The 63,148-nt window shown below is 46.1% G+C and overlaps 2 protein-coding genes across 2 annotated transcripts; one reads left to right on the top strand and one right to left on the bottom strand.

The window, feature by feature from the left end:
* Positions 1–6,080: 6,080 nt before the first annotated feature.
* GARS1 (glycyl-tRNA synthetase 1) lies at positions 6,081–36,093 on the top strand. Its single transcript, XM_080611201.1, has 17 exons — positions 6,081–6,272; positions 10,037–10,138; positions 13,053–13,155; positions 14,238–14,379; positions 15,450–15,538; positions 16,916–16,992; positions 18,696–18,841; positions 19,829–19,978; positions 21,532–21,694; positions 22,596–22,760; positions 25,864–26,011; positions 26,535–26,673; positions 28,809–28,894; positions 31,584–31,693; positions 33,026–33,119; positions 34,046–34,236; positions 35,477–36,093. Exons 1-17 carry the CDS (start codon positions 6,096–6,098, stop codon positions 35,600–35,602), a joined length of 2,208 nt encoding a protein of 735 aa, XP_080467327.1. The 5' UTR covers positions 6,081–6,095; the 3' UTR covers positions 35,603–36,093.
* Positions 36,094–55,830: 19,737 nt separating this feature from the next.
* On the bottom strand, positions 55,831–59,899 carry LOC308216934 (uncharacterized protein; the record flags this gene model as incomplete). The annotated part of the gene is made up of 2 exons (XM_080609636.1): positions 55,831–57,719; positions 59,887–59,899. 2 exons carry the CDS (start codon positions 59,897–59,899, stop codon positions 55,831–55,833), a joined length of 1,902 nt encoding a protein of 633 aa, XP_080465762.1.
* Between the last annotated feature and the right edge of the window lie 3,249 nt (positions 59,900–63,148).

Raw genomic sequence — 63,148 nt, forward strand, 5'->3', positions numbered from 1 at the left:
CTCTCCCCAACATGGCTAACTCCTCTCCCCTCACCATCTTACCTCAACATCTCATGGCTTCTTCTCCTCTCCCCTCTCGACTGCCCCTCTTGAACTCCCCTCACAACTGCCCCCATGAACTCCCCTCACGACTGCCCCTCAGGAGCTCCCGTCACGACTGCCCCTCAGGAGCTCCCCTCTCCACTACCCATCATGAACTCCTCCCTATACTGCCCCTCATGAACTCTTCTCTCAACTGGCCCCATGAACTCATCTCACGACTGAACCCAATGAACTACAATCACGACAGCCCCTCTTGAACTCCCCTCATGACTGCCCCCATGAGCTCACCTCTCGACTGCACCCATGAACTCACCACAAGACTGCCCCTCATGAACTCCCCTCATGACTGAACCTCATGAACTCCCCTCATTCCTGCCCTTCCTGAACTCTGCTCTTGACCGCCCGTTATCAACTCCTCTCTTGACTGCCCCTCATGAGCTCCTGTCATGACTGCCCCCCATGAACTCCCCTCATGACTGCTCCTCTCGAACTCCCCTCTATACTGCCCCTCATGAAATCCCCTCTGCACTGCCCCTCATGAACTCCTCTCTCGACTGCCCTTCTCGAATTCCCCTCACACCTTCCCCTCTCGAACTTTCCTCACAACTGCCCCTCTTGAACTCCCCTCACGCTTTCCACTCTTGAAATTCCCTCACGACTTTGAATGGTTCATAGGAGCAGTGATGCATCAAAAGGAGCAGAGATGGCTGTTGCAGCTCAGAGATGAAAACAGGGCCTGGGAACAGTTTTACCCCATGGTTATTTGCATACGGTGTGCCACGGGGTTGGATGTGCCCCTGCTAGTTCTCCCCCTAACATAGCTTGGGAGAAAGCAGGAGCTGGGGGCTGGATCTAGAAGCAGGCTGGATGCAGCCACCCTATTCTGAAGGCTAAACAAATGCAGCCCTATAGAGGATGTCAGGTTAAGCCATTTATGTGCCTGCCTCAGGCTCTGCTTAGTTTACTGCCAGCCTAAAAATCCACCGGTGCTGGGAAATCATCTTGAAACTTGTCTGCACATCGCTGAGCCTCAGCTTGTGCTCAGAGGGATGCATCTGCCTGATTTTGCTACCTTGATGCTTGAAATTAGCTTGGGAAAAGCAGGCAGCCTTTCGGAGAGGGAAATTAAAAAAAAAAAAAAAACCCACGAAAAAAACCCAAAAACAAAACCAGAAAGAAACCAAAAGCGGGGGAGGGAGGGAAGGGAAAGGGAGGGTTTGAGGATTTTGTCTCAGGGAAAGGCAGCCCAGAGGCGTCGGAACCTCAGAGGGCCGTCTCCGCCGTCGTCCCGCATTGCGAAAGCCCCTTTTGATTGGGCTGGGGTGCCTCTCGGTTTTGCAAAGCATCCCGACACGGAAACTCTGGCCCACGCTGCACCTCCCCAAAACCCAGCGGGAATGCTGGAAAGCCGGGAGGCCCCGCGCCGGGGCCGGGAACTGCGGCGGAGCCGGGAACAGCCGAGGGAGAGGCCGCCTGCCATCTAGCGGCACCGGGAGAGGCACTCCGAGGCCGAGCACAAACCCTCGTCCCTCCACACGCAGGGGGAGAGAGTTGTGTTCTGCGGGGGCTCGGAGGGGTTCGTGCCAGCGGGGTCTTGTGCATCTGCCAGGAAAGTGCACCGAGACGTAAGTGCGGTGGAGCAGAAATGGTTTTGCAGACTGACGAGCTCCCCACCCTCTTGCACGGCTCCTTTCTTCTTCCTTACACCCCTGCGAGGGATTTTTTCCTCCTTTCCCTTCGTTAAAACAAGTCCCCGTGGCCGGAGCAGGGCTCCCCTTCCTCTCCATCCCTTTCCATCTCCCACAGCGCCCCTTCTGCCTCTCATTTTGTGGCCTCGCTGCTCCCACGCTGCTGCTGTCTCTGACGGGCACCCAGAGGGGGAGCAGGGGGACACAGCCACGTTTCTATTCTCCCTTCGCTGGCCTCATAACTCCATAACACAGCCCAGAACTTTCAGGGGGGTACTCCTCTGTTTCTGCACCAGGAGTTTGCAAGCTGAAGGAGGGGATGCCTGAACACACCCCACCCTTCCTTTCCTTCTTCCTGCAAATTCCCTTATGCTTTAAATCCAACCTCCGTTGTGCTGGGGGATCCCCTGCGTTACAGGGTGACCTGTCACTTTCCATGTTCTATGAAGAGAGGTTGAGAGAGTTGGGGTTGTTCAGCCTGGAAAAAAGGTAGGGATAGGACAAGAGGGAATGGCTTTAAACTGAAAGGAGAGATTTAGATATTAGGGAGAAATTCTTTCCTGTGAGGGTGGGGAAACAGGTTGCCCACAGAAGCTGTGGCTGCCCCATCCTTGGCAGTGTTCAAGGCCAGGTTGGACAGGGCTTGGAGCAACCTGGTCTAGCGGAAGGTGTCCCTGCCCATGGGAGAGGGTTGGAACTAGATGAGCTTTGGCGTCCCTTCCAACCCAAACCATTCTAGGATTCATCCCCACAGCATAGCCTCATACCCAGAGAAGGAAATGGAGATGGCTTTTCAGAGGCGAAAGATCCCATCCTCCCCCACAGCTCTGTGGGGAGTCCTCTTGGGGGGGCTGCACATCACAGACCCAACATGGGCATCCTCAAACAAGTCCCCTCAAGGTGATTATCAAATGCAAAGAGCCACAGAGCTGGAATCTGATTTAAAAGGAGGGGAAAAGCTGGGCTCTGTGCAGTTGTGAGATGTTAACTAGTGGCACTGGTGTGCCCAGGAGTGCTGGTGGTTACCAGGGTGCTAAAAATGAAGCCAGCACTGGGTCCTCATTGCAAACCAGCACGAAGCAGAAGGCTCTCTGCAGCATCAGATCCTCTGCACCGGAGGGAGTGTGAGCAGTTTGGCAGCACCCCAGGACCTAGGCAGATGGGGGAGATGGTACTGGCACATTAATAGGTCTGTGCCCCAGTCCACAGACCCTCTGTCAGCCCTAGATACATGAGGCCCTTCCAAGCAGCTCCACACTGATGTAAAGCTTTATTTTTAGCTCTGATAGTAGCTTCTTGATAATTCCCAGAAGCATTCAGCCCTACACACTGAAATCAGCTTGGAGGTGGGGTCCAGCCAACTCCGGGCGTGCCCCAGTTCTGGGGGTCCAGTTTGCGCACAGTCTCTCACTGGCAGCCATGGTTTGGTGCAAAACACTGCCTATTTTAATTCCTTTCCTGCTCAAGCTAGCAAGGATCCATCTGTATGCGTTGGGACCAAGGAGCCTAAATCATGCCATCAGTCTCAAGTAGTACCATGGCAAAAGAGGCAGTTGAGATTTCCTACTGCACTCCCTATCCACCCTCCTCTAACTTTGCTCAGGAAATGTGTCCACCCTCATTTTTCTTTTCTTTTATTGCTTTGTTCCTTTATCTAAAAAAACAACACGACTTTTAAAGTTCAAGTTGACTGCACAGACCAATCCTTGTGCAAGCCCAGAGCACAGGCAATCAAATGTGTCATGAAGGATTTATTCAAAAGGACAGTCTTACATCTTGGTCTTGCTCTGTAGGTGCTCTCAGCCAGATGCTTTTTAAAGTCCTCTGGGGAAAGAGCTGCCCTCCCAGCGAGATGGAACAGGCGGGGAGAACGTCTTTTCAGCCTTTGTGTTGAGGCTGTCCTGTACCAGTCAGCCACAGCGCTGGGAACCAGTGCCAGGCATGTTTCATTTGCAAGGAGAGACGTTGCTGGGATCAGTAGAGGGTGCAAAGCATTTTATTGAAGAAGAAAGTTTCAAGGCACTAGCCTGGCCCATCTCCATCCTCCTGATGGAAGGCAGCAAGGTGCTGCCCTGGGGACCAAGTGTGCTTGGCCACCAAGTATAGAAGGAAATCTAGGAGGGGGTAAAAAGGGCATTTTTGAGATGTGCTGCTACCTGATTCTTCAGGTTCAGCATGGGAGAACTGAGATGCTCCTGGTCACTGGGGTTTCCTGTCTCCCTGCCCACGTTTCCTTCCATGTTTCCTCCATGTTCCCAGTAAGTTTGCCCTCTCCTCATTTGTCCACAAGTGAATTTTTTCTGGGGCTGACTCTACTGTCTTCACATCTTAGATTGCCATGACAAGCTAGAAAGAGGCTGCAGCGCCCTTATGCTCTTATCAGTACTGGTTTAATTAAAGAAAATAATAATCAGGACTAGAGAAAAGCTCAGCATTAACCTCATGCTAAAGCGCTTTCCAAGTAGGTACGCCAGTGAAATAAAACCAGCAATTTGCAGCTAAATAAAAATAACAGTTAAGCATTTGAAATACAAATATACCATTCAGAACAAGCAGATAAATATTCAGCTGCGTTCATTACGAGGCTGAGGCTGTCTCTCAAATAAACAGACAGGTACAAAATAGCAGCCTGAATACTCCAATTAGCCAACATCGAAGCAGCGTTGCTGGCCCCAGGCGAAAGGGAAATGAGGAGGAGGTTGGGGGCAGCAGGGAAAGTATGTGTGGAAAATTCTTTTTTTGTTACTTAATTTGCCTCAGATTTTGTTTTATGGAACCAGTGTTTGGATTCTCCTTCTTGGAGGGCTTTAATTCCAAGGGATAGGGTGTTCTCATGTTTGCAGTTACAGATTAGGCAGAGAAGTGATTCAGATCAGCCCTGAGAAGAAGGACTTGGGGGTATTGGTCGATGAGAAACTTAACATGAGCCAGCAGTGCGCACTCACAGCCCAGAAAGCCAACTGTATCCTGGGCTGCATCAAGAGGAGTGTGACCAGCAGGTCAAAGGAGGTGATCCTGCCCCTCTACTTTCATGAGATCCGACTTGGGAGTATTGTGTGCAGTTCTGGTGTCCTAAACATAAAATGGACATGGAACTGTTGGAACAAGTCCAGAGGAGGGCCAGGAGGATGATCAGGGGACTGGAGCACCTCCCGTATGGAGACAGGCTGAGAAAGTTGGGGCTGTTCAGCCTGGAGAAGAGAAGGCTGCGTGGAGACCTCATAGCAGCCTTCCAGTATCTGAAGGGGGCCTACAAGGATGCTGGGGAGGGACTATTCATCAGGGACTGTAGTGACAGGACAAGGGGTAATGGGTTCAAACTAAAATGGGAGATTTAGATTGGATATAAGGAAGAAATTCTTTACTGAGAGGGTGGTGAGGCACTGGCACAGGTTGTCCAAGGAAGTTGTTGCTGCTCCATCCCTGGTAGTGTTGAAGGCCGGGTTGGATGGAGCTTTGAACAACCTTGTCTAGTGGAAGAAGGTGTCCTTGTCCATGGTGGGGGGTTGCAACTGGATATCTTGAGGGCCTTACCAATGCAAACCATTCTATGATTCTGTGTGGCACTGGTGCTCACTGGGGCTCTTTTCTGCTATGAGGATTTGCTTCCACCGATGAAGACCCACCACACTCGTGCCTGCAGGGGAAAGCAGGTCTTGGCCTCCTGCCTGCTGCCCAATACCCAGTCTGCGGGTGCTGGCTGTCAATGGAAAGACTACGGATCAGTGCAAACCAAAACACAGCCAAGCCCAAAACCTACAAAGCCTTTGCAGCTCAACCGCTGCAGCAGATTGAAAGAATAACACCCGGTGCCCAGTGCTTCCCTACCCTGTGGCGGGGGCACGTGCTGGGGACCGGGCTCCTGCACAAGGGCACACCGGGCAGGTGAGGTGGTCTGGGTAGGGGATGGGGCCCTGCAGAGCCATCGTGTGGGGCTGATGGTGGGGGGGTCTGGGGCAGGGTGTGTGCCCCCGGGAACAAGTGTTCCTCGGGGGCATGACAAGTGCCTCCGCAGGGGCCCGTAGGGAGCAGTACCCCCTGGAGGACGCACACTCCGCACGCCCCCACCCCCTTGCAACACGCCGCGGAGGGGGGGGGGACGGGGCTGGTGTTCCCGCGCATGAGCAGCCCGGCCCTGGAGCGCTGCATGCGCGATGCAGGCGTTCCCGCGCGCCCCCTGCCGGCCCGCCGGTCGTACCGCACCGCGCTGTGCAGTGCCGAATCTGCGGCAGGGGTGGTGTTGCCGCCGGCGGCGGCTGCTGCTGCTGGCTGTGCTGAAAGTGCGGCGGCGGTGAGCGGGCCGGCTTTACGCCGGGCGGGATTTCATCATGCGGCGGGGGGCAGGGCGGCGTGCCGCGCCTCTCCATGCCGCTGCCGCCCCGTAGCGTCCTGCCCGCCCTGCTGCGCCTCCTGCGCCGCATCGCCTGCCCGCCCGCTGCCGCTGCCCCGCTTCGCTCCCGGCACGCCCCGGCCGCGACCCCCATGGACGGTCCGCAAGCCGAGGCGCTCCTCGCGCCCCTGCGGCAGGCGGTGCGGCACCAGGTAACCCGCCTTGGCCCCGCTGACCTGGGGGGAACGCGGCTGAGAGGAGTCCCGCTGCGGCGGGTGGTGGCTGACGGCTGCCGGGGTTGGACACTGGACACCCGGAGGGGAGGACCCGCCTGAGAGGGGAACGCTCGCCCAGGGGGAGCTGCCTGACGTGGGGACACCCGCCCAGGGGAACCCGCCTGATGGGTGGACACCCGCCCGGGAGGACCTGCGTGAAGCGGGGGGGGTTCCTGGTTCTCGCTGAGGGGCCGGGTATGTGACAGACCCGCCTGGAGCTCTGGCCCCACTGCGGCTGGCCGGTGCCTCGGCTCGGGTCTGTGGGGAAACGTCCCCCCTTAGAGCTATGCCGGCTTGCGTAGGGTGGGTTTTCCCTCCTTGTGGAGTGAACGCGGTGTTGCCCTTCAGCCCCACGGGGTTGGGTTTGCGACCCTCGAGTTGCGCGCCCTGACGTACTGCCGTGCCCTCTGGGCTCTAGCCATAAGTAGAGAGGTCACTGTGGGTCTGCCAGTGGCTTCTGGCCCTCCGGTGCGAGTGTGCAGGTGTCTCCCTTCGGGTGGGTCTTGCTCTGTCACGGGGGAGTGGGCTGGCAACGAGAGCGTATGTTGGTTTCCCGTGGACTGCTCTTTCCCCCTCCCGTGGTGATGGAGGGTGTTAGAGCTGTCCTGCAGAACTGGATCTGTGCGTCAGTCTACCTGGCGTTCCTCTCCTGGGCTTGATGTGTCTTCTTTCTGTGCCCGAGCTTGGGCTGACTTTGCCATGCTCTTAGGACTCTGTAGCTGGCTCTTCACGTTTTCTTTAGAAAACAGACTGCATAGGGTTTGTCATCACATAGGGTCACACAGTGACTTCCCTTTAGAGCTGAGTTTTTGCTGGGTTTTGGAGGTGAACGATATTCTTTAGAGCTGCATGTTTGCCTGATGCAGTAAGGGATAGTAATTGCTTTGCATATTTTCCATTTCATCATTCTTACTTGTCTAGGTATGTACCTGTCTCCTGTTAACTGGGGCTGCATCACATTATTTTCCCATCTACTTCACAGATTAAGCTATTATCTTTAGCTTCCTTCTTACCTGAGAAGGATTTAGTTGTCTTTACTTCCGAAGCAAATCTTGCTCTTGGTACCCTTGCTGTGGGGCTAATGGCAGTGGAGCTTGCTCACAGAATGTGGGAGTTCCCCTCCCTGCTTTAGCAGTAAGACCTGTGCGTGTGGGTTCCCCACATACTTCCTTTAAGTGGCTGAATCCATATGCTTCTTGGCTGCACACATAGCTGCGTGTGTCCCATGTATTCATAGGTTTGTGCATGTGTTTTCTCATTTAATGAGTAGATTTATGGCTCTTTAATTATACTAGTTCTTCAATGAGGTTTTATTATGAATCATTGTACAGCATAATGCCTTGGCAAGAGGGCTTGTAAATAAAATTATGATCTCTGGAACTAGCCAATTTATTTTAAAATCCTGTATCTTGGGTGCTGTCATTTGCCTTTAAAGTACCAACATACCCCTTTTTCAAGCTGCCTTTGGGATTGAAACAGCAGTGTGGGGTAGCAAGGAAAGGATTTTGGGTAAATTTGAATAGCTGGGACCGCGAATATTGTGTCTTACAGCTGACAGTAGTAATTCACTGAGATGTTTGCACAAGAGGAAAGGGAGGGAGTAATGAAGATTGGGGTAGTTGATACTTTATGATGCAAGTGACACTGTCTGTCAGCTCATGGAGAAGTATGTTTAATTAAACCTCAGGGACTCTTAACCTATGGAGTGAGTGGTGTATCTTCCTGCAGCAGTGCCTGATGCAATAAGCTGCCGTGATCCAGGGGTGGATCCCTCTGTGCTTTACTGGTGTATGGGACAAAGCTGCAGCAAAATTTGCCACAGAGTGCTGCTCTGCAACTCCTCTGGGTTGGGCTCAAGCCCGTAGCTTTAATTAGACTGAATCCTGTCAGCAAACATCATTATTTACTGCATTTCTGGTTTAATTTTTTTTTCTCCTTGTTTGTGTCTGAGCACTCTTCTAGATCAGGACAAAGAGTTGCTGCATGCTGCTTTTAGATGCTCAGCAATGAGCAGGGTGCTAGCTCTGTTGAGTCAGCAGTTGCTGCTTTGCTGCTTGCTGCCTTGATATTTTTCCACTGCCGACCCTCTCAGTCAACAAAGGCAATTTGGACTTACTACTTTAAAAGAGGAAAAAAAAAAAGAAAACAGATCAGATCCCTCCCTCTGCCACGTTACCCGGGAATGGCAGTTGAAGTCCTCAGCCCAACAGTGAAAGTTTCACATTTTGGTATAACTAGTTAACAGGAAGGAAACAGCAGATTTGGTTTATTCTTGTAGCCAGCGGGTTTAGGGAGCCTGACAGGTTTCTTATTTTTGTTTGTTTACATTGTGTGTTTGTTTTAATGCAGTCTTTTGAGTCTTCCTCCTTTTATTAATAAAATTAGCCTTTGAGTTCCTTAGTCTCTGAAGCTCTTTTAGTTCTTCTGATCTGATTACTGCATGGCAGTCTGTGCATTCTCTTCTCTTTGGTTTCTCAGTGCCTGTAATATTAATGTCAGAAAAGCTCAGAATTTATGCAGAAGCTGGTATAGTAGAAATGTTGCAATATCTTTGGATTGTTTAGGGGGAGGGAGTTTCTTCCTTTTTCTTTCCATTTTTTTTCTTTTTGTTTGATAGAGAAGTGCAGGATGCAAGAAAAATGCTGAACTTGGTGCATCCCTTTCTTGGAATATACCACTTGAGAAGGCATTGACATCTCTGTGCCTTTTCTTCCTGGGTCAGTTCCTTTGTCCTTCTCAATAATTGAAGATAGACCTTGGGTTTGACTGAAGAAGAGTGGACTGAAAGGAAAACTTTTAATTAATTTATCTCCAAGAGCAAGCTGGGCATGACTGCTGATGATCATGTTCAGAGGAGCATGCTATTGGGTTTTTAGGGATTGGTTTTTAGGGATTGAGCATTACCTTGCTGGGATGAAAGGGGAGAATTGTCCCCATAGGGCAAACAGACCTTTGTGGAAACATGACAAGGTGATGGTGGTTTGACTCAGGTTAAGACCTCTGTGTAAGCCCACTGTAAGGTTTTGCTGCTCTGAAAAATCTAGGCTTTGGGGTTTTTTTGGTGTTTTTTTTTTATCTTATTTCCCCACACACACGCTCCATTCTTTCTGAACGTTACTGGACAAGTTTTAAGAGCTAACATTTTTACAGATAATGCAATGCTTTTTTCACTTAGGCTGAAAATGTCTGTCTTCTGTGAGACCTCCTTCTAAAAAATTGTGTACTTGCTGTCTAGTTTTGAATGGATATGACAGAGAAAAAGAAGTCTAAAATGGTCATAAACTTCGAAGAAAAGGGACAGAAAGAAGATAAGCTTTATTGCTGAGAAGAGCAGCATAAAGCCTGTGTTAACTGTCTGAGAATCCACTTAGTGCATCCTCAAAGATGGAAAACTAGGATTTGTGGAAATCTGATGTGAAGTGTTACATACAGGAGTGTATTTGCACACTGAGATTTAATAACAGGTCTGGGATTTAACAATGGTGTGTGTGGGTTGAATTTCTCTAATGATGTCTTGTTCTAACACTAAAATGCGTGTTTCTCACTTCTACCAATTGAAGCAGCCTCTTGAGACCTCTGTGGAGAGTGAGGAGGCAGGACAAACCCCTCCCTTTGGATTGCTGGAGGAGCTGAAAGGAGAAGAGCTTTTGTCTGTGGTGTTCAAAGAATCTATGTCTTACGCTTTTTCTTCTTTTTTCTAGGGAGAGTTGGTACGGAAACTGAAGGAAGAGAAAGCTCCCCAGGTGGATATAGACAAAGCTGTAGCAGAACTCAAAGCTCGGAAGAGGGTCCTAGAAGCAAAGGTGAGTCTGGAAATTAAATTTGAGTTCTACGGATTTATCTGAAAAGCCTTGAAATCTCTACTTCATGCTTTTTTATAGTATTGATTTCAGCTAAACAGTCACAGCAGGGTGGACTGTTTGAATAACTTCTGAAATAGTTTGTATTTTCCAACTAGTGGCAGTTTCATCTGTTATGCTACTGTCTGTTAGCATTAAATCGCAGTGACCAAACAAATAAATATGGGTTCAGGTGGTTCATAGTCAAAGTTGAAATTCAGTCTATATGACACTGATCTGTGTTTACTGTATAGATTTTTTTGTGCACAGTGAGAGAACATGCTGTTCATGGTAGTGAGTCTCATCTTCAGATCTTTTGTGCAGCATTGAAATTCCTAGAGTGGGATAAAATACATTTCCTTAGAAACCATTTTCTTTGCTACAGTTTAAACAATGTTTTGGAGACGTTTCAAGTAGCCTGTGGTTTTTCTCAGCCTTAAAGAAAGGGATGTATTGAAATTGTGCCCCCTTTTATAAAGGCAATTTGGGCTCTGAAAAGTCTTTCTGCAAATGGAATGATGGAATTCCAAGTTTTTGTTTCTAGATCAATAAGGAAGTGAAAGTATACCTCCTTATTCTGCAAGCTTCCCTCCCCTTCTCAAGCTGAAACAACAAAAAGCAACACCTGAAGCATAAAGACAGGTGTGCAGATTCACCCAGGAAACTGTGAGGTTCTTTCTAATTTGTATTCCATACAAAAATTGTAATTTGGCCATAATCTTAAAAATAAATAAATCAATAAACGCCACTCAGCTTTCAACTAACTTACTGTGAGAACATGAGTATACCCGAATTGTTGACTTTATTTATTCTACAAAATCAAGCAAGGCGAACAGTTAGCATTCTCTGTCAGGTCTGGTGTTATAGCTGCCTGTTTGCATACATTTAATCCGAGTAAAAAGATGTCATTTTTACTTAGTATTTAGCATAGAACTGTGCTTTGAAACCATTGCATGAACCCTGTATTGATAGCCAGGTTGTCCTGGAGTAAGTAGTTTATAAATGTTTTCCCAATTCTGTTTACTAGCCCTTGAAGCTTGACATAGAGACATGGAGCAAGGCGGGTTAGGAGCTATGGTATCCCCGAGAGTCCCACTTTTCTGTTGAGAGAGTACCTGTAAGATGCAGAGTAGAGAAATGCTTACCAGTTACACAATTTGTGTGGGCTGTATCCCAGTCTATACAACAATGACCTTGCAAACTCAGCATCTGCCCTTGTGAATGCAGCGCTCCAATGTAGTCTTTCTGTCTTGATGGTGTGATGGTGTTTCCAGCAATGCATCACAGTCACTTGTACGTTTGCAGAAGGCAGCAGAGTGAATGCTTGTTAGCTTTAACAGCTGCTGGTACAGTTTTCAAGTCCTGTGATTCCTACCTAAAGATAGCAGAGTGGTTCTGAATTTGAAGCTTTAAACAGGGCAGAGCAGTTGAGTGTTTAAAATTCCTCAGCTTTATGTCCTCAAACCATATCATAAATCAGTAGATGATTCTTCTCCTATGCAAGGTCTTTATCCTCCTTGAAGCCAAACACAGGCACTTTTCTGCCTTATATTTATTAATATATTTATGTTAATGAACATACGCCAGGTAGAAGAGACTGTTTCTTGACTTCTCCACCAGTTCATTAACTGTTCTCTTTCAGGTAATAGAAGAGAGGCTCTACAGAATTCTGTACCTACTCCAGTTTACTCTTGCTGGCCATTTCTCCTTGCCAGTTCAGAATTGGCTTGTGTCACTGTTCTCCTTTGGTCCATCTCTGGGCAAAAGCCATCCTTTCTGTTAATGGACTCTGGTCATTGTGAAATATGATTCTGTGTTTTTAGGCAGAGCGTGCCAAATAGATTCACTCTTCATGCTTTAAAAATGCTGTTCTGGTGTTTGCTGTCGTGTGTGCTCTCTGTCTTTGACTCTTTCTGTCTCTCGTGCAGTTATGCCTTGGCTTATGCTAAGTTATGAGAGCAGCAGAGGTTCAGTGCTTTTAAAATTAAACTATGTTTATATGTCTTTGCAGGTGCTAAAAAAAAGAAAAGTTTGAAATTGTTGGTTGTGCAATACTTTTTGTTACAAAAACACTGCTCAAAATGATACCGTTAGCCACAATTATCTGAATTAATTTAACTGAACTTCTTGGCCTAACTCTGCTTTAATTATCAAAGCATATTTCTTGAAGAAAAGTTTTCAAGTCTCTTGAGTTCACTAACGGAGTTGGTTGCAGAAATCGAAGTTTTTCAGGTAAAATAGTGGGTCTGCTGTAAAACACTTTCACAGAATCTGATCAGGGCATTTAGACACTGACTAAATTTTCTGAGTGCAGGGGCCACATTTGTGAAAGCCTACATTTTGCAAATAGGTATTCTTTGTGCAAATAACTAAATACGCAACTTTGGAGAGTTCACGGATGATGATGTTTATAATCTTCATTGTCAAAATTCTTTCATGGAAGTAACACTTTATTGAAAGCTTCATATATGCCAAGAGTTAGGTGTTTGTAGTCTAGTCACTTCAAACTCTTTTTATAGTCAGGAGAGGGAAATAGGTCAGAAGAATTGCTTTAGAAATTGGCATTTCTTTCCCATGACTGTAAGGAAAGCTGAGGATAACTAGCTCAGGCTTAGTCATCTGAAAGTTAGGGGCAGATGAGTCCACCTCAAGTGTCTAAAATGCTGCATTCAGACAATAATGTTTATTATTGAGTGCTTGAATCTCAGTGTGACTGCTTTGTTGTCTCATGCTCTTTGGAAAAATGAGGATGTTGGCAGGATACCTTTGTTTCAGAATGGTCTTTGCAGACTTTTGACTTTCAGTGGTGAATGGAGAGGATTTCTGCTCCTGCCATAATCAGGAGCTATTAACTGCTTTCGGTTTGCTTCAATTACAGGAGCTGGCCTTGCAGCCCAAAGATGACATTGTGGACAGAATTAAAATGGAAGACACTCTGAAAAGGAGATTTTTCTATGATCAAGCCTTTTCTATTTACGGAGGTACGGCTTTGAAGAAATTTACATTTTAATCCCTTTAGGCTAATGTTCTCGTCCTTCTAGCTGTGTGAAATGCTGTACTCTTGCAATGTTATATTAATGCAACATAAAAGTGGTTTGTTTTTTTTTAAGTTGGCGTCAAACTTCCCTGCTTGTATCTGTAGGCCCTTCAAAAGTTCTCTCTTCCTAAAGTGTTTCAGTGGGGAGGGAGTTCAAATTTTGTCTTTTGCTTTCGGAATGTAAATGAGAGGACTTCAGGATGCATATTCCATTCATTACATTACAGAAGAAGGTTTCTTTGCAAAAGTGTAGAGTGTTTTGGCATTTAAGGGAGTGATCAGCTTATATCCTTGTGTCCATTCTATCTCTATCTGAGTTTCTCTTGGCACAGTAATGCTCGAAACTGCTGTGAAGTTTAGAACCTGTTACCTTAGTGAACTTTGTGGTGCAGGTGAACACACGTGGCTCTTAAACCTCCTCACATAGCTGATTTGAGCATCTCAGGAGTGCAGCACAATGCCTGTGTGGTTACTGCTTTTTTACCTAAGATGCTAAAATAAAAACTCTGGGTTGTTTTGTTGGCTTTTTCTTTTTTTTCATCTTTGTGCCTAAATTGGTGATTGGCAGATATGTGTTATTACTGACGATAACATACTGCTTTGGCCCATATCTTATCTCTTTTTGTATTATTCAGATTCCTCCTTCAGATAGATTGTTCCCACAAAACTCACCACAAAACAAAATCCATTGGTGGATGGAGTGTGGCTTTTAGAGTTGTTTATTGCAGTTATTTAACAGTTTCAGCTTCTATGACTATCTGATGCCCCAGTGTGCTCTGCAGCTGAACTATATTGGTTACTCGTTAGGGCAGTGTCTGTCTAGGTGCTTCACAGAGTTTACTTACAGCCTTTAAGTCGTGAGTTAAGGGAAGCTGATGCTTCATGCTCAGAAAATGATCTCAGCCTTAAAGCAGCTGCTGGAAACACTGAAAAGGGAGGACCTTTCCTCCAAACAGTATTAGTTCATACAATCTTGCACCTACCACTTTTTTTTTTTTTTTTTTTGTTACCTTTTTCTCTCTGCAGGTGTCAGTGGTTTGTATGACTTTGGGCCTGTTGGGTGTGCTTTGAAGAACAACATCATCCAAGCATGGAGACAGCACTTTATTCAGGAAGAGCAAATCCTGGAGATTGACTGTACCATGCTCACGCCAGAGCCGGTTCTGAAGTAAATATGAGTCTTTTGTTCTGCAGCATGTAATTTCTGGTCATAGTTGATTTTTACAGTCTTCTGTAAAATACCCACAAGGATTTTGTGACTGGGTCACCCAATTTCATGCCTTGTTGCAGTGCAAAATAATTAGATCGCAGTGCACAGGTCAGTGTGCGAAGCTGTTGTTCTGTAAATCAGGGAGGACAGTGGGACTTGTGTCTGCAAGTCTAATGTCTTAATGTCACCTAATAGTCCCATTAGGTAAGAAATTGCCATTTCATACCTAATTGAATTACTACCTCTTTTCTTACCTAAAATAATTGCCTCTGTCTGAAAGATCAAGAAGACAAAAGGATTAGGTGACTTGCCTAAATCTGGGACACCTTAGTCGTAATTTAGGACAGTGGCTAGGTTGCTTGACCATCCTTCCCTTCTCTGTGGAGGGATGGCAATATGCAGTGTGTTAGTTGAGCTCTGAATCCATATGATGCTTTGTAGTTCTGGGGATTAAAGCCATCTTTTATCCACAGACCAGATAGAGGGACTATTGACCAGGTAGGGGGACCGTCTTCCAGGATGAGAGCATAGTTCAGACTCTGAACCCTTTCACCTTCGTGTACCTCTGCTAACGCTACCCACAGGTTTGTTAAGTATGTCAGGAGCTTTCAAACTGAGAGCCTGAGCTGAGTCAACTGCATTACTTTCTATGTGTCACAGCATAATGAACAGCTTTCATGGATCACTGGTGTAAAATAGTGGGAATCTGTCCACCTGAATTACTGGTTACTCCTCACAACTGCATCTATGTCTTGCTTCAATCACAGTTAAGTTTCTAGAGGCACTAAGAGTCATCTTAATGAGACATTTGAAGGTTTTAGATATATTGATACTTCTCACAGATCAGATTTTCTGTGGGATGGTACTGCTCAATCTGAATCTTTAACCTGAAACAAGAGCAAGTCTGCAGTTTAAGTATGCAGATTGAAGGACTTCTCTTTGACAATGGTCTGTCCACTGGGATCACACAGTACCCACGAATGTCTAGTGGCAGCTTTCATGTTCCTTTTTTGTGTTGTCTTTTCTAGGACTTCTGGCCATGTAGAAAAGTTTGCTGACTTCATGGTGAAAGATGTGAAAAATGGGGAATGTTTCCGTGCTGATCATCTCTTAAAAGGTTTGGGTTTGTTCCAAGGCTGGGTGGGCTTGAGGATTTCTTGCAGTGGTACTAACATGGGAAAAGAGTGTCTTTCTCAAGAAAGGCCAGTTGGTGTAGCCAGTCTTTCATATTTGTGTTTGTAGTTCATTAATCATACCGTACTAGTGGTCCCTTAAATTCTCAGTTCCATCCAAATGTTGTGCAATGTCTTCAGCAAGGTATAGCATCTCTAGAGAATAGGTCCCTTTTTATCCTGTGTTATTAGGCCGTAAAAGATCACTGTGTTTAAGCTGAGGACTGCCTGTTTAACAAGGTTCTTGTTCTCTGTCATGTTCTAGTCTTGGTTTTCTTGAGTTTTAATTGCTTTTTGTTCAGAATTGATAAATGACTTAATGATGATGTAAAGAGGCAGAGCATGTTTTACCTATGCTTAGTTACAAGGCAGCTGCTGACATTCTTATACCTTAGAATTGAGCTGGCTTTTGGGAACACTAAGTAGACTTCAGGCATTCCTTAGGTATGCAAAGTCCTAAGACTTCTTTCTGGTTATTGATTAAAATTTGTTAAACAAACAAAAATCAGATGAAGGAATTGTAGAAGTAAGAAACCTATTAGAAAACTTTCTCCTGTACAGCTCCATTGTGAAAGGATTGTTCTGTTCTAGGTTTAAGTGTGTTGTGCTCTCCAGTTTTCTAGCCTTTTCCTTGGAACTTAAGTATGTAGAACAATCTATATTAGCATAAAGCTGCTTTCATAATATTCAGTTTAATTTTTTGCTTCATTAAAAAAAAAAAACCAACCCAGAAGCCCATCTAACCTCTTCCTGCTTTGCACACTGAACAGCAGTAGAAACAAAGAGTGTCCCTGTCTCATCTGCAGCCCATCACTGGTGAACAGCCACCTGCTGCTACTGCCACTAAAAAGACTGTATTTTGCAAATGTGAGTGGGAAGTCTTGGCATTTGTATCTCATGGAGGATGTTGTGCTTTAAAGTGGGATGCCGTCTAACCCTACTGTACCAACTCAGTATGTGCCTCTGAGTGCATTTGGATAAAATTAGCCTTCCTAGCTCAGGATCAGAAGTTGCTTTTAATTTCCAGTCTGTATAGAAAGAAAAGAAGGAGAAAGGGACTACAAAGCCAATGCTTGGCTTTAGAGGAAGGAGTATTGGAAAGAAACTAGATAAACACCTATTGTTTTCCTTGTGGCACACCTACAGTGAACTGCTGATCAGCCTTGCCCTCAGGACATGAGTGAAATTAACCTTCACAGACACTAGTGACAGCTGGTAGACATACACTTACACTGGAAGATCTTCCTGATTTGTCAAGCTTTAGATTGGGGTCAGTGATGGGGTTGCAGTATAAACTCGCTACATATGTTTCTTGCTTGCAGCTCACCTGCAAAAGCTTATGTCTGACAAGAAGTGCACAGCAGAGAAAAAGGCAGAAATGGAAAATGTTCTAACACAGGTAGGTGCCTGCATGGGGAGGTGAATGCTTCAGGGATGTAGCAGAGGAAGCGTAATACACCAAGTCCAGAGGCCGTGTCCCTTCTGTGTCTCTGAAGGTGCTCAGAAGGCTTTACCTCAGAAAGACATTTTGGGCTGTACATGCTCCTAAATACTGAAAACTTGCTCATTAATAAATACTGTAAACTTGCTGGGTAGTCACATGTCCTTCCTTCTGCTGTTCTGGAGAGTTACCACTATCATATTTGTCTCTTGAATGTTGGATTGGTAGGGCCGAGCCTCTGTCCTTGGAGCTTCACACGCTGGCAAAAGGCCCGTTTCTTCTGAGTCCCCCCTTTACCTTTGTAAATCCGTCACTGCAGTATTATGATACAAAGGAAGAGAGATGGATGAGAAGTTTTGTCAGGGTTCTTCTGAATCAGCTTAGCAGTGAATTGCTGTGTTTTAAAGTTGCCTTGGCTTTGAAGCACTTGAGATTTGTCCCTCTGTCTTGAGCACCCCGCACAGATTTTCCTGTGTTTACCCATGAGAATAGCTGGTGCTCCAGGCTGACATTCCTGAGCAGCTGTACAGATACTTGCTATTTTTTTTTTTTTTTGTCTTGCTTTGTTTTTGATATTTGTCCTCATGACTTCTAGGATAAATGCTTCCAGAATGTTTCCTTCCAGAAAGAGCAACTTATATTTTTCAGTGTATCATATTGCTGAGTAGCTGTCATTAGGTTTTCCACACTACAACACTGAACTTTGACCATCATTCAGGGGTTTCTCTCTATTAATAAACTCGTTTTGTCTCCTGTCTTGAGTTTTCGCTGATACATGAAAGATTATGACAATTAGTGCTAGAAACAGCTTATTTGATTTTAACTTTGAGCGTTAAATCATTGCTGTACTATTCAGTATAGATCCTTTGTGGTACTTAAGTCTAGAAACAACATCTAAATGTATTACGCGAAAGGCTAGTACATAAATGCACAGAACAATGCCAGAAATCGTGGCTGTTGTGTGGTTAGGTTGCAGTTAGATCTGTGGTTCTACTACTGCTTGATTCCCATCTTCCAGAAAAAGGAGAAAGTAGGTTGCTGGGATGGGCTGACATTATCCCACTTGTGAAAGCATTGAAGTCATTACCAAGTTGTTTTCAGAGCAAATGGAAAAATCTTTCACTAAGAAGCGCTGTGCTGCAGATTTGCTCTTTTTAACTAAAACGCAGAACACCTCTAAAACATAGCTTGAATATTGTATTTCATGCAGCAGCTGAAAGAGAAATGAATGCAGACAAAGCACTGCAGAAATTTCAGCTTTCTGCTCTTACTGCTCTATTTTTTTTCTCGTTCCTAGCACAGTGCTCCCCATGTTTTAGCTGAAACTGTTCAAAAGAAGCTGCTGGTGGGTGGTGATGCAGTCCCTATGACTTTTCTTCTGCTTTACTCCCACTGTTATGCTTGCTGCTTGCATTTCTATCTAGGTTTCGGAGTTCCTGTGGTATGACTGAGTCATGGACCTGTATTACTAAAACAGGTTTACAGATGTGTAGTGTGTTCTTCTATTACTGGTTCAAACTTGAAAATTTAGGTTAAAAGGGAATATTTTGGGCAGGTGATTCAGAGCTGTGGATCATGCTAAGCAAAAGAGGAAGAGGACATAATTAATTTCTGTTATCTTGTCCAGTAATTAAAATAATTCTCCTGTGTTTTGATATTAGTTGGACAATTATGGCCAGCAAGAACTTGCAGATCTCTTTGTGAACTACAATGTGAAATCACCTATCACTGGGAATGACCTGTCCCCTCCTGTTTCTTTCAATCTGATGTTCAAGACCTCCATTGGGCCTGGAGGAAACATGCCTGGGTAGGTACTCATGCCGCTCACACCCTTCCTTTTTCATAGATTCCTTAGAATAAAAATGAAGTCTCAGCAGGACTGAAATAGGAAATTTCTTCTTGAGTAGCCTTTCCTGCCTTTCAGTCCCAGTCCTCTGGCAGGTTAGCATTCCCTGTACTCTTGGTGAAAGGTAGGAGAAACAAGGAGCTTTTGCAGAATCATGAGAATACTTGAAGCAGCCAGATTGTGTAGATCACAGCTATGCCCTTGGTGGTTGGAGTGGTTTCCATAGAGACAGTTAACGCTGGATCTGCCATTGTCAGTGACTTCATGGCTGTAGGGAACCTGTTTCATTGTACCTGTTTCAGGATGAAGTTACCTAGCAGTGTGATCCAGTGGTAGCATCATTTACTAAGTGTTTGTGGTTAGTGTGAGAATGTAGACGCTGTTATCTTGAGTTGCAGTCTTGAAACTAAACTAGAAACCTCCCCTGAAGAGTGAAGAATCTAATTCTTGCGAGTGCTCTTCAATGGCATCTGAGATACATGTAGTATGTGTTCTCCGGTGTAGTACATGAAATAGTCTGAGTAGGTAGTATTCTCTGTGGAAGTCTTAAATCACTGTAAGGGTTATAAAGGCCTTACACTAGAGCCATTTCACAGTTTGTTTAAGAGCAGAGCTGCAGTTGTGGTTTGCCTGCAAAATCCACATTTGTCACAGGTCACTGTATTTTATTCAAACACCTTTTTGCATTCCGTGCTTGCATCTCAGAAGCAGCCAAGTCATCCAGTTTACTTGTGCGAGCAGCTATGGAATGCTGTGTTCAGGCTGCAGCTGATACTTGTTTATTTCCCCCCCAAAGTCTATTACTTCATTGTTTTGTGTCTGGAGTTAAAAGGTTTGAGAGCGAAAGTACCATCTTCAAGTTTTGTAGTAGCTATGGTTTTGTTTTTCTCACTGTTTCCCAGCCCTTTCACCTACCTGATTTTTAAACCTCCCCCATCTCCTTTTCAGCTATCTGAGGCCAGAAACTGCACAGGGAATATTCCTTAACTTCAAACGTCTTCTGGAGTTTAACCAAGGCAAACTGCCTTTTGCTGCTGCTCAGATTGGAAACTCCTTCAGAAATGAAATATCACCCCGCTCCGGCCTTATCAGAGTGAGGTATTGCAAATTTCCTCTTTCAGCAGAAGGATATCTGGGAGCAGATATCACCTCCATTTTGTTCCAGCGTTTGTACATGAGTGTTTCCCTTTGGTGCCATCTCCCAGAAGGCTCCTGAAAATGTGTCTAGTGAGTCTTGGGATTCACAGATGAACTCATATACTTAAGGTTTTAACTACAGAATTCTGTGTAAGCTTGAGAAGTAGGGTTTCCAAAATAGCAGTTGTGTTAAAAACACCTAGATTAAACTTAGTTTTACTACCAAAATTGGGCTTCCATCATAATCTAAATGAATCATATTAAAGGATATCTCTGTTCTCAACAGGACATGCAGCTTTGCTTATTTAATTACATTCATGTGATTTATTTTAAAACTGAAACCTGGAATCAAACCATGATTGACCTTGCAGCAGTATTTCCTTGTCTCAGTTCTTCAGATTCTGCAGTTCTGCAGCTCTACTATAGAGAGCAAGTTGTGAGATGAAATGACCTGACATGTCTTTGTGTCCCAAGATCAGTCAAGCAGGAAAGCTCAGGGTTACTGAGAACGACTTAGAAGCTTTCCATCTCAGGATAAAAGTGATTATTGCAGTTGGTTAAGGATAATGTCTGTGTTTTAACTGAACTGTTCTGAACAGCAGTCTAATTTGGAACAAGAGCTCCTGTGCACAGTCAGTGTGGTTCTGCTGTTCACACAGGCAGTATGTGCTGTAAACTTGGTAATTGATTAATATGGTGCCATGAATGTCACTGAGAGGCCGTGGCATCATTAGCACTAAGGGAACTCTGGAATTTTCCCAAAGAGTCCTGTTCTTTCTTGCACATCTGGAAATGGGAACTTTTCTCATTGAAATGCATTTGCAGTCAAATATAAATTATATGCTTGTGGCACATTTACTGGAGACTGTTATTATACTATCATAGCAAATTACATCCTGATGCCCATGATTTAAAATTAATGATTACCTCAAGCTTTTATAAAGGTTCTTGATAACAAGCTAATTCAATGTAAAGTGATTTCAAACAAGAAGGCCAAGATTCAATGTATGAGTATAGATATATTAAAGACAAGTCTTAAACTAGAATGTACGCCATTGCTGAGTCACTGTCATCTTCAAGAAATTATCACCTCATCTTGGTTATTTTGGGCATCTCTGATATGTGTTAAGGCTACTGAATTAATCAGTGGATTAGTCTCCATTGACCCTGTAGGAAATGTATCCTTCTAATGCAGGCATCACAGCAGTCTGGAAAAATTCCAGAGAACTTCTGGAAGTGTTTCCAAAGGTTGTGTTGCCTGCTCTGAATCACAGGGGTGATAACTGTGGCCTGGAGATCCCTAGATGAATTTATAGAAAGTTTTATTAGGAATTTGAAGATGAAACTTAAGTCCAGTGTTGAGACTGGTTCATATTCTAGTCTACACATTGTCTTGGCTCTGGGTTTGCATATGTCTTTACTGACTTGCTTGTGAGATGCTAAAGCATAATCATTTGTTAGAGGGGCTGTGCTAACATATATTTAATACATATGATTGTTTGTGTTTCTGTTAGGGAATTCACCATGGCAGAAATTGAGCACTTTGTGGATCCCAGTGAGAAGAATCACCCCAAGTTTCAGAATGTGGCAGATCTTAACATCCTCCTGTACTCTTCCAAGGCCCAGGTCAGCGGGCAGTCTGCCCATTTAATGCGGCTGGGAGATGCGGTCCAACAGGTAACGTTCTTTTTGCAAGCACATGGAGCTTGTTCTTTTGAAAATTGTTCTGAAGGCTAAATTGCAAACTGTTGTGTTGGTGCCAGCTGGGGTTTGCTCCCAGTTCTCTTCAGTGAATTTGGTGACTGCGATCCAAGCCTAGTCCTTGTTATCAGTAATGAAAGGCTGCAGGTGGTGATGGGATAGGGGTTAGAGGTTAAGCTTCACACTTATCTAATGGGAGAAGAACAATAAGGAATACTCTGCCAAAAGCTCAGCAGTGGCTGAGAACCTAACACTCAGCTGCTGACTGCCATCAGTACACGGCTTGCAGGTTGGGGTTTCACTACCTGATTCTTTATGTATGCAAATTATGAATGGTCGGTTTACCAGCCCTCTCCACCCCATCCCCCCAAAAGGCCAAATAAAAAAGAAACACAAAAACAACATCCCCCCCAAAAAAACCTAATTAAAAATAAATTAAAAAAAAACCCAAAACAAAACAAACAAAAACCAAACCAGCAATAACAGAAGAGAGAATACTGCTCCTCTATTGTATTGCAGCTGTGAACTGTAGGGTACAATTTTTGTGGGGTCCTGAGCCATAACTTCAATTCCGATGGACTTTCACAATATCAGTGACTGTGTTGTTGCATACAGCAGAGTATTTTCAAGTAGGTGGTTTTTCAGAGACAGTGATGAATCCTTAAGAATTTGCTGTTCTGTTCAGATAGAGATACTGCCAGTGGCAGTAGGTGAATTTGAAAACATGTAATAATTTCAGGGGATACATATTACTTTATCACAGGCAAGAAGTTCTGTCTGTAACATGTCAGGTTGTCTGCAGAAGTAAAACAAACCATGACTTTGCTTCCTTAGGAATTAATGTTTGGGTTTTTTTTCTTGCTTTTTCCCTTTCCAGGGTGTGATCAATAACTCTGTTCTGGGTTACTTCATTGGCAGAATCTACCTCTTCCTTACAAAGGTCGGTGTATCCCCCGAGAAGCTGCGCTTCCGACAGCATATGGAGAATGAAATGGCTCATTATGCCTGTGACTGCTGGGATGCAGAGTCCAAAACGTCGTATGTAAGTGATAAAGTGAGGCAGCAAGCAGCACTCTCTGTCAGATCTGTTGATAGGGTAGGAAGGGCCTCTGTTACATTTCTTGGTTTTAAAAGCTAGGGCTATGAGTCTGATGTTTCTGTCCAGTCCCATGTTGGTATGAACACACTTACTGCAGTGGAAATATTCTGAATCCAGAGCTAAGGGGACAGGTCAGCTCCCTGCAGTGAGCTTGCACAGAGTTCATGAGCTCTTCACGCTTCTTTGTAGGTCCTTGATTCAGACTCTTTTGCTGGAGCCTGAAGTTGCCTGGGAACTTTTCAGTGGTTTAATCTCATCTGGAATTAAAAGAAACCAAGTCCTGGTGCTTTCCAAAGAGTATAGCCCCTGTAACAGCGGTGGAGAAGGATTTGTTTTGCTGGAGGTGTTATTCCAAGATAGATTCCTTCCTGCTTGAATGCTTGCTTTTCCTTTCCTACTTCCAAGCTGTGAGAAATGAGTTCACTCCTGCCAGTTCAGACAGCTGGTGCTGGGAGAAAAAATTCCCAAGGATTTTTAATCTTCCTGCTGAGTCCTTAAGGGCTGTTCACGCCTTGACTGCTTTGTTTGCAATAGGAAATGTCTTAGAAGACATGATAACTAGGTTGTATTGATTATGAAGTCATTCCCCTTTTCAAAGGCACTGAATCTACTTTTTGGGTCAAATCTGAGTTAAAAAAGAAAAAGGATATGTGTAGGCAGCATATGTTCTTCTGCCTCATTAGCCTTTCCAAGGGTTCTGGGGTACCTGCAGATTTCTGAAAATGTCTAGAGAACTCTGGAGGGCCTGGTTCCAGTAAGGGTTGAAAGACTGAAGGGATTTTGCTGAAGTCTGTGGGGCTAGGCTGTGACATTGCAGGGACCCTTATATGGGTGACCCCATCCATGGTCCTGACTGGATTGATAGCCAAAATGGTAGCATGTTCAGCCCAAAGGTACCCACACAGGGAATGGGTGAAAGCTTCAGGTGGTTCAGACAGCCTTATTTATGGGCAGGAAGAATCTTCTACAACCTAGGGGTGAGGTTCTGTGTGGTTGGTGGGCTTTGTGTCAAATTTTTGTTGGGTTGTTCATGCACACACACCCCCCCTTTCTTCTGAGGAGCTGGAACAGACTTACTGCTGGTGATACTTCATTACAGCTATGTAGAGGAATAGCAGCCACTAAAATTCTACCAAACTTAGACTAGAGAACAAATTCCTGCAGCTCAGATGAGTGTTTTGTCTTCATAGATGTCGTGGTTTAAGCCCAGGCCGTAAATCAGAACCACGCAGTCTACTTCCCCCCCCACCTTTCTTCCCTCTGCTCCTGGAGGGACGAGGAGGAGAATCGAAAGAATGCAACTTCCACGGGTTGAGATAAGAACAGTTTAGTAACTAGAGTATAACACAAACCACTACTGCTATCACCAATAATGATGATAAAGGGAATAACAAGGGAAGAGAATACAGCACCTCACCGCCCGATACCTCGCTCCCCACCCCGCAGCATTCTAGCCCTTCCAGGAACTCTCAGTTCTACCTCCTGGGCATGACGTGCTGTGGTATGGAATACCTCTTTGGCTAGTTTGGGTCAGGTGTCCTGTCTCTGCTTCCTCCCGGCTTCCCCTCCTCCCTGGCAGAGCATGAGACTCACAAAGTCCTTGGTCAGAGTAAACATTCTGACCAGCAACTGAAAACATCGGCTTTATCAGTATTATTCCCAGGCTGAAAGTCAAAACCACAGTGCTGCACCAGCTACTAAGAAGGAGAAAAAATGACTGCTACTGCTAAACCAGGACAATAGAGAAAAGATCTATAGAAATCTTTTCCTCTGAATGTAGATAGCTGACTTCCATAAATTCACAGTCTCTCTTCCCAGCCAGCCCAAAGAAGGCTAGACATGTGTGGGCCACACTATGTAAGTATGACTAATAGACTTGGCAAGCCTTGTCATGGGTCAAGACAGCACACAGAGAGCAGTATGTCCTAACATACAGCCTAACCCAGAACTGAAGACAGCAATACCAGAGGCAGGACAAAAACACCTCATGAGTTACACTCATGCTTTGGTTTGTCACTTAACTCTGACCAAAAATGTTTATAGCAATGTGCAGCACTCAGTAGTAAAAAGTTAACTGCTCTGAATAGCTTAAAATCCATTATATAAAGTTAATTACATAAACCTGTATTTTGTGTTTCCTGAGAACTAGCTGCAGTACCCTAATGGCATAAAAATTCCCCAGTATGTTCTGGAACACCATAATTTTTCAAGCACAGGGATTTCTTCCTTTCACATACCTTTTCTGGTACCTTGCTATATCACTGCAGAATGGAAAACCACACGGTATCTCGCTGCCTGTGTGTCCACGTGACAGAGTGAATGGATGTATCTTTTCTTATGCAGAATTGCCTTTTAGAAAATCCAGATGATGGTTTGCTGCAAGTGTTAGAAGGCTTCATCAGTTCAATGTCCATGAATGGTGTTTTGAGATTCCTCCTTGCCATACCTGCTGAAATCATAGAATTGCAGAATGGTTTGGGTTGGAAGGGACCTTAAGGATCATCTAGTTCTAACTCCCCTACCAAGAAGGGACAGCTTCCACTAGACCAGGTTGCTCCAAGCCTTGTCCAACTTGGCCAAATGTCGGAAGAAGTGCTTCCCTTGCATATGGTCTGTGTCTTACTAGCTCATAAGCCAGGCTTTTGGCCGTTCTGATGTGGCTGGTTGCCTGCTGGCTGTTCCATACTTGCAGAGCACCAGCACCCTGAAGGCATGATGTCTCGGTGCCTATAGCATCTGAGCGATGGAACTGTCTGCCCTAGTCCCAGCCCCAAGCTGTTGGCACAGTTCTGTGTTCTGCCGAGTGATGTGGAAAACCTGCCCCTGAACACAGGCACTGGTTAGATAACTGATCATTTCCTCTGGAAACAAATGGAATCATTCAAATGAAGGAGCAGCTAGTGAGTGAGGCTGCTTACTGTAACAGAGCTAATTATGTAGAAAAAACAGTCATAGCAGCAGGAGGGCTTAAGGGTGTATAAACATATTTGATGGTTAAGTGAACAAAAATGTGAGTTGGTGAAAGCTTACGATTTTGTTTTTTCAGGGTTGGATTGAGATCGTTGGCTGTGCTGATCGTTCCTGCTATGACCTCTCCTGCCATGCCCGTGCCACCAAAGTTCCTCTTGTAGCTGAGAAGCATCTCAAAGAACCTATATCCTTTCAGAATAAGCCAAATTCTCTTAAAGTGAAAAGTGATTTAACAGTGAGATGTCTTGGAGAACTGTGTAGCCCTATTTTAAGTTACATCTGTAAATTTAACAGGGAAACCTAGAGCTACAGACCAGCATGACTTCGGTAACTTGGGTAACTTTCAAAGACTTGAACTTGTGGGTGACTTTACTCAGGTCAACAAAGGGGATTTACTGTTGTGCTTAGTTTTTTCTATCTTAATGCTATGCTCTGTTTTGACTGTTCACAGTCTGACTGTTCGCATGGTTTAAATGTGAAAATACGATTACTATCCCAGGTTATTCCACATCATTCCATGGTTCTGCTGCTAGCTGTACTTGTAAAAACAAGTTGTATTCTTTCAAAATTTGTGACCTTCTGCCCTTCAGGATTTTTTATTATTCCTTTCCTCTCTTGTAGTAAAGTTCCTTAATCCAGTAATGGAGGAGATTTCTTTGTGTTGTGTAGTAATTAGCTTTAACTAGGACCAGAACCAGGCCCTGCTTTCTGTCATCTCAGACTCCTTAACTACCTTGTACAGAACAGTCAGCGTTGTTCAGTTTGAGGCAAATAAGGGAGCCATTGGCAGAGCTTATAAGAAGGATGCAAAGGTGGTGATGGAATACCTTTCAGTCTGTGATGAGTGTTACATCACTGAGATGGAGCAACTGCTCAATGAGAAAGGGTGAGCTAGCTGTGTGTGTTTGTTACCCTTCTTTGACACCTCTGTTGAGGATCACAAAAAAGTTGCTGGATTGATTTGAGTCACCTGAAACCAGCTTCCTCCTGAGAGTAGGCTGAGTGGATTACCTGAAATGTTTTAGTGCTGTCCCTTCCACCAAGTCATTGCTTGCCATCCATCAACATATCTCTTGATGTACACTTGTAGATGGGTAACCATGGTATTCAAATACTTACCTGTAAGGGAATGAGCTTCTGGATTTAGTAGGATCATCACATAAGAGATTCTCCAGGGAAATGAGAAGTGCTCTGATTTGAGAGTTGACCAGGACTGGCAGATGGTTTTGAACTTAATTTAAAAATTAATAAATTCTGTGAGTGATGGAACGAAACAGTTTAATGAGAACCAAAACTTATGTGAGTGTTCTCCAGTGTTTAGTGATATGCTTTAGGACCTGTTACAAGCCTTTGGCTTCTTGGGGCAGCAATTTGTAGGTTTTTCTTTCACCTGTCTGTGTGTATTCCTAACACATGTAGGAACAATGTAAGATGTCTCTACAGCTGCTACATTTGGCTGAAGCGGGCCAACAACTGTGTATGTTATGAGAAGGCTAATGGTGCAGTAATAAAAAACAAACTTCATTTCCTGCTTGAAATGGTACAGTGAATACATTCCAGAGTGGTTAACGTTTACTTTTTTTTTTTTTCTTCTCTGAGCTAGGATTTATTTCTTCTATGTTTCTATAAATTTGAAAGTGTAGAAGAAATAGCAGGGACTCAAAACAGGGAAACTACTGCAGAATATGGTGATGTGTACACACATCAAAGCCAGAAGAAAGTGAACTTAATGCATCCAAAATCCCATTGAAATGATTCAATAGATGAGTTACAAGGAGTATCTCAGGTTTGAATTGATAGTGGACTGCAAATCATACCTGTTGTTTAAATTCAGCATCCTGTTGTAGCTGCATTCAGAGCAAAGCCTTCATCCCATTTGATAGTGGATCCGAATGCAGGTGATTAGCACACACTTTCTTTTTAAAAAGTGTTTTTTATATAACACCAATCAGTGCTTCAGCAAGGAGGTTACCATTGCTGAAGAGGAGACTGAGGGGTGACCTCATCAATGTTTACAAATATGTAAAGGGTGAGTGTCAGGATGATGGAGCTAGGTTTTTCTCAGTGATGTCCAGTGATAGGGCAAGGGGTAATGGGTGTAAACTGGAGCATAAGAGATTCCATATGAACATCAGGAAAAACTTCTTTACTGTGAGAGTGACAGAGCACTGGAACAGGTTGCCCAGGGGGGTTGTGGAGTCTCCTACATTGGAGATATTCAAGGCCCGGCTGGACAAGTTCCTGTGTGATGTACTCTAGGTTACCCTGCTCTTGCAGGGGGGTTGGACTAGATGATCTTTTGAGGTCCCTTCCAACCCTCGGGATTCTGTGATTCTGTGATTACACATGCTGACTGTGTCAGCATGCTAGACTTGCCTTTTGTATGACCATGTTTGCATAAATCCATTGGTGGTAATTTTCCATTAGCATGAATAATAACAGACATTTGCTTCCTGTAAGTGGATGGGTTAATACAGCCTGAATTCTCCTTAGCAAGGAGTGCGTGCTAGTTGCAAGCTAGCAAGTGGCAAGAAGTAGTATGAAGACCATACTATCAAAAGCTTTAGAAATAAGCAATAAAATAACTGCTGTATCCTCCTCTTAGTCTGGTGTCTGTGAAAATGCAGGGTACCTTCTGACATAGCTCAGTTTTCATGAGAAATCACTAAACAAGATGTACAGTGTGCAAGCAAGTGCCCATTTTGTTTGTCTCCTGTTTTTCTTTTGGTGTATCTGCTTCATCCTGAGATTATTCCATTTCCCACCTGAGTTTGCTTCAGGCTGTTAACCACAATTAAATTCACTGTGATTATGAAAACGGCTGCTTTTAATGTAAATGTAGTACATTTATTGTTAACAAAGATTTCTTTTAATAGGTATGCCATGTGTTTCTTTGGTCTTTGAGGTTTGCCCTGGCTTCTGTTGTCCCACTCTTAAAAGTCAACCAACCAAAGCAGTTAAGGAAATGTAACTTGTTTATTTATTGCTGCACCTTTTAAGTGAGTTCTTTTTCCTTTGCAGGGAATTCACTGTTGAAACTGAAGGGAAAACTTTTAAATTAACAAAGGACATGGTTACTGTGAAGAGGTTTCAGAAAACGTTACATGGTAAATTTGTGTCTTTGTTGTTTGATCATTAAAAATAAGAGGCAGCTCAGGATACACTTTGAAAGTGAACTTTATTAGTTGCATTGTCCTGTTAGCATTGTACCATGGCACAGGAAAAATGCCGTATGTTATTTCCTTGAAATTTGACAATTTAAGAGAGTTGTAAAGCTTTCACACAGCAGTGGGATTTCAGTGACCATTGGTGCAGACCTGTCTGCCTGCTTCTTGCCTGGTCTGCTCAGTAACTCATTCAATAGGCTTTGGGTGGCATATTATTGATGCTGCTTCAGTTGCATATTTTAGGATTTGTAAGGCTCTACGTGGTGCTAAGACCCAGCTGCTGTTGTGATGGAGGAGCTGGGGAAGGTCCACCAACTTTGGGAACTTCCATCTAAGTCCATTACAGTGCAGCAGCTGGGTTGTGGCAGTCTCTTGGTCAGGCTGTGGGCAGCTCTCTGTGCTCACAGCTCCTGTTGTCACTCTGCCACCTGGAGCCAAATCTTCTGGCAACTTAAAGAGACCAGGCTCTTTAAGCTGAGAAGTCCAGTCAGTTCCTTTGGTAGTAATCACATCAGCTTTGGTCAGTGACTGCATCTCCATAGAGCTTTTGTCCTCATATGGGAAATGGGGCTAGAAAGGTAACTTGCCGTATTGCTTGGATTTAGTTCCTCAAATAAGTCTTGTCTTTCCAGCCAGCTCTGTAAGCGCCTCACCCAAGGTCGTTTGGGAAGTCTTTGACAGAGCTGGAGACTGAGGTAGTTTTTTCCCGAGTTCATACTGTAACTAGTGAATCATCCTGCCCTAGCTTGAGAACATGATAAATGCTCCTAGGATGGAGTAAAGCAACTTACAGCATGTGCAGAATATATTTGTTCTTGCAGCTTCTGAGCCTTTAAGATGTCCAGGTGTCTTTCAGTCAGCATGTGCTGCTGCTGTGCAAGGCTTTGCTTTGTCAGTTCAAAGTTGTATCAGAGTTGTAACTTGCAGTGATTGTAGTATTGCTAGGCACCAGTAAGTAGAACCTCATTGCTGGTTTTCCTTTAAGTTGGTACATTTGGTAGTTTGGCTTCTGTCTGCAAGCAGAAGGCAAAGCTTATGGTTTCCCTCTCTTCTCTTGAAAACTGGTTGCTCAATGCACAAATAAAACAAGACCATCCTGTACTGTGTGCAGCTCTGGCGCCCCCAATATAAGAAGGACGTGGACCTGTTGTAGCAAGTCCAAAGGTGGTTTGAGGGCTGGAGCATTTCTGCTATGGAGACAGGCTGAGAGAGTTGGGGTTGTTCAGTCTGGAGACAGAAGGGTCCAGGGAGACTTCAGAGCAGCTTCCAGTACCCAAAGGGGCCAAGGAGAAAGTTGAAGAGTGGCTTTTGGCAAGGGCATGTAGGGGATGGGGCAAAGAGGAATGGCTTTAAATTGAAAGAGGGGAGATTTAAATTAGATGTTAGGAAGAAGTACTTTACTGTGAGGGTGGTGAGGCCCTGGCACAGGGTGCCCACAGAAGCTGTGGCTGCCCCATCCTTGGCAGTGTTCAAGGCCACATTGGACAGGGCTTGGAGCAACCTGGTCTAGTGGAAGGTGTCCCTGCCTGTGAGGAGTCAGAACTGGATGAGCTTTAAGGTCCCTTCCAACCCAGACAGTTTTGTGATTCCTTTGATAGGTAAAGCCCCACCCCAGGTTAGGTACTTAATTGAGAAGGATTGGCTTTCTAGGCACACAGAGTGAGAGGCATGATCCACTTGGCTGGAGAGCTGGATGCTGCCTTTGATTTTCAAAAGCAGCTAATGGCTGTAACTGTTGTTTCTTGCCCATTATCTGAGTTTTTTCTAAAAAACTGCCCTGTCTGAGCAAGGCAGCTGTCCATTGAGCTCCTTTCGTATACAGAAGAGAGAAAGAGGAAAAAGCCTCTTTGACAGATACGTGCCAAGTACTGGAGAGAATGATGGGTATATAACAGCACAGCACATTACATCTTCTGCGATTGTTTTGCAAACACTAATTAGTTGATCCTTATTCTTTTCCACTCTTGTGATATGTTGCAGATGGATGGAGAATAGAGTAGGTAGCAGCACTGAAGCAGGCAGATAAACAACTCGAGAATACAGAGGGAGTCTTTGGAATTTGAGTTTTATCTAAAGATCCACAATTCTCTACTCAGACTCTGGATACTGAGGCTATGTCAGTACATTAAACCAAAGTGGGCCAGGGATTTAGCATTACCCTGCCATCATGCAGGCTGTTTAATTGCTGTCATATTCCCTGGAACAGTTTTGGTCTATGCCAAAGAGCACCCTCCCAGACAATGCCTGGACCTAGTTTGTGGCATGGTGTGGAGCAGGCAACTGTTCTAGTGAACAGTTTAGATGAGGCTTCACTGTTGAGAAGTGGAAGAGGGTTTATCGGCATGGATGGAAGTTGTGCAGTGCTGTTTGCTCTCAGTGCCAGAGAAGGGGCCTTGACTTGTATTCTACAGCCTAAATACATTCTGTACATGGACTATGTCCAAACCTCTACTTCAGGTATTTGCATTTAGAAGAGAAATGTTTAACCTTTTAATTCCATGTGAATAGAATATTACTTTTTGTAATCAGAACTTGTGAGCACAAAGGCAGCTTCAGTAAACGCATCTTTTTTTTTCTTTTTGTGTATAAATTCCTTTTAAATGATGACGTGGATTCTTTTGTGTTCCAGTGGAAGAAATCATCCCAAATGTAATTGAACCCTCATTTGGTATTGGGAGGATTATGTACACAGTGTTTGAACACACCTTCCACATCCGGGAAGGAGATGAGCAGAGAACGGTGAGCTTTACTGTGGCTGGGCCTCAGTTTAACTGGCTGCAAGCATTTGCCTTTCCCTAACATCCAGGGGCAGGGCTGAAATAGGACTGCACAGTACACAGTAGAGAGGGGAAGACCCAGGTGGGCTGTTGAATTGCTGGTTTTGCCAGCGTACGTGCATGCTGAGAACATTCTGGGGCTGTGTGTGCATGAGGCTCTCACTGTATTACTGGCAGGAGGGTGAGAAATTCCTCCTTCTGGATTCACACTTGGCAGTGTCCCATGGCTCAGAGAAAGGCATCTCTTCTGTGTTGTATTTCCTTTTTCTCCATTGCTTTTCCTGGAACCACAGCTCTGCAGCAAGACATACAATAAGCTGACTGTTTCCTCAGTCCCCCAATGAAATTTAACCTTCTGATTCTGGACACCCCTAAAATCTTGGCCTGAACTTTGTTGTGGCAGGGGCCAGAAGGAAGTTTGTGTTACATACAGAGTACAGCCTGTTCCGGCCAGTGCCCACACTGTTATGTTCTGCACCATTGCTGCTGGCCCATGGGAAGCTGGCTGTAAACTTGATGCTGGTTCCTGTTTGTTGTTTCTGGCTGCTAAACTGTGTTTATTGAAAAGAAAAATAATGATGCTCCTTAGCATCTCTGGTTACCGCAGGATGTGATACAGTTATGAGTGGAGGGAACAGGATTCAAGAGCCCAGAGTTAGGACACAGTTGACTTTCCATCACAAAATGCTCATGAAATCTAAAATACCAGTCTTCCTTCTAGCAGTCATTTACTTTCCGCATAGCCTAGGCACTTCTCTATTGTGGTGCATCTCAGTTCATTGCTTTTGTACCCTCACAGGCCTTGCTGATTGCCAGGAAAGATTTCCAGTTCCCCCCACCTCCTGTTTTTGCACATTTATCTGAGGGCGTCTGTGGAGGGTTCTGAAAACCTTTGAGCTGCATATGCTCCATGTGTTTGTGGTTTCTCTGGGAATCTTACAGCCATTTTGGCTTTGACTGTGCGTAAAACTAAATCTCCTGGGAAGTCCCTTCTACGCTTCATTTTCCTGTAATTCAAGTGAGGTTCACTTTCTTCAGGCAGCGTTCTGGTAGGCCTCTTTAGGTGGAATATAATGTTTAGCTCTAGGGAGGGAAGGGGGAGTGGAACACAGCTGAAGAAAATCAATCTTTCTTCAGTGGTGTTGATGTGCTACTGCCCTAATGTCTTACATAAGGCCAGTGACTCCCCTGGAACAGTCACCCTTCCTCCAGCCTCAGAGCATATTCTTAGCTCTTAAGAATCTGGTCTAACCATTAAACTTGTATTAATTTCTGCTTTTCCTTTTTTCCTTAGTTCTTCAGCTTCCCAGCTGTTGTAGCACCGTTCAAGTGCTCCGTTCTTCCTCTAAGCCAGAATCAGGAATTCATGCCTTTTGTCAAGGACTTATGTAAGTGTATTGAGCACTGTGGGGCTGATGGGAATGCACACTGCGAAGAAAGGTTTCTTCTCAGTGCTATAGGGAGAAAATGGCATTGGGATCCCCTGGCTCTCACTGAACAAAGCAGCTGAGTTTGTTGTTATCAGTCAGCCTTGGGTATCCATCAATCTCTTCAGTCTGGTCTCAAAAAACCTCAGTTCCCTGCGTCTCCCCATGTTGGTTTGCAGTGTAAAAGACACTTTTTTTTCCTTCTGTGTCATAAAGAAATCTTTCCCACTGCTTAGGAGAAGCTGTCAGAAGCGGGGAGGGGGTTAGTTTTTTGGTTCTTTTTTGGGGGGGGCAGGTGAGGGCAATTGTTTGGGGTTTTTTGATTAAAGTTTGTTTCTTTGTTCTTGTTGCCCAACTAATTTACTGAGTCAGTCTCAGAGCTGCTGAGCCTCCAAGCATTCAAAATGCCCACTGGTACCATCTGAAAGTGCATATCTGAAGGACAGGAGCGTAGGCTGTATGTCAGACAGTGTCTTTTGCTGTTGGCATCAGTTCTGCTCGGAACCTCGCCTCACTGTGCTGGATATGCCCCTGCACATGTGTGTGGCTGGCAAGTTTTTGAGTTAAAGCAGAGTCATGGGACTGTAATGACAGGTTGAAGTCATTAAGAAGTCAATGGCTTTGCTCTTCGGGTGAGGGTTGCATGATCCAATGAGAGTAATGGGGTACGTGTGTGGTTGCCTTGAGCTTGTAGTCTTGTCAGGGGCTGGAGCACTGGATCTTTTGTCAAAATAAAACTGAGAGTCTGGTTCTGCTCGAAATCAGGATGCAGCTGCCTCACTTCAGGGTGTGCCATGTGAATATATATGGGAGGCCTCCGCTAGTATTGTGTTTCCTGCTGAATATGTAATGAGCCCTGGTGGTCCCCCCTTTTCTGCTTCTTGCAGCTGAAGCTCTCACTAGGAATGGCATCTCTCACAAGGTGGATGATTCCTCTGGATCCATTGGCCGGCGCTATGCCAGGACTGACGAGATTGGCGTGGCCTTTGGGATCACGATCGACTTTGACACTGTTAACCGGACACCTCACACTGCCACCCTGAGGGACCGCGACTCAATGCGCCAGATCCGAGCTGAGGTAAAGGGCAGGCAAATGAGTTTGGCCGCTGATGAAGCCGAGCTTGATTCATATGGGCTAGGGGAGAGCATTAACTGCTATTTCTGATCCAGCAGTGGCTCTGGTGTATGCGGGAGCTGCCTCCAGCTCTTGCAGGCAATTTAGCTATTCTGAGAAATCCCCAGGGAAGAGAGATGCCGGCCCTGCTGCTGAAGTGAGAAGAGGCTTTTGTTTTTCTTGGATACAGAGGTGTTGATCTTACTTGAAAGCCATGCCTTGTGCAATGCCTTGTGTTGATTGCACTGCTTTTCAGAGTGCCTCCTTCCAAGTGAAGACTGCTGAGTAAATGCACGGGTTGTGTCTGGCTTTCAAAGGCAGAGCTCTGAATCCACAGACACCAAAAGGCAGGAGATTTTTGACTACTTCAGGCTGGCTGGCTGGCAGAGCATGGCTCAGACATAGCTCCTTAAAGCTTTGGCTTCCTGCCAGTGTTGCTTGTGCAGCACCAGAGAAGCTGGTGAGCCATTGCCCAAAAGCCATGTCTGCCCTAAGCATGCTCTGCTAGTAGGGCCATAATACAGACTGGAATAGCAAACCTCCATATGGTGGCTAGTGCCCATCTGCAAGGATGAGATGTTGTAGCTTCACTCTGTACAAAAGCACTGGTGCCGTATTGCTGGAGCTGCTGAGCCAACTGTGGATTCGTTTCAGTGTGACAGGCAGTGCCCATTCCTCAGGGCAGCCAACTGTGTCACTTGGATGACATCTCACTGCTGAGCGACAGAGGCAAAACTTTGTTATCCTAAAATTTCTGCATGTTTTCTAGTTTCCCCAAGCTGATCCTTCACACCATGATAGTGTGCTATGAGGAGCAACGAAGAGGCAGCTGGTTTTTGTGCTGGTCTAGTAAATAGAGCTGGCTAAATCCTGGCTTACAGCATCTTTTGGATGTGTGTGAGATTTTCTTTCCCTTCCAAAACTTAACATAACATTACCAGGGATGAACCTTGTTGTGGTCCACCACAGTGACAGCTGCATTTCTCTCAGGGGACATCTCAGTCTTTGCCGAGATGACACAAATTGATTTAAGATCTCCTCCTAGTTAATGGTTTTTCTCGCCAAAAATGATCTTGTAGGAAGATAGCTTGCACATGTTCTGTTACTGATGTAAAAATTACCCATGTTCTCCAAGCATCCAACAGAGCAGCTTTATCCCAATGACCTATTTGTGTTTCATACATCTTTGTGACTTTGCCTGCAGATTTCTGAACTTCCTGCCATCATTCGTGACCTGGCCAATGGTTATCTGGCTTGGGCTGACGTTGAGGCAAAGTACCCACAATTTGAGGGACAAGAGACTGGCAAAAAGGACACAATAGAGGAATAAAGAAAAGGACCTGAAGTAAAATCCTGTCAAATGTCCACTTTTTACTGTGTATGTTAATATGAAATAAACTTATCATGTATTATTCAAAGCTGCATTGTTTGTGCACACAGGGACTATTTGTTTGTTTGTTTTTTTCCTCAGTTGCTGCCTGAATTTAACTTTAAAAACGGAAAGAATTGCAGTCCAAGGTGTTACGAATAAAAACACCATTAATATGCCTGCTTCTCTGTGTTCATGCAGCCTTGTGCTTTCTTCAGCAATGTCTGGGGTTTTTGGTTTTTTTTCTCCTCCCCTCCCCCTCATTTTTTTTCCCCTCATTTTTTTCCCCTCCTGCTTGGAGCTTTTGGTGTTTCAGGTTTGTGACAGCCCCTCAAGAAGGCAGGGACCATACACCCTTCCATCCGGATTCACATCACCTCGGACTCTCATGCAAGATGGCACTAGTCCTGTTTCTGCCACCACCATGTGGCTGCAGGGGCAGCTGAGCATGAGATCATTGCACTGACCAAGTCTTTTGCACGTTTGCAAGAGCTCTCTTTAAAACACGAGTGCAGACAATGCTGGGCAGTGAAATCAAATGGTGACTTGAGAGCTGTAGTCAGAATCATAGAATCACAAAACGTTTTGGATTGGAAGGGACCTTAAAGCTCATCCGGGTCCAACCCCTCTGCTATGGGCAGGGACACCTTCCACTAGACCAGGTTGCTCAAAGCCCCATCCAACTTGGCCTTGAGTTAAACTGCAGTTTTATGAGTCTGGCTTACACTTCAAGGAGGTGAAAAAAGCACCAGGTCTTTCTTCTGTCTGGGCTGCTTAAAGTACCCTTAATGGTGGAGATGTACACCTATGGATCCCTGCTAGGAGCCTTTTCTAGCCTGAGTTTCCCCTGTGCTGCAGTGACTGAGGGTTATCATCTTTGGCAAATACTCCAAGATACACAGAGCTAAAGTAATAAATTAAACCAGCCAAGCCAAGGGGCCTATGTGCCAGGCGCTGCACAAACCAACAGGCAGAGAGAGGGGTATGGAAGGGTGGGAAGGGCTTTCCAGAAAAATCAGTGCTTTGGGGTGTCCTTGTTTTGGAGGATCCAAGTGGACCCTGAAATGACTTGGGTTTTGAGCTGTATTGGAGGCCCTTCCTGCCCCTTAGCAAGTGTCGGACCTGGGCCCTCCCAGCCACTCTTGCTTTTTGAGCACTGGCTGGAAAGCCAGGTCAACTCCATTCATCTCCCCAGCCCTTGCTGCGACTCATGCTTGAAAAAGGCAATTAAGCACCCACACACTGCCAACAAATGTAGCAGTACTACATCCGTCATGTAAGAATGGATGAAGTTTGCAGCAGTGAGTGGGAAACCGTCACCAGGGAACTAATTAGCCAGCAAATTGTGTCTTGGCTTCAGAGAGGAGTGTTAGAACGGGATGCAGGTAAGCCCTGCATGAGGTTTGTAGTTAAAAGCCTTGTTATTTAAAATACAAACAAGCCCTGGAACCAGCTGCACTATGTTAAATCCTTTCAAGTGGAGACCTGACCGACGCCAGCCACAAGCGAGGCGCTCCTGCCATTGCAGAGGGCAAGTTAGAGGTGGAATCTGCTGCCTGGCCAAATGGATGCTACTTGTGGCTGCCCTAGCCCCGGGCAGCTGCTCATCCCCTTCTTAGCTCACGCCCCACATTGCTGTGAGACGTAGCCAGCTGAACACGCCTGTCCTCTTCCTGACTAATATGTACGTGCTGTGCAGAAAGGTGTTTGCTCACCTGCATTTCAAGCAAACAAAAAAGGCTAGTACATGTCTGAGGACATAATTAAAAATCTGAGGGCAATCCTCCCCAGCACAGGGCAGATCTTACCTGCTGCTCCAGCAACACAAAGCAGCAATTTACCAGGCTTTACAGGTGTCTGTTGCTCTGTGAGACATGTTGTTACAGCAACTCAACAGAAGCATGAGAATAAGGATTCTTGCTCTTCTCCCAGGTAAATAATTCCGTATTTCTGAGCTGTGGTTTCCTCCTGTGTTAGGCAGCAACAGCAGTGTCAAAAAGTTGATTATACCTGTGGATATTTGCTGCCCTGCCACCAACTGCAGCTGGTCCTGGCTGAGGTCCCATACCAGTTTGTGTTCATCCAGCAGGTAATTCCCAATTGCATCATTCTCCGAAGATGTAAGAAATGGGCAGAGGTCTCATTTCCCTCTTTGCTAACTGCACCCCCTCCCTCTGATCAGGAGCTCCTCAGTAATTTTTTACCATCAGCTAGTAGCTACTGAGTAATTGGGTGCTGTGACTTTGATTAGAAGTTATCATTCAAGGAGCAATCTTCAGACTCCTTTAAAGGGGAAAAAAATAGCTCAGAAGAGACTGCCTAATGCCATTCTGCTTAAATGCACCCTGGGAGGGCTCTGCCCTTCTTGGTTGCTGGTGCTTGGACACAGACCTAAGCAGAGTGAGGATGGTAAGACACTGGCAGAGGCTGCCCAGGGAAGCTGTGGCTGCCCCATCCTTGGCAGTGATCAAGGCCAGGTTGGAGCAACCTGGTCTAGTGGAAGGTGTCCCTGCCCGTAGCAGGGAGTTGGAACTGGATGAGCTTTAAGGTCCTTTCCAACCCAGACCATTCTGTGATTGTATGATTCAGCTAGCAGCACCCAGAAGATGGTGCTGTCAGGCAGGAAATAGCAGGCATAAGGAAGCTGTTCACTGAAACCGCATGTATTATTTTTAAGCCTTGTGGCTACTTCAGTTGTACCGCAGCCCTGGACCTCTAGCACTGCACTGCTCTAATGTTCTTTGTTAATTCGATGGCTGAAAGATGCTGTTGCAGCCTTTTTAATGCAAGTAAGGCAACAATCCTAAGAAAGTCTTCAAAATGTAGTTCACAGTAATTCATCTTTAGGGGAGTGCACAGCTGGCGTAAGAATGGAGTTAGGACTCCCCTGACAAGAGCTTATGGAGTTGCGGGGACCCACCTATTAAATGCAATTATATACAGCATGGATGGTTACCCCTCTGGGCGGCCTCTGTGACTGGTGGAGTCTGGGGCATGTTTCATCTCAGTCTTAAATGGGCATTGCAAACAGGCACCAGGAAAACACTGGAGTTTGCCCCGCTGATGGAGGGGATGTTGGGAAAGGTAGGACAGCCAACACCTGAAGGTAGTGGCATGAACTTTACCTAGTCTGTCCATTGCAAAAATCCCCTGATAACAAAGAACCCTGAAGGTGACAGGCTTGGCCTAGCAAAGACAGCTCCAACAGATGTACTTTGGAAATTCAGCTTAAAGCTTTTTGATTCCTATCTTTGCTGTGACCTGCAATTCACCTTCTGAGCCAGATAGGCAGTTTAGTATTTATAAGCAGGGGCTGCTGAACCTCCATCTCACTCCACATCGCTCTGCCACTTTCATTGCCATTTCCATGTCCCTATCTGAGCTGATCATGTAGCACTCTGCTTTGTGCTGTAATCTGCAGCTATCTCCCCTGCAAGGGGATGGGAAAACATTGCTCTTTCATTTCATAAAGCTACAAAAAATGAAAAGCACTGGCAAAACCCATGGGTCTTTTTAAAGTAATATCTCAGCTTGCATCACTGGGGCTCTAGCTGTAGGTTCAGGCACTATTTAGGATCACCCCCACTTTAAGGAAGTGTGTGAAGATTTTCTTTTCTAGTACAAGAACTGGTGAATAATCAATAAAATTAGCAGGTGATGGCTTTGAAATAGGTCCTCAGAGGAAAGAGAACTGTGTATTTGTGCTGTGTTTTCTCTTTCCTTTGCATCTCCTGGTTGCTGTTGGCTGGTCTGTGAGGACTTGGAGGTATGGGAAGAACCAGAGTCAGAATCAGTTGTACTCCCAACAGCCAGCACACAAATCAACCCACACAAGCTAAATCCGTCTATGCCAACCTTTAACGGGGGGAGTGTTAAGGGCAGCATTTAAGCGCATTGATCTGTAACAGTGTTATGCAGCTGCTGCTTCAGACCAGGCCTCTACATCTTCATGTATAAATCGATGAGAAAATGCAGCTGCTTTGCAGCAAGAAAAGTGAGAAACCCTCAGCACCTATCCCCAAAAGCCAAAGCAAAGAAAGCTTATCAGGACTTTCCTTTGGGAACAAAGCAAAGCTCTTCTTTTTCTTCAAAGGGCTTGTAGTAGTGAAAAGGGTATTTCTATGAGACACACTGTTACAGTAACTGGACAGGAGTATAAGAATAAGGATTCCTGGTCTCCCAGGTAAATAATTCCATATTTTCGAGCTGTGGTTTCCTCAAGTGTTAGACAGCAATAGCAGTATTGAAAGTGCCTTTAGGGCTGGTTATACTGATGGATATTTGCTGACCTCCCACCAACCCCAGCAGGTCCTGGCTGAGGTCCCACATCAGTTTGTGCTCATCCATCAGGCAATTCCCAATGGCCTCCTTCTCAGAAGACTAAGAAATGGGCAGAACTCTCATTCCTCCCATTGCTAACTGTCCCCCCTCTCATCAGGAGCCCCTCAATAATTTTCCAAATCCCACAACCCTCTTTGCAAAAATGTAATGACGAAAAGGCCAGGATTGAATTTTCTGCCTCTATTATGAAATAATAAATATATATTATGTTTTCCAGTCAAAACCCTGCTGGTCCCTAATACCTGCAGATTAATTGTACTAATCCAGTGTGATCAAGGGGAGATGGCTGGCTACTTGGCACTATTTTGGTCCCTTGCTTATGAAACTCCATCTCTGTGTTTGAAAGAGAAGTCTTTACGTAACCGTAATCACTCAGACACTCAGATAAGAAAAGGACTAAACTGTCCCGAAACATTTTATCTTCTGCACAGATGCTGCCTATGAATTTTGTCTTGATTAAATAACACGGCAGCATCATATTTTGTTCTGAATAACAGATGTCCCTCTGTAGGAGGGAAGGAGCAAGTCTGCTCTCTTGACTGGTTGGTTGGTGCAAACAGAAACGGGGATTGTTGGAGGCTGGCGGATATGGAAACTCACCTGGTCAGTGTGAGTTGCTCACAAAATAGCTAAGGGACATTGCAAAGGAACATCCTCTTATGTCAGAGAATGGCCTGTGACACACGTTGTTGCAGAGAGGTCTCCAAATGTGTAGCGTAGGTGTCATCACAAACCACAGAGCAAGATTAAGGTCTGGGGCAAATGGTGGCAAGGGAGCAGGAGAACAGAGGGAGCAGCGTCTTAGCTGAGCACACCAGGGGATCTGTTAAATGAAAGGGGTTTGTATCCACATCTGCTTTCTGCTTCTTAAAAAAGGGTGTTCTCCTGCCCCAGGATGCATGGCAGGGCTGGCATGAAGAGTGGTTTTGGGATGCTCAGCATGCAAGGTGTGAACGCAAATGAAAGAAGTCTCATTCTCACTTCCTGCCCTGCTGCTCGTTCCCCATTGACGAGCTCCTGTTTGCAAAACCACAGTCACCAGCAAACAGCAATGATCTGAGCAGGAAACCAGGATGCACTGAATGCTTGGAGACAAGATTTCTCACCAGTCACCAGTATTTTGCTTCCGTTTATGACTGATCTTTGCAGACTGATTTACACCAAGATGAGTGAGCAGCTTGCATATACTTTTCCAAATGTTGATAGACATGGAAAGTTAAGTTCCTTCTCAGGTATTCCTAAAGGAAAACCTAGGTTTCACACAACCCCCCTTCAGACCTGCCACGGGATGAAAGGTTGAATCGAGATGAGGATGCTAGTGTCCTGGAGCAAGGGGGATGTTTCCACCCCAAGTTCTCACCTCCCCCACCTCCATCTCTTTGGGGGTGATTTGAATACAAAAGCAATAAAAAGCAGCTTTTTTTAGTACAGCTTTTTATTAGAAAATAGAGGCAAACTATCAGAGGAAATACAGAAAAAATCCAGGGGGAGGAGATGAACCTCATAGCTGAAGGATCCTATACGACAGAAGTATGTTGGGACACGGTATTAAGAAAAAGGACAATTGCAAAATGTAATTTATTTTGCTTTGTAAAAAGAAATATAGGGAAGAGCAGTAGATAACATTGGATTGTATGTTAGTATTTCACCGAGTGCTCATGACTCCTGCTAGCTCTCCCGTCTCTTGCATGACTATTTTCTGCCTGCCAATAAATAAAAACAAAGTCATGAAAAATAGCTGGAAAATAACCATCTCCTCCTGTGTGGATTATGGCAGCCTTTCCACATCCCTGTCTGCACCAGCTCACTCCCTCGGGTGTCTGCACGCAGCCAGGACTGTTTGAAGGCAGAGCTTCATCAGTGCAGCACGGCGGAGAAATTGTTAAGGGCTGGGATGTTTCTGCATCAGAGGCATCTGCAGTGCTGATTCTGTGTGCCAATGATGTCTAATAGCTGCTGGCCATTGCAGCCTGTGTTCCTACAGCTCCTGCTCTTTTCCTGAAAAGATTGGCTCCTGTGGGGTAAAACCACCATGAAATAATAGGGATGTCTCACTTGGAGCCCAGCTCCCCCTTGCAGCCGAGAAGATGAAGCCAGTAGGAGTCCTGGAGTCTCACCCCAGAGTGAACATCTAAATAGGGCAGAAAAATCACTTTCTCCATCTCCCTCTTTCTCTCTTTTGATTTTAAATAGTGGATGACCAGCTCAGATGTTTATATCTGTGCTGCACAGACATGAATTCAGGTGAGATAAAGCCAGCCCCAGAGTATGGTGGACGTGCAACCACTGAGATAGAGACAAATAGATATATTCCTGTTATTATTACCATTATTATTATTGCTGTTGTTATTGTTTATTATTATTATTAGGTTTTGGGAAGATTTGCAGGTGAGAAACTCTGTTAGACTAAGAATTCACCTTCCTTTACCCCACAGCAGCCAAACTTTTCTAGAAAGCCAATGGAAAACTGCTCAATCACAGCTTGTAAGCACAAAGCTTTTCCTGTTCACCAAAGGAGGGTCCAACTGGGCCACACTCATGCTCTACTGTTTGTCTTGAGTCTTACTAGAAAGATGCTTAGGCAAAGCCTTTTCTCCTTGTATCCATGCTCCAGTAACACAGTCTGCTACTCATCACTCATAATCACCCCCATTGGAAAAGCAGTCACTTTATCAGTCTTGGCACGTCATGTACGTAGCTGCTTTCCGATCATCCCCAACTCAGGTTTGTTTCTGTGAGTGCAATTATTAGCAAGACATCATGTGAGTTAAAGAAATCATTCCCAGTTAGAAAAGAGGACCTGGATAATTTATTCCTCACTGTCTGTTAATTCCTGAGAGAAAATCCGCAAACAAGGGACAAGGCTGGGGCAACTGCTGAAGCTGAGCCTGCGCGCCAGCTCACTGTCTCTTTGGCTTGCAGAAATAGGGCAGAGCTGAGCAAAGATTACTGGAGCAGTAACATCTTGTACAAAAAAAGCGAGCTTTAAAGGATATAAAGCTTGCAGGAAGCAGCAGTCTTCCACCATGGCCTGTTTTCCAGTGAATGGCTTAATTCCCTGCTTTTCATGTAATAGTTTAGTCTGCTATTACCACAGTCTGTTATCAGTGTACATATTTAGGGCTGATGAATTTCATGCCAGGAAAAAAAAAAAAAAAAAAAAAAAAAAAGCAGGGAAAAAAGCCCTATGAAAATAACAGAAATGCTGAAGGAAATCTTCAAAATCAAACAGATCTACTGGGGGAAAAAAAGACTAAAATGAAAATGGTCCTTAATTTTGTGTAAGTATCCATTTGGCTTGTCTGGTGACCACATGGGGTTTGAAGACAAGCTGTCTCAGTTTTTGCAAGCTGACAGTGGTTTATTGATTCTTCCTTCAGCTCCTGTCATCGCTTTGTGGCATTAGATAGAGCTCTTTGCTATTGTTAATAGCAGGATAGTAATGTAATGGCCAGGACATACAGCAGCAGCGGCTGGGGAATGGAGCACAGGGTGCACGCTGAATCCATCAATGGTGAGCACTGCTAAAAGCACAGAAGGAGGGGGATCATTTCACAGTGGGTAGTTTTGATGGAGCGCCTGGTTGAGCTCCAAAGGCATGGCCAAGTATTGAAAGTTATCATTGTATGGATGCAGTCTCATGTCTCGCCACATTTGTGCAACCTCAAAGGCAAAACCTGGTGGCTAAGGAGGGAGCAGGAGGATAGAGTGCTGCTCTGGGCATGGGGAGCACGCAGCTCTGGGGAGGGAGTTGTGAACCTCCTTCTTGCTGCCACTGAAGCTGTGGTAGTAATGCCCACGATGCAAAAGCCAATGAACCCCCTCGGCAAGTCTGAAGTGGCGCTTGCAGTCATTGCCCAGCAAACCCCTTCCTTCTTCTGCCCCCAAACCATTCTAAACAGCAAGTTGGCTTGGCCCAGTAGCTTTGGAGGTGCACCTTGAAGGTGACCTCCACATTACTAAGCTGAGTCAGAGGGGTCTTATGGGACAACACAGCTCATAGGCCAGAGCCTCCATGCCAGATGTGGGGAGGCTCAATCCCTGCTTGTGGTGGAAGCAGCCTTTGCAAACTCCCAACTCCACCTGAGTTGGTGGAGCACTGGGATCAACCTAATGCCTCCTTTTCTTGGCAGAACTGTTAAACACACCTTTTGTGTCCCCATCCCCTAGTCCTTTGGCCTTGGCATCTGTAATGGATGCGAACCTAGCTGAGAGTTGATTCCCTCTCAAGACTGAAACATAAAGAAGATGGGTTTTGTCCAGGTGTATTCAGTAGAGTATATATGTTTTTGCTCATTGTGACTATTGGAAGAAGGCAGGAAAACATAGGTGTGTAAGTGTTCTGTGACCTTCATACTTGGCCACGGTAGGACACCTGGCCAATGCTCTCAGCATGGACAATAATGAAATCATGAGAAACTGCACAGCCCTAAGAGTAAACAATTACAGATCTGCCATAAACCTGGTTGTTTTTCTAAGGGTATAAAAGCAGGACCCTCTTGGAGCCGAATCTGAAGCCTCACCTATGGATGGACACATCACACAGGAATTTTCCCAACTACCTGAGACTCCTGGCATCAGCTGCAATACGGCTTCCAAGCTGGAAATGTGGGCCTGGATGGTGATTCAACGGCAACTGGTGGTGTATTTCTTCTTAATCTCTGTTCTCTCTATGCAGTAATGATTTAACGCATTGCTAATTTCCCTCTGTACTTTATATATATAGATCTCTAATTTGCTTCACTGTACTTATTTACTATATATATAGATACATACCCGTTTCATGTTAGTGTGCTTGTTTGCTTTCATGTGCTTACTTACTTTAGTGTGCTTGTTTAATAAACTGTGCATATTATACAGCTAGTCTGTGGTCACTTTGTTGTGTACCTGCCTGTCAGCAGAACAGCATCCTCCCTTACCTCTGGCTGCAATCTGTCCATGGTAGCAGATTCCTCACTGCCCCACATGACTGCAGGACAGTCAGTGCTGGCATCAGCTGCTGGAAGGGTAGGGATCAACAATGACTTGCTCCTACTCCTGCCAGGAAGTTGATGATGGAAAGCCTTACTATGTTTGGTGAGTTTTCTGGTACTTTTCTTTTTTCTTAAAGCTCCAGCTCTTGGAATCACATGAATATATCTAAAAATCACAGATTTCATCTACTTACTTTAAAAAACATCTCATCCCTCTTGTTAGCAAAAAAACCCCAACCCTCTTGAAATGAGGACTCTTACATAAGATATAAAGAAGAAGCCAAAATAAGTATTTATATCTGTCCCTCATCTCCAAATGTCCCATTGTATCAGCCAGTTTTGACTGAGGTTTAAGATTGCTCTGTGCCAAAGTTCAGATCCTCCAAGGTTTTCTACTCCAGGCTCCCACCAGATACTGTGAGATGTTCCCAGGACAGCAGCTCCACCAGGACTGTGGACTTTGAGGGCAGACGCAGCATTCCCAAGTGAGCAGGCATCAGTCCTTCCCTTGTTGAGTGCTTAATTCTTTTTACCATGGGACCTGTAGGAGCTCATGGTCATCTTACCTGTGTGGATCTCGTGGTGTACAACGAGTTGCAAATTCTGGGTGAAGTTCTTCCCATAGTCCAGGCACTTCTGCTGACTCGTGTGGATCCTCTGGTGCTTCTTGATTTGGTGATGAATCTTTTGCAGTCAGCACAGGAGAACAGTCTCTCCCCCGTGTGATTCCGGAGGTGCTTGGTGAGGTCCACCTTCACCTTGAAGCTCTTCCTGCACTCAGTGCAGGCATGAGGCTTCTTCCTTCTCTCAGGATAACTGTGTGCTGTGCTTCGTATGGTCTTCCCCACTGGCCTTCCCTCCAGCTTTGATGCCTTCTCAGTTATGCAGCTCTGGAGCCCAGTCATCATCGCCCTCATTCTCACAGCCTTCAGCCTCTATCTCCTTCTTACGGTATCTCTGGTGGGTTGCCAGGGTGCCCTTGTGGTTAAAACTGTCCCCACAACTCATGCAAGTGTACAACTTCTCACGAGTGTAGCTGAGAAAATCCTCTACCTCCAAGAGCTCAGCATCATCATGGCTGGCTGTTCCACCACCTGCTTCTTCAGAGGTGGGGCCTGGGTGGTGTTCACTAGAACAGGCATTGCTGGGAGTCCTCCTGGCTGTTGCTACCAGCTTTCCCTGCCTGCCAGGGCTGCTGGGAGGTAGCAAACATGGATGGGAAAGCTTCTGCACTGGTTTGAGTTACTCTTCTTTAGATGAAAGCTTATGTTTTCCTTCATGGAGGCTGAACCTGAGAAGAAACCAAGGCAGGTGTTATTGTCAAGGCCAAGAGGACAAAAAACCAACAGACCAACTGCTTTTAGTATAGCAAGCAGTCATGGTGAAAAAGAAAATTGTAAATAAAAGCCCAGCCAAGCTTAGTTAATTCTAGCAAAACCAAATGCCAAGAGACTGTAAAACCTAGGAAGGGATTGAAGGTCATTGCTGGAACTGCCTGGCACAGGCTGGAGGTTCTCCACATCTCCAAGTACTCACAACAAGAAATGGGTGGTATGGTGGCTCCTCCTGCTGAGCTGATCTCTGAGCAGGAACCAACACCACGTTTCCTTCAGAGAGGTGTTAATGGCTGGTGGTCACAACCATCAGGGACCAACTCACAGTCATCAGCACTTCAAGAAGTAAATCCCCCTTGGTGGCGGGCACACATAGACCCATTTCTGGATCATTCCTCAGGTCGTGAGTCAGGATGACCAGACCAGGACCAGGGGCCAGGGCCAGAAACTTCCCATGCAAAGAGTAGTCACCAAGATCATCTGCACCTCTTTCAGTGCACTGGCAGAGAGGGACCTTCTGGGATCACAAGGGTAAGTGTTAAGGATGAGCAAACAGCTGCTTGTCTCTGGGATGTCTCACATTGTTCTCCCAGCACTGAAATATCACATCTGTGGAACAGAACTGCCCAAGCATTGTCTAAGGCTCAGCTGGCTGTGCAAACCCCACGGGGCTCACGTCCTCAGCAGGTGCACATCTATTTCTATAGGGACTTTGTGTCACATCCAACTCGGTGATGGGACAATGACAGCTGGGTCAATGGCTGCAGCCAGACAGGCTGGAGGCAGAAGTGAATCTCGCACCAATGTCCTCATTTCTCTGGGCAGCACCGAGGCAGACACCAGAGGCTGTGCAAGTCTGCTGGGACTGGTGGCCAGGAAAAAACCTGAGTGGATGCAGATGCCATCCTGGTGTCCAGGGCAGCAAGGAATCAACTCCTTCTCCTGCCTTCTTTCCTGCAGTTGAACTGCCAAAGGTCCAGCTTTGCCTTGATGCCAGATTCAATTTGCAGGTTGTCACATGTGACCCATGAAGGGTGCAGCCACAACACCACCAGCAGCATTATTAACCCAATTGCATTAGAAGTCCAGGCTGAAAAAGAACCCATTTGCCATAGACTTTCTTCATGGGAGAAACAGTACCAAACTGTCCCAGGAACTTACCTGGGGCAGCTCCTGGGTGGGTGGAGCAGCCAACTAAAACTCTCTCTTCCCCTGCTCCTTTTTCCAAGTGCCCCAAGGTGCCCTGAGAAGCCTCTGCCCAACCCCTCACCTGGGCAAAGGCAGCCCTGAGCCATCAGGCTCAGCAGCCTGATGCATATCAGGGGGCATCCATTCAGGGGCATTTGCAGCACATCTGCTCTTCTCACCAATAGGAAGGATAGGTGTTGGGTGAGATGTTCTCTGTGGACCTTTCAGTTAGGCTGAGAAACGGAGGTTGCTTTTATTCTCTGTGGTCATCAACTTTTCTGAGCCCAGAGATGATCTCAGGCAAACTGTTCTCTCTTGCTGTTCCATGTGCTGGGATGTTTTTCCCAGTGATAGCTGCATGTCAGCACAGCTGCCTGAGTTATGCTTGTGAAACACATGAACAGGAGCAGCTCCTCTGCTGCTGCTCTGCTCCTTTTACTGGGAATAAACCCCCCACCGGCACATACACAGGCACATGCAGGCTGTGTATTAACTCATTCCCACCCTTGCCTCCATCACTCCTGAAAGCACTTGTTGCACAGATGTCCCAGAAGCAGATTTTAAAGGATGGATGGCCCTTCCCATGTCGTGTGGCTGTTCCTGCTATGTTTAGCCAAGCTGCCTGCTCCTGGACTAGCCATACCTCTGACCTCACAGGTCACCTCCATCCAGGAGAACAAGCTAGGTCTCTCAGGCAGGATTCAGGCTGAGAAAGACAAGGGAAGCAATTTATCCCAGCTGGGGCAGTTTACTCCCCCACAGACAACCTTGACAAACACTCTGGCTTTGCAGCAGTGACCCCAACTTCCAGAGGTATCCTACTGCTGCCCAGGGATGCTGTGGGACACATGCAGTCACCACGAAGGGGTTCAGTCCTCAGCATCCCATCCTGGCCCAGGCATCCCAGCTCAGCCATGTGCTGACCTGTCTCCCATCTCCCTCAGCAGTACGTAGGTCTGGAAGTATCCAAGTGTCATTGGCCAGATTTTCTTATTTCTACCCACTTTGAGCTTTTCTTCACCTTCAGCTACTTCATTCACATCTGCTGGTGCTGACCCACAGGAAGTCTGTGTCAGTGATGTAAAAACTACAGAGGGGGAGGAGAGACAGAGGAACTGGATCAGTGAGAGAAGGGGCTCGGGGGTAGGAAACAGCAGCCCTAAAACCCCTCAGGTTATGGTTGGGGGGATCACCAGCCAATGGTGCCTCCCTGCCTGTACTCCTGCCTGGCTGCCCAGCACCTGGTCCCTCCACAGGCAATGCCTGGGCTGCAGGGTCCTGGGAGCTGTAGTCCTCCACAGGGATGCTGCTTGCTAGGTTACTTTGGAGGATGCCTACTCCTCCACTCTTTGGAGGTGGCTCTGGGTTGCTATAGGGAAACACAGTGCCCATGCTGCAGCACAGTGCCCAAGCTGGAAATAGCTTTTGATTTACATTAGTTCTCTTTTTTAATTGCTATTTTTAGGCAGCTGAACTGCTTTGCATTAGAAGTCCCCACGTAGTTCCAAGCTGTCCATGTGGATGCTTTCACTCTCTGTTTTTGTGGCTGACCCCCTTGGAGTTGTGCAAGCAAGTAAAGACATCCTACTCCCCTCTTCCCTGACCTTTTAGTCTATGGATCTCAACACACTTTGCAAATGGGAAATGCAGGGATGTGACTTGAAAGAGAAGCTCTGGTGAGGCAGTGGCAGACCCCAGGTCTGCATCCTTTACTAGACATGGTGGAGGAGTCTCAACCAGTGAGACCAAGAAAACGGTTTCGTCTATGTGGCTGTGAGTCTCCTTTTAAGTCTCCATCTCTCAGGGGAGGCTGGACTGCCTGTTGCTGGGTGCTCTGTAGCAGGTAGCAAGCTGGAACCAATGGCCCAGAGAAGCTGTGGCTGCCCCATCCCTGGCAGTGTTCCAGGCCAGGTTGGACAGCGCTTGGAGCAACCTGGTCTAGTGGAAGGTGTCCCTGCCTGTGGCAGGGGGCTGGAACTGGATGAGCTTTAAGGTCCCTTCCAACCCAAACCATACCAGGGTTCTGTGATTATTCAGCTTTATTGAGAATTTCTGAGGTTTTTTTGCTGGGGAAGCTCTCACTTCTCCCTCCTCATTCATATTGGCAAAGCTACACCAAAGCATACGGGTAGGGAGGGCATATGCAGGCTGCACAGATGTATGATGATACAATTACATGCTTGCTCTCCAAAATTCCCCTGCAGACTGGGACTAAACCCTAGGAATTGTCTTGCTAAGGGCAGAAGGATGCCTTCTGTCCTCCAACCCAGCATCTGGCTGACCATGCTGGGATGCAACATTAGCCACAGACCTTCACAGCCCTGTGCCACTTTCCATGCTGGGTGCTTGGCAATCAATTTGTGAAAAGCAAGCAGAGTAGAGTTAAGCAATGTTAGGCTGTGCTTTAGTAGCTGAGCTGCTCTGAGCCCCTGGCATCTGAAAGCAATTTGGTGAGTAGAAAGAGGCTCCCTTAATGCTGAGCTAAAGATGGATCAGGCTTATTTGCATGGAGATGTTAAGATGAAAAGTAGACTTATTTTCTCTGCTACATACTTTGTCCAGTATTTAACAAGAATGTCTTTAGGAGATAAAAGAAGTTCTGTTATGACAGACAACTAATCACAGCACATCCTTGTTAATTCAGCCCTGTGAAACATCTGTGCACAGCATAAAAAGCAAACTGAGTAGTACACTCAAGGAGCATTTGATGCAGGCTGGGAAATACCCCACAGAAATTGCTGGGAATATGCTCTCCTATTGATGAGAAATATTTCCAGTCATCAAAGAATCTCTCCCTCCCGATTCTCCTCTGCTGACTCCCAGCATCAGTGTATCAAAGGACAGCCAGTCAGTGAATGTCCTAGCTGTAGGGACAACTTCCCTCCAGCCCCATTTACCTTACATTCACTAAGGTTTAGCTGTCTGAGGGTTTCTCAGGCAGGCAAGGTCTTGTGAGTGAAGGTAATCCAGGCCTGTCTTCCCCGAGAGTGCAGACATCCGGGATTGCCTCTTCCCCAGCTTTATCCTTTATCCTCTGTGGGACTGAAGTGCTGAGACGCAGGAAGCCTATGTCAAAGGTCTGCAAAAACTACACAGAGAAAGAGGATACAAAGGGGCTCAAAGGGAGTCATACAGTGCTGCAGGAACTGGGCTCCCAGACCATCTGGGCTAGGTGTGACTGTCACCTCTGTCTCCCTCTTCCCCTGGGCCATAAGACAGAGAAGGGGCTGGGGAAGCAAGGGCTGAACCTCTGCAGGTCCTGCTTGGAACAGGAGCTCCTCATGCTCTATCCCCCTGTAAAGGCAAGCAGTAAGGAACACCTACAGGGTCTGGTGTAATTTCTACCGTACTCCACTTTATGGAGAGAAGTCTCAGAGAGATCAGATGTGCTCCACCTGTGCATCTAAGATGCTGTTGTCTGCAGAGTGAGCAAAGGGGTGCTGATCTGTGACTTGTTTTCCTGTCTTTTCAGTTACATTCATAGGGCTGGGGTGGGGGTGTGTGTTTATGTGTGTGTATCTGATTTGGGGTTGTCCATCCCAGGAAATTAATCACAAGCTCCTTAGTTTCTGATCACACCTGACCCCTTAGCTGCAGACAGAGGCAGGCGTGCAGGCCTGGTTAGAGGGTTTTGCAATATAAAGATCACCTTGTAGCAATGGCTTCATGTGGGCTCATGCTCAGGAAATGAGCTCTTGTGATTTATCTTTCCTTCCTGCACTTCAGCTCTCATGCACAAGGATATTCAGCCTAGGAAAACAACAGCAGGTGATGCTTTGAAGAGAGGAGCGAGAACCCAGGAAGGTGCAGGAACATCACCAGCATGCAGCTCATTTCTCATTCACCCCACCATGAGCAGCAAATGGAGACATCAGTGGCATCAGCTAAGATGGGGCTTTAATGTAGCCTGAAGTCACTGATAGTAAGTCAATACAAACAGGCAAAGCTGTAAGTAGGATTTGATCTGGATCTAACACCTTCTCCCAGGGAAGCCCAGATTTTCATGGTGTTTCCCAGGCTCCATAGCATTTCTTCATGTTGTTAGATCTGATCCACAACTCATTTCTGCCATTTGGTCAGAGGCTTTACAGTCCCCTTTTCCATGCTTCACATTCCCCCCTCTTCTCTCTGCTCTTCAACCTACTCCAAGCTAGTTAAAGCTATTATAAATTAACTTGATCAAAGTAAGACATTCTTTGTCACAAGAGCTTTTCTGCTTCTTTGTCCATCACTCTGATGGGGAAGTTTTGGGCCCTGCAATACTGGCTGCAATACTAAGCTTGTGCCCTTGACTATGCACAATGAGCTGCAGCTCAGTGGTGCAGCAAAAGGGTATTAGCAATCTCTGCCTTCATCCTAAGCCAACACTCTGAGCTGTGACTAGGAGTAACCAGTTTTGAGGGTTGCTTAGCTTGTAGTTCACAAGATTTAGTTTCCTAAGTCCTTTCTCCCCTAAGTGAGCTCACAGCAGTGCTGTTCCAAGCTCTCCTGCAGGGACTGGTTTTCTGCTCTGCAGGCATTTCTAATGGAAAGTGAACTTCAGCACAGTGTAATGATGGCTTACTCTTGCATGACTTCAAAACCCTGTTACTCTCCCAGCAGAAGTTGTCTTCTACATTCAGACACTCACTGTTCAGTCTATTTTGTTTCTCGGAGGCCAGTGCACATGTAGAAATTAGTACAGTCTGTACTTTATTCTATTTGCAAAGCATCTTATCCTATTTTTCAAATGATGAAAAAGGAGAAAATCTTGTGACTTGGTAGGGAAGGATTTCCAGATCTCTGCTTTTTACTTCTGGCTTTGGTTTACAGTGACTTTGAGGAGGTTGGCGCCCTTGAAACAGCAGCTCCCCAGGGAAGAGGCCAGACAGAAGCAGAAGAGGCAGAAGTCAGCTTGGGGTGGGAAAAAGACTGAGCAGTGGGGCTCTGCAGTGTCCCCCGTGGGACAGCAGTCTTTTTACAAAGGATAGCAATGGGCTGTAATCACCTCCTGCAATTAACAGAGAGCCACTGGCAAGCACTGCCCAACTCATCTACCCCATTGCAGGGGCTGCTCCTGCTTCCAGGCTAACCCTGATCCTAGAAAAGGAGATCATAGATTTTATTGACCTTGTTCAGAGTATCTGCAGCTGGGGAGTAGTCAGAAGCTTTGGTCCTTTGATGGAGATCTCTCACCTTGGCTTTGTTGCAGCACAAGAAATCACTTTCAAGGGAGAAACTGTGCTTTGGGTCAGGAGATGGAGGCAGTGGCTCGAAGCGTGCCTTGGCCACAGGAGGTTCAGCTTGATAGCCTGGTCCCATGTGGTGCTACCTGGTTGCAACACTGGCTCTGGATAGGATGACGGGTAGCTAAGGTGCTGGTGGTAAGTAAGTACTCATACACCACAGAGGCTGCCAGTCACAAGAGAACAGATAAAGTATGTGATATTGAGTGTTCTGTTGCTCACCCAGTTTTCCTCCCGGTGTTTTTCCTTTTCTCACTCCCCATCTGTAGGGACACTAGGCTCCCTGCAGCCTGGGATTCTTGAAGAAGTTCTCATGGGAACTATCATATTCTCAAAAGGCAAGTAAACATCCCAGGGTACTTATGTTGGAGCAGATGTTAGCTATGGCCCCAGAGACCCTCTTGTTCCCACCATACCAGAACAGGCTGAGCACCAATCAGCTCCATGCATCCAACTGAACCATGAAATAAGCACTCTTGCATACGAGCTCCAGTCACAGCCTTCCTCCAAATAAGCCATGCTGAATATTAGAGACAGAACTGATGCTGAGATTATGCACACAGATAGTCAATGAGGCAATGAGGTGATCAAAAATAATCCCACAGCCAAATTCCTCTTGAAATTCACAGAAACAATGTGCATGGCTAGAACTAGGACAGCAATTGTCTCAAGACAAGCCTTACCTGACCCACTGTGCAAGACCAGATTTCTTCTTAAAAGTCAAAAACCAGAGAAGAGGCTTATTTTGTTTCCTTTTTTTCTTTAAATATTTTCTTTATTGAGGAGATATTACAAACTACCAGCCGCAATTGTCCCCAGAAGCTAGGACACCCACACTTGGCTACGGCCAACAGTGGAAGATCAAGCGATGTCCAGGAAAGCTACTGACATTGACTCAGTGTCCTGTCTGTGTGCACGGACACATAATACACCTGGCAAACCTCTCATACCAGTTCCTCTTCCTAGTAAAAGCCTCTACAGTCCTAAACTACACTAATGAAAATGAAATAAATGCCATCCATCTGGTGATTAATTTCTCCCCACTGAAGGGCTCTGCCCCTCAGCAAGCCTAACAGAGGCTGTTTTGCTTCGCTAGTTTGGCTCAGCCATATTCTTCCCAAGGATCATAGTTTCCCAGCCCTGGCTTACCTGTCATATGGCCCAGACCCATTTTTTTAACAAGGATGCTCCTTAGTCTCCTCTAGAACATCCTAAACTTGTTTTTTCCCCTATGCATCTGCCTTTTCTGTCCCAGAAATGAATCTCCACCAGATCACAGGGATTTGAGGGGGAGCCTTGCATCAATCAGTTTGGCTACACTTTGCAGGTAAGGGGACTGAGGTTGCCTCCTTCAGAGGCTGTCAGAGCTTGCTTTGCTGTTCAAAATCATATTCTGGGCCTGAATATATCAAAGGATGTGAGAATCTAAACATAAAAATTACTCTGTGCTTTTGGAGTTTGGCAGCTGTTCTCAGCGTTGTGCCACAATAAAGTGCCTCAATGCAACATACCAGTGTCCAAGTAGCTGGTAAAGGCAAAGCTCAAGAACAGTTTGTCCTGCTCCTTTCCTTCTCTTCATGCCTCAGTATCCCTGCCTAGAGAGACAAGCTGCTCCAGAGTGGGCAGCGCAGATAACAAGCAGCTTGGGTCTGAAGCATCACAGCACGTAGCTGCCCAAAGTCATGCTGCATGACTTTCAGGGGCCTCTAAGAGGATGCTATCTGCAGCATGTCCTGTGAGAAGGAAGTGGTGTGTGCCTTGGGGGTAGGAACGGGGCTTCTTTTCTTGCACAAAACCAGAAAGGCAGAGCTACTATTTCACTATGGAACACTCTTCCACTTGCCTCTTGGACTGTACGTATTACAGCAACACAACGAACCTCAATATGCGTCTTTGCTCGGCAGTGCCCAGCTGGCCATGTAGCAGTGCCACAGAGAAACCTTGGGGAGCTGCTCAGGGGATTGTGGATTCCCTCCACATCTCTGCTCCACCAGGGACTTTCAAGACACAAAGACTCATCTGACTAGGGAACACTCACACGAAATCATCATCAGTGAGCAATACAGACTGCTGAACTGTACCTGCTTTTGAGTAGCTGCACATTCCCCTTTACACCAGGGACAGGAAAGGAAAATACCCCAACAGGGAAGTATTTTCCAGCTCTCTAGTCCTTAAAGACTGAAGACTTTTCCAGCTATTCCTGCTGCTTGTTTGAAGTCCCTAAATCATGCCCAATGAAATCAATATCCTACGAAGAGCTTCACAGTAACAGATAGGGAAGCAGGTGTCTGAGAACCAGCCCTGGTGTTGCTCCAGCTGGTGAAGTCACTGATGCCTTTTGAGACTTGTGGTGAGAAAGCCACCTGTTCATCAGAGATGTAAAACTTGGTGCTAAGAAAAACCATCCCTATTTACATCCATGCAGTGGGACTGTGGGGGCACAAATAATAATACAATCTGTTGGCCTCTGGGCTAGCTTTGGAAAAACAGTCATTAATTTTGCATTAATTAATTTTATGGATCTGGTTTAAGCCAGTCTGGGAGCCTGGTTTGTGGGATTCAGGTCTTAAAACCCCACTCTGGCTGGCAATAGTTTACCCCAGATATGTACACCTCGTTGACTAGGGTCCATCAGCCCAGCAGGATCAAGGTGTGGATCAGAGCTACATGAGAGCTGGCCCTTGCTTCAAACCCTCGCCTAGATGGGAGAGGTTTCCTTCAGCATTCTCAGAAACACAGTATTCTAACAAATATAAATCCCGCCTGGTCCCCCTGGCCAGACATTGCCCACACAAGACAATTTTGGCATCCACAACTTTGGCACCCTACAGAAGCACAACCATACCATTACAAAGGATGCCAAGCTTTTGTCCCTCCATCTCTAAGTGTTCTGAGGAGACTTGGCTCTCCAGCCCCATCCCACAGCTGTAAGCAAATGATGCTCTGAGGGTTGTCCTCAGAAAAGCTGCAGGGGACTGGTTTCCAGCAGTGCTCTGCCCCATTGTCCCCACTGTACTCTCAAGTTGACCTCCCAGTGCCCAGATACTGCACACATAAGGTGAGCAGAGTTTGTCTCCATCCCTCCCCTTTCCCAAAGGACTTTCCCACAGGCCAAGCACCACATCCTCTCAGCTCTCCTCTTTGCTATTCATGGGGTACAACACTCTCTGTTTGTTGTGGTGGGGTCCACTGACGGTCCCTGTGGCCTCCCCCTGTTTTAAGCAGGGAGCAGTTCCTTCCCGTTCATGGATCTTCTGGTGCCTCCTCAGGTACTTCTTCAGCCGATAACGCTTCGCACAGACCCCACACTCGTAGGCCCCACCTCGGGAGTGGAGCAGCTGGTGTTTAATCAGGTGGCTCTTATGGGGGAAGCATTTCCCACATTTGGTGCACTTGCACAGCCCCATGCGGACATGGATGGTTTGGTGACGGAAGAGGTTGGCCTTCTGATTGAAGGTCTTCTCGCACTCGGGGCACTGGTAGGGCTCCTCCTTGGTGTGAATCCTCTGATGCCGGACCAGATTTGACCGCTGGGTGAAGCTCTTCCCGCACTCGGTGCATTTGAAGGGCTCGCTCATGTGGACTCGCTGGTGGCGGATCAGCTTGCGGTTCATGCGGAAGCTCTCCCCACACTCACTGCACTTGAATGGCCCCTCACTTGTGTGGATCTTCCTGTGTCTGGTCAGGTTTGATTTCTGGTTGAAACTCTTCCCACACTCAGGACAGGGGAAAACCCGTTCACCCTTGGGAGCTCCCTTCACTGAGGGATCTTTGGACATGGATTTCTCCCTGTTCTCCAGCATCCTTTCTTTGGTGGACAAATAGCTTTTCTTCTGCTTCCTCTTTGGGCTCAGGCTCTCCTGGTGACTGGCCTCCATATGAGGTTCCTCTTTAATCTGGATCCTCTGGTTAACACTGAGGTTTGGCTTCTGCCCATAATGCATCTCAAACTCAGTGCTTTCCTGTGGTTCTTCCTTCACATGGAGCACCAGGTTACTGGCTGTGGGGACTTCCTGCTCATGCTGGCCATCAGCATCTTCTTCCTTTTTAAGCAGTCTCCCCTGTAAAGCCATCAGTGGGATCTTTCCATAGTCCAGATTTTCTGGTGGCTCTTCCTTGATGTAAAGTTTCTGGCAGGCTATTGCAGAAATGTTTGCTGTGTCATTAGTGGGTGGTTCTGGATCCTCCTTCATCCGGATTTTCCAAGGAGGACTTTTTGGATTAAATGGGATTCTAGGTATGCTACGTCCCTGGGCATCTCCTTCATGGGACATATTTTCCGACATAGTCTCCTCTGACCTGAAGGCAAGATCAGGCTTCTCTTTAATCCGCATGATCTGGAGAGACACACCATTAATATGTCCCTCGAGCGGCTTTTGCTTCTGCTTAGCATGGTTCCTCTGGTGGACACCAAAATACCTCTTGGTGCTCAAGCTCTTCCCACACTCGGTACAAATGAAAGGCCCCCCGTGGAGGTGTATCTTCTGGTGGGCCAGCAGTGTGGCACTTTGCCCAAAGCACCTACTGCAGTCGGGGCATTTGAAGGGCTTTTCCCTCTTGTGGATCTCTCTGTGGGTGGTGAGCGTGCCCTTCTTCACAAAGCTCTTCCCACACTCGGTGCAGGCGAACGGCCTCTTCTCCGTGTGGGTCCGCATGTGGATATTGAAGTAGATCTTTGTGCTCAGGCTCTTGCCGCAATGGGTGCAGAGGTAGGGACCACCTCTGGTGTGTGCTTTCTGGTGGGCAGCCAGGCATATCTCCAGATGGAAGCACCGCCCGCGCTCTCCACAGCAGAAAGGTCTCTCTCCTGTGTGGATGCTCTGGTGGGTCATGAAGTGCCCTTGGGTGGTGAAGCACCTCCTACACTCCCCACAAGTGAAGAGCTCCTCTGCTGTGTGGATCCGCTGGTGTCTCTTTAGGTTCCCCTTCTTGCTGAAGGATGTGCCGCACTCCTGACACACGTGGGTCTTTAGTGCCACACGTTTAACCAAGTCCTTCCCAGTGGTGCATGGTGGACCTGCCAAGCAGATGTCAGGTACAAAAAGCCACAGTGTTATGGGGATGGACTGTCTGGGAGGATACAAAAACCATCAGGACACACACATCAAAGTGTACTTTAATGGATGCACTTTATTCGCTGTAGGGGAAACGGTGCTGCTGCTGAACATCAGCTCTGGGGCAACAAGGAGCATGTGGTCTTCTTCATTTCTCAGCCTCCTTCCACCTCAGCTTGTAGAAGCAATATTTGTAACTCCATCTCTTGGCTACTCTGATCTGCTGGAGAGGCCTCCCTGTCGTTTCTGGAGACTTGGATTACCAGACTGAAAAAATAAAGTGAAAATAGTTAGGTTGTTATTTCTTCTCCACCTTCTGTGTTCACTATGTAAACACCACAGGTGGCACCTTGATGGCTCCATGGGAGGCTGAACCTGAGATCTTTGAAGCCATGGGCTTGGCTGGACTAGGAACAGGCTCATTTTTCCCGGCACTGGGGGGGATCTGTGATGTACTTGCTACTGCAATGAGGTTTTGACTCTCCTATTGCTGCACTAGTGATTTACTCTCAGAATAGTCCTCTGTCCTTAGTCCAAGAAGATTTATAAGTAAATATTTAATTAATGCATATTTTTGATGAGTGACTGTTCACCAACCAAACCCCCCCAAACCTAAAAGAAAACCAAACTTGGCACCACTTGCAAAACTGAAGTGTTCTGCTTTTTCCTGGCAAACCTCCATGCACAGTGGAAGACAGGTCAGTGGTATCCTCAGGGGACAGCTGGAGAAGTGAAACATGGAAAGATAAAGTGACTTTGTCCTCCTCAGTAAGGTTCAGTTGACAGCAAGGTCTGGGTTCTACGTATTTACATTTACATTGGGGAATAATTCAGTGCCAACAGAGATGTGAGCAATAACTTTTATCAAGTCTGTGAATTGCAGTAGGGAAAGAGCCAGAAAGACTGAGGGAAAAGGAAGACAGTGGTGCTAGAAATGGCTGTCAAGAAGTGTATGCATAGCTGAGCAGGCTTTTACTGATGGTGCTGATAGGTGAAGGTGAGGCTGCCAAAATCACCAGTTCTGGGGCTGGCTGCCAGCAAGGACACAAGCTCTCAATGACACTTGTCCTTGGAGGTCTGGGTGGCTGAGAACACGAATCCCTCGGGAGCCTGCCACTGATGTGTAAGGGAAATGGGGAAGGAGGATGCCATGGGTCAGGGGACAAGCAGTGGGAGATGTGGAGTATAAACATCCAAGCACAACTTGCAGAGTTCATTACTTGCTCCTCAGAGGAGAGAGGTCAGAGTGGTAAATGAAGCGGGCAGCTATTTCAGGAAACAGTTATTATGGGGACATTTACTTCAGATTTAGTCATGATGCTTGTATTTCCCCTTCAGCTAAGCCATCTGTATCCCCACTGATGTAGGTAAAAGCTACCACTGAAGCACAACAGTGCTAAATTCCCTGTGCTAGTACAGAGGTACCACAGGAGAACAGAAACAACTATTAAAAAAAGCCCCAAAACAAGTACCTGCAAAGTTACCCTGACCCAGGAAGGACAAAACACACCCACTTGGAGCAGCAACAGGGCTTAATGTTTGCTAGCACAAGGAGGGACTCTGAGGCGGGCCAAGACTTCTCCCTGGGTGGGAGAGCAGCTATGCGACATCTAGAGCAGGTTTTAAATCAGCAGGGAAAGCCTCAGCCGCAGCCAGGCTGGAAAGAGGACCCAATAAGGTTCACCAGAGTATTTTTAATTGACAGAGGTCATAACTCCCTTATGGGGTAGTGTATTCAGGTGCAGCTGCAGGTGGAGGGGTAGTGGGCTTGCTGCTCTGTCCACAGCCTCTCTCCTTGCCATGAATGCTCACACCAGTCCCTTACAGAAAACATCCCACCAGCAGCAGCATTTTAATTGCCTCTGGATTTTGGCAATAAGCAGCAGATCTCTGAATTCAGGTCAGAGTAAAAGGAGAAATTCCTGCTTATATTATTGCTTTTTTTTTTTTTAATTTTATTTTTAAAAGTATCCAGATCCTACAGGTCCAAATCCTACCTTTACCTTCAGCTCCGCAATCCCCCTGTGCTCAGAGATTGAATCAAGGGCAGAACTAGATCCCAGGAGGTTGCTTCGTCTTTTCTTTGGGCTACACAGACAAATGAAGGGCAGTTGGCCGAAAGCATCTTACCTGAGCAGGCCATCAACCTATGTCTGGCATTGCTCTCCTCCGGGGCAGTCTCAGTGGCACAACAATGTTTGCGACTTGGCCGCAACTTGTGCTGCAGCCGCAGCTGGCCTGACCTAAAGGAAGTCTGTGGCCAGTGCAGTGAGAGCTACCGGAGGAAGGGTGAATCGAAACAAAGACAAAGAGCAAAGGTTGAAGGAGCAGGGGAGATGCTCTCAGCATCTCATGCCAGCAGGAAGGATTTTCACGCCACTGCCAAGGTGTTAGCGGGAACGCAGGAAAGGAGAGGAAGGGATTTTCGCCCTGATGTGCCTTTCTTCTGCACCGCTACATTGGTGGGAAGCTGAAAGGGTCCCCGGCTCGCACTGCCTGCTGGGAATTGTAGTTCTCCCCAGCAGCTCTGGTCCCTCACGCTGCCCTCTCTGCCCTGGCAGACGGTAGGTCAGGATCAGGCCATTTCTGTCTGTGCCAGCTGAGATCGTTTTCTTTTTATTGTTGTGGGCAGGAAAACATCCCACAGTGCTGCAAGCATCCTTCTTCCCTCCCAGGCTGATTGTCTGGGACTTGCTCCAGGAACAGTCATGAGAGGAAAGATGCATTTCAGGGAATATTTCTGTGTCTGCAGCAGCTTGCAATCCCCCTGAGGGGAGGCAGCAACCAAGGCTGGTGCCTAGATACCAGGAAAGGATCCGTTTTAGTGCTCAGTGGAAGCACAAGACTGGTGTGCAGATTTGACAAGGGTGGACACTGAGGCATATGGATTTGATTTAGCAGTGATTGAGCACCACCTGGGAGAGCCTGTGTCTCAGCAGGACCTCATAGAGTGCAGCAAGAACCTCCTGGATCTGCCCTGTACAATGAGGCTTAGAGACTCAGCATGAAGCTCTAGCCCAGGATGATTCTCTGAGGGAGTTTCAGGAGCCTGTGCATGGTGGAAAGCTGCTTCTGCATACCTCTTCCCTGGGGCAGGGATTAGGGCTGTCCCATGCCTCTGAGGTTGGATAATAACACTCATTCCTGGATAACCAGCACCTCCTATCATGTCCGAAATATGACACAAGGCTGCAAACATGCTGTTCTCCTCCAGTTTAAATCAGGGAAACTGAGGCAGGAGATGGTGAGGTATCTGGCTCAAATCATTCAAGAAAGTTCAAGATTACAGGGTTGCTGGAGTTCAGATCTAGTTTACACACTGTATCTATCTTGGATAAAGTCTGCTGATGTATTTCCTACCCCAATACAAACCAGCAGTATGGGGCAGCAGCACCAGCATGAGGATGCACCTACAGTCCAGCTTGTATCCCAGCCCAGTGAAGGAAAAAGCCACACAAATCTAACCACCTTTATAGCAGTACATGTGCAGCAGAAGATACCCAAGCCTTATTCAGTTTGCCTTAATGAAGGTCTTCTGCTTTGATGCATGAAGATGCCACAGCATGTCCCAGACAGACAGCAGGGACTACGGTGTTAAGCAACAGTAGACCCCAGGCAGGCTGAGGGGAGATTCCTCGTGTGCAGGATGCCTTTAGGGAACATGTCCCCGCTTTTCCATCCTTCCTGTTCCCATAATACCAACACTGTGGATGGTGCCAGCCAGCAGTTCCATCAGCCAGCCCCATCTTGGTGTGTGGCACCATGGAGGGAGTGGGATTGAGAAGTCATGGATGAGAGGCACATACAGAGAAGCTGGTGGGGACCGTTTGTGTGACTCCTTTGCTGCCAGAGGGATGTGGAGTAAGGTGGCAGGATCATGCCATTTTGCTGTGTCAGTGTCCGTTTGTCCACTGGGACACGATTTATCTTATTCTAAAGTGGATGCTTCTAGTAGGGCAGATAACTTGTGTTCTCAGAGATCCTGTTTTCCTCCATTGACATCTCCATTTTCCCAGGTGAGTGCCTCCATAGCTCACCCTCTTCTTCAAACAGACCAGATCTCCCTGCTGTCTCTCAGACTCATGCAAAGCCCCAAAGTCCAAGAAAATAAGAGACCAAATATGCCTTGGTATGACCTCAAGGTTTTGCCTGTGCAGTCAAAAATAGACTCAGAGTACATTATGCTCATGCCCAAATGGGCTTCTTAGACCGAGTTGTCAAGGCAGGGTTAGGCTATGTACAAAAATGCCTCTTCTAAGCCCAGTTTGGAAGTGGTGACCTGCCAGTCTGAACAGCTTCTGCTATCCTGGGGAAACCCACTTTGGAAGTGAAGCTGTGCCATCAGCTGCAGTGACTCTGCAACATGCCACTAGATGCCAGTGAAAGCTCTATCCAGCCTGCTCTCACTTCGAAAATCTCACACTTTCGGCAATTTAATTTGTTTTATTGTATTTTTTAAAACGCAATCCTTCATTTTTGATCTAATAAGGCGTCCTTGCCTTGTGTAGTATGTGTGTGAATGTTTTGCATACCTCCTCTCTGTTTCTCTCTGTTTCTCAAATACAGATGTATTTGCCTTTGATTGCTACTATTTAGATGAGAACTTTTCCCCAGTGTCTCCCCTGACGACAATTTACCCCTAAGCTCCTTTTCTCATCCCACTTCATATCAAACACCCCAGTTCCCCTGGCCCTTCAACCCGCCAAATCCTCTAGACATTGCATTGTGACCTGACGTTCTGACATAGACAGCTGGGCCAAGAAGCATGTAGGTGCTGGCATGGCATATTCAAGCCGTGTCCTGCTCTGGGAGATGATTCCTCGTATCAGGTCACCAAGAGGCAAGACATAAGTCCAGCTTGGCCAGCTACGGGAATAACAGCCTGCTGGAACAGACCTGCATGGGCAAAGGCAAGGGATCACCGAGTAGAAGCAGGTTATTGAAGTGGTGCTGGGAATCAGTTTGCATATGTTTGCAATTTAGTGGAAAGGTGAAATGGATGAAACTTGTAGATGCTGCAGTACTAGGAAAGAAACCCTACATGGGAGATGGGTAAAGTAATAAATAAAGCTCACAGTCCTGTACAGCAGCAAGCTCTATGCTGTGCTTCCCTGGTGTAGAGATCAGTACAGGACTGAAAAGATCTCACATTTTATCTTCTAGTGCCTGGAGCACAGCATGTTGCAGAACATAATCTGTCCCATGTTATCCACTGATGTTTTCACAAGCTCTAAGTCCTTGAGCAGCCTCCAGGCTTTGCACACACCATTTTTCCCACCTGTTTGGTCAAAGTCCAAGTAGATTGGACTATCTCACAGGCACTCAGAGTGGACACAAAGCTCAGCAGCTACTCAGGCTGGAGGAGGGATGTGTGTCTGTGTGTGTGTCTTTC

The sequence above is a fragment of the Psittacula echo genome (assembly GCF_963264785.1).
Source record: "Psittacula echo genome assembly, chromosome: 2".
NCBI lineage: Eukaryota > Metazoa > Chordata > Aves > Psittaciformes > Psittacidae > Psittacula > Psittacula echo.

Excerpts from the sequence above, each read along its gene's own strand:
- GARS1 (XM_080611201.1), top strand. The coding sequence starts at position 6,096 with ATGCCGCTGCCGCCCCGTAGCGTCCTGCCCGCCCTGCTGCGCCTCCTG. Across the intron at positions 21,695-22,595 it reads TGGGAGATGCGGTCCAACAG|GGTGTGATCAATAACTCTGT; the intron begins GTAACGTTCTTT and ends TTCCCTTTCCAG. Across the intron at positions 22,761-25,863 it reads CAGAGTCCAAAACGTCGTAT|GGTTGGATTGAGATCGTTGG; the intron begins GTAAGTGATAAA and ends TTGTTTTTTCAG.